This window comes from Pinus tabuliformis, chromosome 1_2, assembly GCF_031772625.1.
Source record: "Pinus tabuliformis cultivar Carrire ecotype Pingquan chromosome 1_2, CPIR1, whole genome shotgun sequence".
NCBI lineage: Eukaryota > Viridiplantae > Streptophyta > Pinopsida > Pinales > Pinaceae > Pinus > Pinus tabuliformis.
In genome coordinates this window covers 819,625,348-819,697,436 of record NC_142298.1, presented here as the reverse complement: position 1 = coordinate 819,697,436, position 72,089 = coordinate 819,625,348, and the positions used below count along the sequence as shown (strand labels likewise).

General features: G+C 38.1%; 1 protein-coding gene across 3 annotated transcripts; it reads right to left on the bottom strand.

Moving 5' to 3' along the window:
• Positions 1-15,832: 15,832 nt before the first annotated feature.
• On the bottom strand, positions 15,833-18,734 carry LOC149208428 (phospholipase D alpha 1-like). Of its 3 annotated transcripts, XR_016252101.1 has the most exons (3): positions 18,421-18,734; positions 18,152-18,313; positions 15,833-17,988 (listed from the first exon to the last, which is right to left on the bottom strand). XR_016252101.1 is itself a non-coding variant. In XM_089394070.1 (2 exons), exons 1-2 carry the CDS (start codon positions 18,526-18,528, stop codon positions 18,221-18,223), a joined length of 201 nt encoding a protein of 66 aa, XP_089250196.1. In that variant the 5' UTR covers positions 18,529-18,734; the 3' UTR covers positions 15,833-18,220. The 3 variants fall into 3 exon arrangements, 2 of the variants coding, with proteins under 2 accessions (XP_089250196.1, XP_089250197.1); XM_089394070.1 differs by having other exon boundaries at positions 15,833-18,313; XM_089394071.1 differs by having other exon boundaries at positions 15,833-18,304.
• Positions 18,735-72,089: the final 53,355 nt, after the last annotated feature.

The window sequence follows — 72,089 nt, the reverse complement described above, 5'->3', positions numbered from 1 at the left end:
TAAGTCCAAAGCCTTGAAATAACCCAATCCAATTACCATATCACGTGATGGTTTCTGCCAATTATTTTGCTATTTTGATCAATCTTTCTCCGATTTCCTTAGTTTTTTTCATCAATTATGAGACTTGTTGGTTTAACTGTAATGGATTTATTATATCTGAGTTATACTGTTAATTTATCTTTCGTTAGCATCACTTTCAATCTCTATCATTTGTTAATGCTTATTTGGTTATAGGTTTCGAACCATTCCCACCAATGACTTGAGATAATTCCATTCGACTCATATTCATACGTAATCAGAACTGTCATATATCCCTATTCATCTTTGATAGAAGTTACCTTAAATATACTCAATGCCTCCCTCGGATGTCTCAATATACCACATGTATGCCCCTTTTTTAAATTTTATGTTGTGTAAATTCCTATTTAACATAGAATATATTTATCATCACGAGTGTTTTGTAATATAGCTACAACTTCCATCCTTTACAGGAATTATATTTGAAAATTCACTTAGCCATCGATGATTTTCCTTGTTCTTTCAACAAGGTTTTCAATTAGAATCCAATATAGGTGTAGAAATTATTTTTTATTTTATTTTATTTTTTTATTGACTTATTTATTTGTTTTATTATTATCATTATTTTCACCTAATATAATTGGTGTTAGAATGAAATGTTATTTAACCTCAATAGTACTCATTTAACCCTTTTCCATGCCTATCTCCTTCCTTGATAAAATCCTTATAAATGATATTATTATGAATATCAATCTTATAAACTATGTATTAAAATAATCTTTGTGCAAATTAACCAAAAGAGTTCCTCAACTATGAACAGGGAATCATATTACAGAAAATCCTAATCTTACATACAACAATCCCACCTTCCTTTTCAACATATCTTCAATTTAGGAAATGTCACTTTCCTTAATCTATTCCTGTACTCATATTCTGATTTGTTGGGGCATGACTTCTTCACTATCAATAGTGGCATACTATAATTTGATTAATTATTGTGTTATTGCATAAATCTTTCAAACAATTGTTCACCTCCTATGCGCCTAATATGTTAGTGTCAATTGGCCCCTATTTTATATCACCATAGTGGGTATTCGAGATTTAACTTAAGCAAGGGAGTAGAATAGGGTTTCCATATTTTCAATTTCTTTATTTCTATGGAACATAGCTCAGTTTACTATTATTATCCCTTTAACAAGCCTCAACGCTGAACCCTTCAGGCCTCAGTGTTGAAACCTTCAGCGTTGATACCACTTGTCACCTCTCTAAATTAACAGTGACAAAAAAATATAATTGTATTTATTATGTTTAATAGCAACCTTAGTTGTTTACTTCGCACTTTAAAATTATAAAGAAATTACAACCAACAATAACAAGCCTCAACGCTGAACCCTTCAGGCCTTAGTGTTGAACCCTTCAGCGCTGATACCACTTGTCACCTCTCTAAATTAACATAGTGACAAAAAAATATAATTGTATTTATTATGTTTAATAGCAACCTTAGTTGTTTACTTCGCACTTTAAAATTATAAAGAAATTACAACCAACAATAACTAGGGAGAGAGATACAGAAATCAAGTTGGTACTTTGAAATATATATATATATATATATATATATATATATATACAAGTTTATTTTATGTTTTTGTCAAGCGGTTTGCCAATTACATTCTACCACTCTAAATTCAAATCTATATCTTACTAGAAAGAAAGGAATTTTATTAACAAAAAAATTATTCAAATTATACTTAGAATTTAAAATATATTCACTCTTATACAAAATATGAACAAAAATTCGATCCTTTTTACATATACAACATTAATTAAAATTAATAAATAAAATACCCATTGTTTTGAACAAAAATTCTGTCCTTTTTATGCATATGATATTAATTAAAATTAATAAATACTTATTAAATTGATGATATTGTGATTTATAGTTTTTTTTTTTTTTGGAATAATAATAACTAGTAGTTGCACCAGATGTTGCAAAGGAAATGTCATAAGGCATAAATTCAAAAAGCATTTTGACATATAAAGAATCATTGAATATGAATATTTCATTCTACTAAGGCATAAATTCAAGAAGCATTGTGACATAGAAAGAATCATTGAATATGAACATTTCATTCTACTAAAACTTACTGGAATCTAATAACATAGTCACAAAGGAGTTCTTAACTTATTCAGGCACTCACTTTAATAACAAATTAGCGTTAATTTATGGAGATATTTTCTCAAAGTTGTCAAAGATCTCAATTTCACCTTCTACAACCACAGAGCAGTAACAAACACATTCAAATAAAGTATAACATAGATGAGCAACCATAGTCACAAAAGAGTTCTTAACTTATTAAGGCACTCACTTTAATAACAAATTAACATTAATTTATGGAGATATGTTCACAAAGTTGTCAGAGATCTCAATTTCACCTTCTATAACCACATGCTAGTAACGAACACCTTCAAATAAAGTATAATATAGATGACCAACCATAGTCACAAAGGAGTTCTTAACTTATTAAGGCACTCACTTTAATAATAAATTAGCATTAATCTACGGAGATATCTTCTCAAAGTTGTCAAAGATTTAAATTTCACCTTCTACAACCACATACCAGACACCTTCAAATAAAATAGAACATAGATGACCATATTGTGAACCACTACACAAAAACAAATATTGAAAATATGAAGCACTGTTCAATTCCATTCTACTTGTCTGTTGTTCTCTTGTGGTTACCTCGTGCAACGTTGATTTATATTTCAACTTATTGAGCCACACTACCCCTGAAAGAGTATCACAATTAAGAAATGAGTATGGATATTTTCCTCTCTATGCACACATTGATAGTGATTAATACCGTTCATCGTAACACAACATTTCCCAGTGCTATATATGGAGCTTCTTGTGTTTTATTTAACCAAGCAATCTCCCACAATATTAACTTAAATTCCCATCAGCTAGGGAATTCCAACTTTCCACATTACGAAATTTGTCAATTCGAACACAAAATGTGTTGTCCAACCACTGATTTGAAAGATCTTTGTGTCCTCTACATTGTGCAACAGACAATTTGTAAATCTCAGTTCATGAGAGTGGGTTATGGTTTTATGAAGCCAAAAAACAAGGGAGTTTGTTGGTTTCCATTTTAGTTAATTTAAAATAGTTTAACAACTTTCCTTTTGCTTCATTTTTGAGCCATGGAGACAAGGTTTACATGATTAGTATGAAGCATTTCAAGTAGAGGATTTAACCTTGTTCCAATGTGCAGAGAACCATGTAAATCTCAAAATCTTACTAACATGCAATGATCATCACTGAACCAAGGAATCCTGGTAACCACCCAAATCCTTCTCATGAAGATTGATTCACCCTACAAGTGATTAAATCCTCAATGAATAGCAGAGAACTAGTGAATCAAGGTTTAGCGAGGTTTTTATTAAGTTTTTATTCATGACACGAGCCAAGGTGCCAGCTAATTGAGTTCAGAGGCTTGTAGTTCAAGGCTTGGGGGCTTTAATAAAAGTTCCCTTTGCCAAAAGAGCCAAAATGTCAACTCCCCAAGTTCAAAGGCCTAACAAGGCTGTAAAACCAGAAATATCATTTTAGCTAAATTTGGTGAGCTCAGAGGTGTGTTTGCCTCTCAAAACCAATTATTCACCCTCTAACATTTGAACTGGGAAAAATTTACTGAAAATAGATTGAGAAAGCATCAAAAAAGGTTATTTTTCAGTCACATTCATTCTTTTGTTTTTCTTTGGCATATACCTTAGACAGTGCAATTTTACCTGTAATGAATTAATTGAATTCCAATTAGCAAACAAAATTTGTAGGTCCTCCAAAAACTGAGATTATGATGCCAATAAATCCAACCATAGTAAGTTTTGAAGTTTTTGAAGTAAGGCGATGAGTTTTAATGTGTTTTCCTTCAATGCATTGGGTGTCTAGATGATCAGAAAATGATCCTAGATGACTTTTCACTCAAAAATGAAAGTCAAAGGATGCTTCTGAAAATAGTCCCATTGCATAGATCTCTTCATTCTGAATCTACTGCAATTTGAATGGACCAAAACGAACTCCGGATGAAGGAGTTATTGTAAAATGAAAATTGTCCAATGTCCTTAGAAAAAGAGGCAATTTCATTAATCTTCAAACCATATTGAAAATGTTGATTTTTGGCATAGGCTCACGGGCCAATCCACAGCTGACAAATGGCAGGCCGAGATTGGGCCACGTGGCCCTATTTGATTAGTCAAAAAGGAAATCGGACAATATTATATCGTATCGCAAATGTGCCAAAGGGAAGGCTTTAACACAGGCGTGAGGGCTTTCAGCAGACCCGAAGGATTATTGAACAAAACAACAAAAGAATTGAGTTCCGTGGTAAACGGTATTTTGGGCAGGCTTCAGGCGGTAAGCAGTATTGGAGAGGCTCCACCCGATTCCATAGACTAGCGGACACGTAGCACACGCAGGAGAGAGAAAATCACTTTTTCAGGCGGGTAATCTTCGTGCAAATGGGCCACTCAAAATGGCTGACAACCGTTGGATTGGAGATCGCAGATCAACGGTGGAGATTGAACAGACTGCTTGATGTTTCGGGTTTAGTGCGAATCGTCGGATTGAAAGGCAAATTGATGGACAATATTAAGTCGCATCGCAATGAACCAAGGGAGAAATACCGAGACCCATAGCTTAAAGACTTGCGACGAGTGCTTCCATCGTAGCAGTCGGATGGATAAAAGGGATCAACGGTTGTGATTGGATCGACGATCGGCGATCGGTGAATCCCAAATATAAAGGGCCGTTGACATATGCGAGACGCGATTGCGATTAGCGATCAAGGCACTGACCCGATGAGGTTTATGAACGCGATTGAATAATATTTGAAATCCGGATTTGCAGATTTTCTATGTATTTTCGTGTATTGATGTTTTTGACCTCCCGCTTGTGTGATTGCGATATTACGACCAAAGGCGGACCCGATGGGATTATAGATGCGATTTCATATAATTTGAAATCCGGATTTATGGGATTTTCTTTGTATTCCCGTGTAATTGGGTTTTTGGCCTTACACAATGCGACTTGCGATAGGCGATAAAAGGACGGACCCGAGAGGATTATAGATGTGACTGAATTCTATTTGAGTTCCCACTGTAATGCTCATGATGGTGTTTTCGTGAGTTTCCTGTGTATTTCTGTTATATGCCTATTTCGGGATTTCTGAAGGGGGAAGGCCAAACGACCGGGTTGCCCGTGCCCGCCAATTCATTTCAATTGTGAACTGACTCTTTTGATGAAACAATCTGTTTTCCACGCTTGAGGCAATTGTAAACAAATGTGTTATAAATAGACAGAAAGCACAGTTAACGGGGATGTGAGGATGCCAGAGGAGTCAGACTGCCGAGCGAAAAAGAGGTTCGGGGAAGCTCGACATAGCCACCAGAGGTTGGAAGGCAGAGCCAGAGCGTTGATAGAGGCATAGCCACCATAGGTTGGAGGTAGAGCCGTAAAGCTAGAGGGCTCAATGGACTTCTACAAGCCATGAAGTTGCAATGAAGTTCAGAACAACAAAAAGATCGAAATGATCAAGCTATTGATGATGTCTGATGTGTGTTGAAGATAGAAGGAGGAGTTCCAGAGACAGTTAACAGAATTCTGAGGGAGTTGGTGTAAGCTAGGGCTCAAGATAGCTCAGAGCACTAATTGAAGGAGTTTAGTCTAGAGAAGCTTAGATCTATCTGTGGAGTAAGGACAACTAGGGGTAAGATGGTATTCTAAGCCCATAGTTACTGTTGTAAACCTATGGAATTGAGTGTGGAACTTGTAAAAGAAGCATTACCATAATCCCAAAGAGCCTAGTCGAGTTGATTAGAGCTCGAGGAGACGTAGCTCAAGATATCAGGGTGAACTCCATATTATATTGTTGTCTTATGTGTTTGTTTATTTGCTACATTTTACTGTTATGTGTGTTTATATATCAGTTTAAACAAATAAACTTAAGGCAATTAGGCAATTAAAGGCAAACACAAGCATACACCTATTTCAAGTGCTTATTTCCGCAAATTATCAATCATAAGCATAGATCTTGGAAATTGTTTAAACTTTGGAGTGGGAGAGGTTCTTGTAAGCTGACAAGAAGCTTTTAGTGCCCCATTTCAGATTAGGTGGTATCAGAGCATTATGTTGATTAACCCCACCTTCAAAGAAGGTGATATCAGAGCTTATACTTAAGCAAGTGGTAGCATGGAGCAAGTGGTATCAGATCATAATGCTTGATTAACAGAGCACATTATATGCTTGTTTGACTTGAAAGGTGTTCAAACAGTAGAAAGAATTTCGTTGTTTGATTGTTTGTAAATTGACTGTTGTGTGAGTTTGCAGAGGTGAAAGCTATTGATAGCTAAGTTCAGGAGAGGACAAGAAGGAAGAAGGGTTGAAGGCATATTTCTTATCCCAAAAGACCTCAAGGAAATCCTTGAAGTACAAGAGGTTTGTTGCAAAAGGTTGCTTGAATAAGCTCTATGTTAATCTTGTTGAAGTTCTTTTGTTCATTTGCATAATGACAACTTCTACAAGTGAATCCTCAAATTCCTCCTTCATCACAAGATTCTTTGATGAAGACATGAAGCAAGACTTGTTCATCATGATGGATATGGTGAGAGAAATGTACGAGGATGAAAGGAAGAGCATCATATTTCGAGAGTAGTTGAATTCCATGAAAGAAGAGAAGCAGTTGCTTTCTGACAAATTGTAGGAAATGAAGAGACAACTTCATATTACAAATATGAACCTGGAAAGGATGCATGAGTTGGAGACACAACTCTTTGTTGCCAAGGAAGCCTTGGTCAAGTATCAGCTTGAAAAAGAGGTAAATAATTCCAGTTTGTCTTCAATTTCCTTTAAGAATGTTTATATTGGTTCTTTTGAAAAACATACCAGAGGCATAGGTTCCAAGTTAATCTCCAAGATGGGTTATGAAGGAAAAGGCTTGGGTAAACATACACAAGGTATTGTTGAGCCAATAATGGTTGAGGAAAGGCCTAAGTATTTGGGTCTTGGCTATGGACAATCTTATGGAAAAAGTTCCAAAGTTGCCATGAAGACAATTGAAACAGTTCCAAGAAAGAGTTTCATTTCAGGTCTTCTACCTCAAGAGTGTGAAGATTGTATTCTCGGGGAATGTAATAGCTTGAAATATCATTTTCAAGAAGAAGGTGTTCATAAGCATACACTTGAAACAGAGAGTTGTGGAAACTATGAAACCATTGAAGAGGTTGATGGTGTTCCAAAGGGAGCTACTTCTTCATTTGATTCACCTCCTCATGAAGGTAATAAAGGTGAAAAAGAAATGTATAAATCTGGTTCTAGCCATATTCCTTTTGATTATGTAAAGCATGGTAAATTTCCATATAAGCATGGGAAAAGAATTGCATGTTTTTTTTGTGGTTTGGATAACCATAATGTTTCTAGATGTTGGAAGAGAATGACCACATACATGAAACTTTTGAAGGAGAGGAAGCAAGAAGCCAAAGGTCCACTTGACAAGGAAAATCACGCTGTCAAGAAGGTGCACATGCATTGCACTTACTGCCATAAGCAAGGACATGTTGCTGCAAAATGTTGGACTTTGAATCCAACAATGCTTCTACAAAAGTTGAAGAAGGTGGAAAGAGAAAATGGCAGAAATGGAAAGGAAGTTTCCATAAATGATGTGTTTTAAGATGATCCACATGTTGATGTTGATGTACAGACAAAGGAAGTACCTTTGAAATGGATTGGTAAGAAATGGTTAGAGTTCTTATCCAATTAAGGTTGCATGTCTTTTGAAAATGCATCAAATCAATAGAATACATTTCTTTGTTAATAGAATGCAAATTGCAAGGTTTTACCAAGAAGGTGAATGGAAAAGTTGAGTAAGAGACTCACTTTATTGCTGCAACATTATATTCATTTCAGCTTCAAAAGTATAGTGTACTTAAGCGAAAGTTGAAGGATGAAATGCATGCACAAGTTTGATATGCATGAACACAGGGATGTTGATGATTTCCTTGTATTTGAACATGTATGTGTGATTAACTTGAAGGGTTGATTACTTTATTTTAAACATGCATGTAATATTGACTTGGGAAAAGTTGATTTGGTCTCCAAGATGGAGATTTATTTTAAACATGCATGTAATATTGACTTGGGAAAAGTTGATTTGGTCTCCAAGATGGAGATGATGATGAACTGTTTCATCTTTGAAAAAGAACTGTAGAATTCCTTTTTCTACATGCTTGACTTGAAGGGTCAATTGTTTTAAAGGCATGTTTTGTTGGCTTGTTATCTAGTCAATCATTTGTATGCAGAGGTAAAGACATGGAGGTGTTCACAAGATGTAAAATTTGTTTCTTTTGATGAAGCAAGAGTTTAGGCCAAATTTTGTTGTTTTTAACAGTTGTTGTTGACAATATGTCAAACAAGTAAAAATGTAAAATTTTGTGAAGAAGATGTAACTTCACATTTGCTTGAGCCACCTTGGATCAATGATCAAGGCAGAAAGGTTTAAACTACCTTTTGTAACCTTCTCAACAGGAGTTTTGCATGAAGTCAAGGAGGAAGACAGTTCTTCCAAGAGAGACAAGCACATCCAGGAAGGAAGTGTTCAAAGGCTTTGGTTCAGAGGCACTATGCAAGGCAAGTGTATGGAGGCTGAAAGAAGAGGGTGAAGTACTCATGTTCAGATCAGTTTATCAGTCTTTTGGAGTCCAAAAGATTTTTAGTCTGAAGGTGTGATCAGAAAATGATCCTAGATGACTTTTTACTCAAAAATGAAAGTCAAGGGATGCTTCTGAAAATAGTCCCATTGCATAAATCTCTTCATTCTGAATCTACTACAATTTGAATGGACTAAAACGGACTCCGGATGAAGGAGTCATTGTAAAATAAAAATTGTCCAATGTCCTTAGAAAAGGAGGCAATTTCATTAATCTTCAAACTATATTGAAAATGTTGATTTTTGGCATAGGCTCATGGGCCAATCCACAGCTGACACATGGCAGGCCGGGATTGGGCCATGTGGCCTTATTTGATTGGTAAAAAAGGAAATCGGTCAATATTATATCGCATAGCAAATGTGCCAAAGGGAAGGCCTTAACACAGGCATGAAGGCTTTCAGCGGATCCGAAGGATTATTGAACAAAACAACGAAGGAATTGAGTTCTGTGGTAAATGGTATTTCGGGCAGGCTTCAGGCGGTAAGCAGTATTGGAGAGGCTCCGCCCGATTCCATACACTGGCCGGCACGTAGCACATGTAGGAGAGAGAAAACCAGTTTTTCGGGCGGGTAATCTCCGTGCAAGTGGGCCACTCGAAATGGTTGACAGCCGTTGGATTGGAGATCGCAGATCAATGGTGGAGATTGAGTGGACTGCTTGGTGTTTCAGGTTTAGTGCGAACTGTCGGATTAAAAGGTAAATCAACGAACCAGATTAAGTCGCATCGCAATGAACCAAGGGAGAAGAACCAGGACCCATAGCTTAAAGACTTGCGACGAGCGCTTTCATCGTAGCCATTGGATGGATAAAAGGGATCAACGGTTGTGATTGGATCGACAATTGGTGAATCCCAAATATAAAGGGCCGTTGACATATGCGAGATGTGATTGCAATTAGCGATCAAGGCATGGACCCGATGAGGTTTATGAACACGATTGAATAATATTTGAAATCCGGATTTGCGGATTTTCTATGTATTCTCGTGTATTGATGTTTTTGGCCTCCCGCCTGTGCGATCACGATATTACGACCAAAGGCGGACCCGATGGGATTATAGACGCGATTTCATATAATTTGAAATCCAGATTTACGGGATTTTCTTTGTATTCCCGTGTAATTGAGTTTTTGGCCTTACGCAATGCAACTTGCTATAGGTGATAAAAGGACGGACCCGAGAGGATTATAGATGCGACTGAATTTTATTTGAGTTCCGACTGTATCGCTCATGATGGTATTTTTGTGAGTTTCCTGTGTATTTTCGTTATATGCCTATTTCGGGATTTCTGAAGGGGGAAGGCCAAACGACCAGGTTGCCTGTGCCCGCCGGTTCATTTCAATTGTGAATTGACTCTTTTGATAAAACAATATGTTTTCCATGCTTGAGGCGACTGTAAACAAATGTGTTATAAACACACAGAAAGCACAGTTAACGGGGATGCGTGGATGCCAAAGGAGTCAGAGTGCTGAGTGAAGAAGAGGCTCAGGGAAGCTCGACATAGCCACCAGAGGTTGGAAGGCAGAGCCAGAGCGTTGACAGAGGCATAGCCACCAGAGGTTGGAGGCAGAGCCACAGAGCCAAATGGCTCAATGGACTTCTACAAGCCATGAAGCTGCAGTGAAGTTCAAAACAACAAAGAGATCGAAAAGATCAAGCAATTGCTAATGTCCGATGTGTGCTGAAGACAGAAGAAGGAGTTCCAGAGACAATTAACAAAATTTTGAGGGAGTTGGTGCAAGCTAGAGCTCAAGATAGCTCAGAGCACTAATTGAAGGAGTCTAGTCCAGAGAAGCCTAGATCTGTCTATAGAGTAAGGACAACCAGGGGTAAGATGGTATTATAAGCCCCTAGGTACAGTTGTAAACCTATGGAGTTGAGTGTGCAACTTGTAAAAGAAGCATTACCATAATCCCAAAGAGCTTAGTCGAGTTGATTAAAGCTCAAAGAGATGTAGCCCAAGATATTAGGGTGAACTCCATATTATATTGTTGTCTTATGTGTTTGTTTATTTGCTGGATTTTATTGTTATGTGTGTTTATATATCAATATAAGCAAATAAACTTAAGGCAATTAAGCAGTTAAAGGAAAACACAAGCGTACACCTATTTCAAGTGCTTATTTCCGGAAATTATCAATCATAAGCATAGATCTTGGAAATTGTTTAAGCTTTGGAGTGGGAGAGCTTCTTGTAAGCTGACAAGAAGCAGCACTCTGACTAAGCACCAAACTTTTTTTTGTACATATTTTGACATCCACTTAAATGAGTTTGGGAATTCTAGAAGAGGTTTCGTAGATGTTTTTGAAGTGTATAAACTCAATGCAACTAACATAATTCAATTCAAGGCTCATAGGTACAAAAATGCACATTAAAAAAAAAATCCCTTCAACTAGGAAATTTCAACATTCCACATTACGAAACTTGACAATTTGAACACAAAATGTGTTGTCCAACCACTCATTTGAAAGATCTTTGTGTCCTTTACATTGTGCAATAGACAATTTGTAAATCTAAGTTCATGAGAGTGAGTTATGGTTTTATTAAGCCAAAAAACCAAGGGAGTTTGTTGGTCTCCATTTCAGTTAATTTAAAATAATTTTACAAGTTTCCTTTTGCTTCATTTTTTAGCCATGTAGACAAGGTTTACGTGATTAGTATGAAGAATTTTTGGTAGAGGATTTAACCTTTTTCCAATGTGCAGAGAACCATGTAAATCTCAAAATCTTACTGTCATGAATTGATCATCAGTGAACCAAGGAATCCTAGCAACCAACCAACTCCTCATGAAGATTGATTCACCCTATAAGTGATCAAATCCTCAATGAATTAGCAGAGAACTAGTGAACCAAAGGTTCAACAAGGTTTTTATTAAGTTTTTCTTCATGACAGGAGCCAAGGTGCCAACTAATTGAGTTCAGAGGCTTGTAGTTCAAGGCTTGGCAGCTTTAATAAAAGTTTCCTTTGCCAAAAGAGCCAAAATGCCAACTCCATAAGTTCAAAGGCCTAACAAGGCTGTAAAAATGGCAATATATTTTTAGCTAAATTTGGTGAGCTTAGAGGCTTAGAAATGCATCTTATTGAGCTGGGATTGGCAGCTTCAAACCCACCCTTGCTTTTCTCTCCCTTGAAGCCATCTTCCCACTTAAACAGAGAGCTTGCCTTTGTCTCTATATACCCTCTTTCTCTCCACAAAGCTATTTCACACAAGGAGAACCATCTACCTTCATTCTGCAACGCAAGCTCATTGCAACCATGGTCATCTACCTTCATTCTACAATGCAAGCGTTGCAAGCCATGGCCTTCTACCTTCACTCTGCAACGCAAGCCATGGCTGTCTACCTTCAATTGTTTGCCACTGTTAAAATGTAGTTATAACTGAAACAATAACAGTCTAACATCAGATCAAATGGATCATAGTTTGATAGTTAAGATAAGAGGAGAGTGGATTTTAGAGGGGAACACCTTACGGTGTAAAAATAAAATTAGTGCATCTACCCCATTCAACCCATTGGATCCTAAAGCCAATCACGAAATGTTTATATCTTCAGAAACCTCAAGGACATGACCTGGGGAGATTGTAAGTGTAGTTCAAGGTTGAATGGGTCAACTGCCAAAGCCAAGTCTATGTTGTTTAAGTTCCCTGTATTATTTATTCCTAAGCCTTTATTCTAACAACCTCTTTGCAATAACCTTCTTTGGTCATCTGTTCATAATGGACAAGATTCGTAATAATTATAATGCCACCAATGAAGATAAGGTTGTTAAGATGGAAGATAAAACTAGATGTTATCAAAGCAACTACTCCATTACTACAACTGAAACAAAACTTGGTAATGTTGTAACTGAAGAGGGGAGCATAGACTAAAACTAAAAAGGGTAGATGATTGTCCAAGTAATACTTGAACTTTGTTATAGATAGTTGAGTTCTACCCACTCTCTTCAAATTTCAATCCTTTGCCTGCCTAAAATGGATCAAATGGGGCATTTCACTTACAATATAACTAGATTCTTAACCATATATATTCACCCCTATTTTACCATGGTTATTATTAACTTATAAATAGGCTTTGTTACAACACCATCGACCAATACCATGGCTTATTAATGCCACATGCCCATAAAGCATAATTCATCTCAAAATCAAAATATTTTATTGCGTGAAGAGGTGCTTTCCAACTTAGTATGGAAGACATGTTGTAATGTCCCGTCCTGTAAACATTTCGACTCGGTCAGACTCGGTCAAATTAAGGGAAAGACTGTTGTAATGTCCCGTCCTATAAACATTTCAACTTGGTCAAATTACCAGTGGTTTTTGGACGCTAGGTTTTAACAACCCATGGTATTGACCCATGGTATTTGTGAAGTTTATAGTCTATTTAAAGGAAGACTCCAAGTAAAGTAAATTTGTCCTTCAACGATAATGCCATCCTAACAATTTTAATCTTTGATTTGATGATTAGGGTTAACATATGTTAGGTCCCTGTAATACTATTGTAGACTCCATATTGTTGTGGTTGTGTCCCATGTAGCACCATCTTTGGTCATCTGTTCGTAATGGAAAAGATGGAAAAGATTCGTAATAACTAAAATGCCACCAACAAAGAAAAGGTTGTTAAGATGGAAGCATGAAATATTGTTGTGGTTGTGTCCCATGTAGCAAAGATGCAAAAGATTCGTAATAACTATAATGCCACCAACAAAGAAAAGGTTGTTAAGATGGAAGCATGAAATATTGTTGTGGTTGTGTCCCATGTAGCACCATCTTTGGTCATCTGTTCGTAATGGAAAAGATTCGTAATAACTATAATGCCACCAACAAAGAAAAGGTTGTTAAGATGGAAGCATGAAACTAGATGTTATCAAAGCAACTACTCCATTACTACAACTGAAACAAAACTTGCTAATGTTGTAATTGAAGAGGGCAACATAGACTAAAACTAAAACGGATAGATGATTGTCCAAGTAAAACTAAAAAGGGTAGATGATTGTCCAAGTAATACTTGAACTCCGTTATAGATAGTTGAGTTCTACCCACTCTCTTCAAATTTCTATCCTTTTCCTTCCCAAAATGGATCAAGTCGGGCATTTCTGAGAGTATACTAAAACTAAAAAGGATAGATGATTGTCCAAGTAAAACTAAAAAGGGTAGATGATTGTCCAAGTAATACTTGAACTCCGTTATAGATAGTTGAGTTCTACCCACTCTCTTCAAATAGTTGAGTTCTACCCACTCTCTTCAAATTTCTATCCTTTTCCTGCCCAAAATGGATCAAGTCGGGCATTTCTGAGAGTATTCCTTGTTATGACAGGGATTGACAATTTAAGCTAGAGTCCAATCTAGGGTAACTCTCTTTAGTTGAAACTTGAAACCATCTTGTTGAAATTATCATCCACAAGAGCATCATGAAATACCGCAAAAGCGTCATGAAGATTATATAGCCAAAAAGTTCCCTTATTAAAATTGCTAGATCACACTTTCAAAATTTGTTGAAAGATGAGAAATCAACACTGTAATGGTAAGGACCATCAACCATCTCGTCGAACAAATGAAGGAGGCATCATACATTTGGACCACATTTGGACCACTAAAGCAGGCATCATACATTTGGACTACTCATTCACAACATGACTAAAAAATTTTAAGAACAAATAATTCACTACATTTTCATTGAAATGAATTGTTAGCTTTTGCAAAGATGAGGTGTTTACTTTTGCAAACTACAACTGAAGCAAAACTTGGTAAATTGCAAAGGACAACATATCCTAAAACTTAAAAAGGCAGATGATTGTCCAAGTAATACTTGAACTCTGTTATAGATAGTAGAGTTTTGCCCAATCTCTTCAAATTTCTATCTTTTCCCCCCCCAAAATGGATCAAGTGAGACATTTTTGAAAGCACTCCTTGTTATGACAAGGTATGACAAATTTAAGCTAGAGTCCCATCTAGGCTAACTCTCTTTATTTGAAACCATCTGAACAACAAGCCACTTTTTTTAAATTACCAATCATATTGAAATACCGCAAGAGCAATCATAAAGATTATATAGCCAAAATGTCCCCATATTAAAATTACCAGAAGTGGAACGTTCCTAGAGTTCTTTGATGAAAAAAGAAAAACTATGAATAAGAAAAATCATATTAAAGATCTATCTCTCATAATCTTTGCAAATGTTTTTACTCAAAAATTCAATGTGCCTCTCATTTTAATAGGGATTTTGTTCAGATCAGATACAACTTACAATGATGAGCTTTTTATCTAACCCCAAATTTTCTCATGAATTTCAGAGACCAAGAATTGCAGAATCTGGGAGTTCTCTGCCGAGCTATTCTCATACATCTGTACAAAAAGACAAAAAAAAAAAGTAATCCACCAATATCATCTACACAAAAAGAAAAAAAGTAATCCACCAAAACCTAACATAGCACTTGGCTCTGAAACACTCATAGATCTTTGCAAATGTTTTTACTGACAAATTCAATGTATTTCTCATTTTAATAAGGATTTTGTTCAGGCCAGATATAGCTTACAATGATGAGCTTTTTATCTCCCCCAAATTTTCTCATGAATTTCAGAGACCAAGAATTGCAGAATCTGGCAATTATCTGCCCAGCTAGTCTCATACTAAATGCTATTCTCATACTAGACATAATATTTCCCAGCTGCAATATCATCTGTACCAAAAAAACAAAAAAAACAAAAAGTAATCCACCAAAACCTAACATCGCACTTGGTTCTGAAACACTTAGACATAGATTACAAAATTTGCTTCTCTATAATAGAGCTTACCTGTAGCCATAGCCATATTTGTCCTCTAGTCACTAAACAGTAACCATATTATCCCTTGTTCGTTCTGAACTATATGCTGACATGTGTAGACAATCTTGATCTCCATGTTGCTGATGTACCATTGAATCTGAGGAAAGTGTGAGTGATCTCACCATTCGTTCACTGAAACAGCCTGCCACAAATTTTTAAATTCTTTTCATTCAGGATGACTCTCTCCATGACCTAGCCTTATCCCTACATGTGATTCACGCTCAACTTTCCAGCTTTCATGCCTTGGCGCGTGGCGAATATCCTTGGCCCGATATATGATTCACTAGATGTCTCCTTGTCAATGTTGAACACTCCACCCTTCAAATGGTGGTAAATATCTCGCAGAACTGAGGATTCTGCATATCTCCATGAAACGTTTTTCTGTCAAATAAAGAATCGATATAAAATGCATTTTTGTTTTCAACGCTTGCATAGACTTCAATGCCTCCATTACTCAGCTATGCCGAGGAATCACCCTCATCTCCAAACTAAGTGCAGTTTTGATGAGAAAATCTACATGACACTTCAAATTTTTGTTTGAAAGCCACAGAATAGACGGATCCCGATCTATCGTTTGCGAAATTTCTTTCTTTGAGAAACCTAAACTACTCAAACACTGCAATATTTCTTCTAAGGTTTCTTTCGCTAGATTAAACGTTCCATGTACCGCAAATACAAACTTCTTTGATCCCGGCTTGAAACCCAAACCCTCGGCAAGTCTAAATGACTTCATTACCTTTTCCTCTGAAGCCATGAGCATACGAGGATGTTTAGCTACTAACTCTGATAATACTCGACCCTCAACACCCAATATTTTCAAAAGTGAAATTGTAGATTTAAGCTTCTTCTCACTGGCTCCAAATGCGCTTGCATACGTAATAATTAGTTTAGAGATATCCTCTTACTCCATGAAGGTCCTAAGGAGAGTCAGCTTAGACGTCAGGTTCATTTCCGATCTATAAAAGAAGAACCTAGGGTTGAGACAAACCACTCTTCGAAACTGAGTAGGGGTGGTCAAATGACAGCCCTTTAACAACTCCAAAACTTCTTCCAAATTTTGAGTCGATTTTGCCCTAAGAAAACTGTTGTGATGTCTAAAGTATTTTGCAAAACAAAAGTCAAGAATCTGTAAAATTAACTAGCAGACGGATAATCGCGTTGAAGAATTTCAATCTGACCGACAGTGCATCATTCATGGAGGAGAAACTATGTCAAAGGAAGAAATGGAATCAATTTTGAATAGCGTTTCAACTGTGTTTCAAAATTACTCCACCTCATCCAATGCCATACTTCCTGCTCCATGAAACAATAATGAAACAATAATCTGAAGTAAACCACACACAATTAGAGTAATCCCCAATCTAGACGTATGGATACATTGAATAGGATTTAATTTGCACGTTTTATCATATTAAAAGAAAGAAATACATGAAATTAAATTCTAGACATTGAACAATTTTCTTTTGGTAACCTTTACCCACCAAACTAAAACCAAAGAAAATGCCGATAATTATGTTCACGAATGCATAACTAAATAACAACCAGTAACTATGTTCTTCACTACATTTTTTCAGTAACATCTAGCAAACCGAAAGTTGCTGGGTACAGACCCCACTTCAATTTTTGCCCTATGAATCGTGGAGATAGCACCTATAACAATCTGACCCATTTCAATGCTTTTATTTGCAAATACAAAAACCATGAACGTCTGATTGTTCATGTATCCTCAGTTCAAAACAATATTTTACAAGAGCATAGTTGTCGATAAATTTCAAAATTTGTACTCAACTCAGATGCATTGTCCCCTCCATAATGGAATGCATCATGGATTCAAATGGGTTCATCCTTGGAGGGATTAGTTGTTTTCTAGAAAATATTATTCAAAGAAATCATAAATGCATCGTGGAAAACCTTAAATCTTGAATTTGTGTCACCATACACCAGAGCGGACATAATTTCCTGGATTATGGTCTTTCTCATTTCCTTCCTCTGTTCCTCTGGGATTTTCTAAAGAGCCTCTATCACATTTATATTCTTTTCTTCAACTATTTCTTCTTCTATGTAAACTAAATAGGAGCTCTCATTAGTATGCAGATGCCATGGACACTGATAATATGCTGTAAAGGGATTGAACAACACAGGAATGCACCCAGCTATAAGAGAATCAAACAGGGATCTCCGAGGCTATCACCAGGAGGCTGAAGGCAGAATTCGGATTACATGAAGAGCTTCACTGTGTTTTTGGGACCTAGGAAAACGCAGGAATTGCAGTTCAAAAAATTGCAACTCTCTGGTCTGCCTATGTTCCGTGAGGACGGAATGAATGGCTTTTGTACTGTTGGGTCTTGGGACACCTGCAAAGCTTATCAGATGGGGTCTCTGGGTTGTCTTGATCTGCCATTGCCATTGCCAAACATATTCATTAGAACCAGGATGGAAGAAAATACAAGCATCAAAGTATTTAAAGTGCAGTCGAGATTCAACAGTCCCCTGTGCATGAAAGAGAACTCTTACATTGCCAGCTTGGTTAGCACAGTAAATGTGAAAGGACTCATACCATCGTGGGTTTTTGGGTTCGTCACAGATGATCGGAGTTCAACCCACTAGAGCTTTCTCCAGACCGAGTTCAACCCACTAGATCTTTCTCCCGATCGATGGTTGCATACAGTCTGTTAGCTCTTTTGCAAAACTCTATAGTCTCTTCAATGCCCTGAACGAACTGTAACCATAGACACAAACAATAGTCAAAAAAGAAAAAAAGACAAAACGAATCACAGAGGATTCGATCGTTCTATATCTTAAAACTCAAATTACACCATTTTTTACCTTTCTGAAGAACTTAGAAGTTCTTCCCGTTACTCGACGAGGATCACTTAGTGAATCTGCCTCGCAGACAGTTACATGGAGAGTTCCATGAATCAGTATCTGATCCATTACTGATCTAGTGATCACAACCAATTAGAGCGATTTCTGAGCCAATCTAAAGATAATCCTTGCAAAAATAGAGCCTTTGTTCGATACACAAGAAAAGGAGCTTCCATAGTTATTAGCAGGTCAGTTACAAAGTCCTCCTTTGTCACTGCCATCGCTGATCTACTGAAACCCTCCTGCCCTCCTCCTTTACTTATTGTGTGCTTTATTTACCGTTACAGCTGCTTGGAAGTTAATAACCTCGTGGATATGCCGGGAGTTAATAACCGCATTGATATGCCACTTATCCTTGGATTTGCATGATGGAGTTATCAATCTGACGGTGTAAAATAGTTTTATGGTCTAACATAAAGATTAAAGGGTGCGTAATCACACAGAGTGGCAGTTGGAGAGTTGATTTCAGAAAGGAATGCAAATAAACAAATTTTGATATTTTAATATATTTCAACATCAAATTAATATATAAAACTTTATTATTTGTAAAACAAAAGAATTTTTTTAAATAACTATTCAAATTACATATGTGTATATATCCCATTCCTCCAAATTTAAATCTATATGTTAGCATAAAAAAAAAATTATTAACAAACAAAATTATCCAAATTATATTTCAAATTTAAAAATATTCACTATTAAAAAAAATATGAACAAAAATTCCATCCTCTCTACACGTAAGATATTAATTAAAATAATAAATAAAATGCCCATTATGCCAAAGCTTTAATCTTTTCGAGTAGCCCAATATTGTCAACCCCATTTATGGAATTTCGTGCTCAACAAATCTCATTAGTTCTTTAGTGGCGAGAAGCGAGAATTACCGCTCTCAAATATATAATCAAATAATAAGAGGCCCAACGTTTAATATTTTCATTGCCTTCATTTAAAAAAACTCTAAAAATAGTTAAAATTCCCAAATGAATTGAGAGGTATCCATAACAATTTGAAGAAAGGTAGAACAAAATGCCACTTTATAGTACAAAAAGAATGGTTCGTCGAGAAATTTATAGTACAAAAAGAATGGTTCGTCGAGAAATATGAAACTGAGCAATAAAGTACATGATGAATGGAACAAGATATATTGGCATAACAGAGCCAGAAAATAATACAATGTGTCCCACATACATAAAAACATGAGCCATGGCTGAATACAATAATATATGAGTACATGAGATACAAAGCCTCTTCCCAAAAAAATGGATGGGAGGGAGGGTATAACAACCGGAGAAGCCCTGCTAAACAAGGAAGGGCTCTGCAAAATTGAATGGATCATCTGGAGGAGACGTGCATGCTATGAACACTGCAATCAGTAGGGATCGAACCCATCAACTCTGCAGAACTGCATTTGAGGCTGTAGCATGGTAGGTATGCATTTGGGCATGTGGGGGGCTACTTGAAGGGCCAACCCCTTATGAGGTCTGAAACATCTCACACACACTCGGGAATCACTAGTACAATTCACTGCATCACTCGACCATCACGTGTATGGATCACGAACATGAAACGACCAAGGAAAAGGGCAATAATGAGACCCTCTGCTTGATCCAAGGCGTCGAACAAGAATGAAGCTGGAACTGAGATACACCGCCCTCTAGGCCGTTCTTATGGAATAAATGAGATGATGTCGATAGAATAGGGCCTGCGATAGATGAGGCAATGAGGATCCTCAACTAAATCACGAGGGAAAATAACAATGTGACTGATGCACTGACACTAGGGATAATGGGGAAATGGGAATGAGGGGTAAACATACGACTACCCTTGTTAGAGAATAAAGTTCATGGTTGACTTGGCAGCAACTAACTCAACTCCGGAGGGGATTGGGAAAATATGACTGGAGGCCACAAATGAGCAACATAGGATGAATGGTATGCAAATATGGATGGAATAATGTGACATGATATGATGGGACATGAAATAGACTCCAAGAATGCAAGGGTGACTCATCGCAGATGCTCTAAACAAGGGTGACTTGATGACGCTGCCACGCAGACTAGGCCCAGTGGGGACCATGAAAGCATGAGTAAATGATGGTTACTCATGACAAAAATCATATGGTACGACAAGTATTAAGAGGAGGTGGACCTAAAAGTACAAGTGTCGCTTTATGACGAAATTCGATTTTGAGAGGTGATGAAGTGACCTTTCGTGGAATAAAGGCTTCCTAGTGAAGTGTCAAATCATTAAAAAATGAGGAAGACCCATTATAGAGTTCAATGAGATCTTTCCAACGGTGCTGATGGTTCGTCAAACTAAGCTACAGTATAATCGCAATGGGCGACAAAGAAATTGTGGATTTTTCTATGAAAGGACATTTTCCCTCCAATTTGGATTCATTTGCTAAGTGAGCTGTGGTGAATTTGGAGAGGAGGAAAAGGCCCTAAATCTTGTGGAGATCGTAGCAGACAAACTGACCATCGGAATCAGGATCTGCGACTTTCAGGTAGGTGGCCTTACTCATCCCTTCAATTTCAGTGGTTTATTTCTTGATTTTTGGCACCTGAAAGCTCCCTTAGAGACCCTTGCCCTTGCTCACGATCGCATCACACTTTATGGGTCTAGAAATGTGATCTGGCCCGCAGGAAACAACTGGAAACCTCCGAGATTACACTTTCTAGGCTGAAAACTGCAATTTGTGGCTAAAGGAAGGGTTGGTCTGTTGGCCTGGTGGGGGTTGTAGGTTGATCAGTGTAGCCGGTTGTTTTCTTTTCTGAACTGACAATACATGTGGTGTTTTACAGATATGGTAGAGCTGAAAATCAATTGGCGTGAATGAGACTTGGATACTCTTCGATCCGAGATCCAAGGGGATCAAGCGGTTCGAGGGGCATTGGCTCGTTATGGGGTTCTCAAGTTGGTAGAGAACCCACTGATGAGGGCAGGTGAGCCCTTGCTATCGAGAATTGTGAGCTATTGGGATCCAGACCAGGAGGTCTTTGTCGTGCAGGGGCACAAGATCGAGCTCACATTATAGGATATTTACTTTTTGATCGAACTGCCTCCCCTTAGAATGGTGGGGGATATTCATCATGTGTTACCTCATGGGAGGAACATTACTGAGTTCGTGGAGTGCCATTGTCGATGAGGTGTTTGTGTTAAGGGCACGAATATCCCTCTTGTTGATCTAGAGAGGCTAGAGACACAAGATGTTGCCGCAACTGTGCTACAGATCTTGGGCAGCCAGGCATTCCACCACATCAATGGAGGGCAGATGATGTTAGTTGAGAGTGTTTTGGTCGGGACCTACAATGGATGGGCCCAAATGATGATGTCGTCAGTGAAATGACAATTGAGTATTTGCAAGAGACCAGTGGATCGTGATTGCACTTTTGGTACAGTACTATGTGCGTTCTTCTTTAAGAAGATACCCACTATCCGTCCTCATGTAAAAATTTGAGATGGGGGCCCAAGGGAGCCTAGGATGCATCGCTGGGGGCAGCGACTGTGGGGGGGGGAGGAGGGGGAGGAGGATGGGTGTTCCGAGCTGATTTTTTCACACATTGTGATCAGACGCCTCTTTACATTGACGATTACCCTTATAGCGGGATGAACTATCAAGGGATCTTGACTTGCCACTTCCGCCTGGGAGAGCATGGGGACCTAACGGTAAGTGTTAAGTTGCTATGTTTTATGGTGCATTTTATATTTCTGTCACATGTATGTGGTACTGAGTGTGAAATATGTTGTATGCAGACATAGCACCAGTGAAACTGGCAAGATATGCAGACTGAGTCGTAGTGCCGGGCACTGCAGATCGGGGGACATCGTCGTCACAGCAGGGTTTCAGATCATGGATGGCACGACTTAGAGGATCGGTACACAGATGAGTGCACCAGTCTTCCCTCAGAGTGGCGAGGTATCGTGTGGTGTGTGGTGATGGCAGGTCAGGTACTACGTGATCTACATGTAGGTGGAGTAGAGCTTTTGGCACGAAATCCGCCGGACTGTGACTAGATGCAGGGACATGTGGGTCCCTTTGATTGTGATTTTTGTAACATGCTATGGGGATGTCGGATGTATTTAGAACTATGGCTCCAAACACTTTTATGATACATAATATGATTATCCATTTTATATGACGATGATGGTTCACCATTTGTTTTGTTTATGGTTGTCTTCTATGGTATACATGTGATAAATGCCAATATATAATGTTGTTTGCAATGGTATCTACATAGTGATTTTGGGCTCTAGGCACATGACTGAAAGTAATGGTTTCAAATTCACGTACTAATAGCTTCACTCCTAGATATTTTCTAAATAGGACTTGGTTATGCACATGATACACACCATTCAATTGCATGACAAATAGCGAGGAATCTAAATGAACATGAAGGTGAAGGATGCGATGAGCGAGGGCATCAATTAACAAACCTATCACTGCATCATATTCAGCCTGATTATTGGTGGCAAATCCAATGCACATGCCATTTGAAAGGACTAACGTATGCAAGGGGGTAAAAATGGCTGAGGCTAGATTCTGGGAGAAGCGACTTGCATTGTTGGCATGACTGATATACGTTGTGGATGATGGATCCATATGAAGGATGCAAAAGGCAATGGATGAGATGATGCAATCTACCTAACTACATGGCAGAAATAAAGACACGCATATCAAAGGGATGTGCTGTGAGCAACATTTCTGGAGGTAAAGCGCATTGGGAGAATTAGGAAGGGAATGGCCTTCGAAATTATCTGAAGAAATGCCCCCTTACTTAAGTGTAGGGGTAATCAGGGGTAGACATAGCTTCCATGATGTCCTCATTAGGATGGGAGATGGGTGGACGAGAGGAGTACTGACTACATGATGCGGTGGCATTACCTGGCGCATTAACCCAAGAAATAAGGTTCACATGCGCATCGTCTGGATTTGTAGATGACGAACTAGTAGATGGAGGATCTACGGATGTTGAGACTTAGGATTCTATAGAAAGAGGTTCGATAGAAACACGCGCAGCAACCTCAAAAAGGCTTTTTGGCGAGGACCTCAATGATGACGATAGGTAAAGAATGGGGCCTTTGGTGTCCGTCATCTCGACATCGGGGGGGAGGGATCACAATAGTAGGGTCAGAGATTCCCTGTTCTGGTTGATTGGTGGTACCAGAATCCATAGGTAGAGGAGCATAGGCTCCACTACGAGTGGCCTTGTATTCACGAATCGCCCCAAGGAAATCATGGAACTCATCGAGACGAGGGAAATAATGGGAATAGTGACCATGAAGATCACACAGGGAATAAGGGTGGTTTGTGCAAAGCATTTTGAGTTTCTTAGGTTGGACCGGTATGTTAACATGGACTTCCAGAATATTCAACTCAGGGAACGTTTCACGAACAAATGGTTTAAGTTGAGGAATTTTAGGACAATTGTTGGTGGCATGCCCAACGACTTCGCACAAAGCGCATGGGGGTGTCAGCTTTGGGGCCTTAGGGGTTGGAGGAGCATGGGGAGCCTTGTCCTTTGAATCTTTCCTTTTGGATTTCCCACTTGGCCAAATTCTTTCGCAACAGGAATTGGTTCTTGTTGAGGTTATGATGGAATTGAAGCAGCGATAGGGGTCATGGGGATCGGTTGAACTAGGGTCAAAGCATGATATGGTCTTGGCTAACCATGTAGAGTGTTTGAAGGGGGCTTGATGTACCATACAAGGATCCCTAGAGTCATGTTAGGAAGGACCAACGAAGCCATGATAGGTACAGAAAAATCCTGGAGGGGGAATAAGAAAGGTATCTGGCTAGCAGGATAATGTCCCGGCGGAATAGCTCCTAGATGGTTAAGACCTAGATGAACAGTTCCTAGAGGGAACATAGGAGAGGCACCCAAAAATGGAGGAGGTCCTGGGGGAGTGGGTCCAGAGGGTTCAGCTAGAAGAGCAATGGCAGGATGCTGAGGAGCTAACTATTGATCAGATGTACCAAACTGCTTAAGGGTAACCTGTGACGCTTGTAACATGAAAACACTCATGGAAGTAGGTTCAAAAATGGGAGGGGGAGGACCAGGGAAGGCAAACAATAATGAGGAATCCTTATAGACTTCGGGTGAGACACTGGTGCTAGGAGTTGAAGACTAGTTGTCGGACATCGACAAGATAATGGACTCATGGGAGGTCACGGATGTTGTCTCGTAGTAAGTCAACTAATCAATGGTAACGATCTTCCCTTCATGGGGGGGAGCACATCTTACAAAACACCGCAGACGCGACAACTTACATGGCATATGTGTAATTACGACCGAAGAGAATGTTGTAATCCAAAGGGGCATCGATGACTTCGATATTGACATGGACAGTCTTGCTTGCAAAGGTCACTGAACAGTTGCGTTACATGTCGATGGGCTGGGAGGAGTGTCCATCCCAAGCGCACAAAGTGATGGTGGAGGGGGACAAATCAGGTGAATTTAGTTGTTTCCAAACAGCAGCGGACATCACACAGGTGGATGCGCCTTCGTCAATAATGCATCTGGAGATGATGGCATTAAGGACTCTAACTAGTATCTAGAAAGAAAGAAATGAAGGAAATGGGGGATGCTTTGATGTATCAATTGGGAAGATAATCAAACGATCGTCGGAAGCATCCACTGCACCTAAGGCAGTTAGTAGAGATTTCTTTTGGGATGGGCATGACTAGAGGACTTCAAGCATCAACATGGCAATAGGTGATTGCGCAAAGTCATCGACTATACTGTATGTATGGGTAGCGTTGTTAGAAGCTGAATTACGGCACAATGGTCCTTTTGGGATCTTAGGAATGGCCTCAACTTTAGGTTGAGGGATCTGTAAAGGACTATTTGGTGTCTTAAGAGGCTCAACGGATACTTTGGTTTTGGACTCGGCAGCAGACGAAGTGGAGGGCTTGTCATATTGGCGTGACCGAGTTTGTAGGTTGATATTAGAGTTGTTAACCTCATAAGAGTTCATCATAAGGATTTGGTAGTCACCGGGACTAGAAGGTTGGAGGAGATGGGCTACTTGACCTAGCTAAGGTTGAGCAGCAACAAATCCTTGCTTTGTGAGCATGGCCAGTTGAGATGGTGCAGGATTCTGAGGCGATTGTTAACCTCGAGAAGCTGCTTGAGCTTCCCACATTTGGCGCATTTGGGGTAAAAGAGGACACTCATGTGTATAGTGGCCATGTACACCACAACATGCAAACGGCTTGTTTGTACGAATAACCTTGTTCTTCTTGGGCTAACCGCCCTGTTGCTGGTTGTTCGTGTTAGGCTGGTTCCCCTAGGGTTCACTAGGTTGGTTACCTTGGTTACCCTGGTTACCTTCCCCTTATTCTTTCTCTTCGAATTTGGGGGATTGGTAGCACTCTGTTGCGCAAACACCTGGCCCTGATGGGGCAGTTTCTATTGGGGCTGAGGATGCATGGGAGGTTGTGGTGCTAATGTTTGAGGGGTTGGAGCGCCAGGTTTTGCATAAGAAGGAGAAACAGTTTGGTAGATAGGTTAGGGTCCTGGAAACATGTTTCTAGCAGGAGGGGCATAAATGTTGGAGGAACTCATGCCCCCCTGCGGATAGCCATAACTCTGCTGAGAGTATGGTGAAGAGTGAAAGGGATCCAACAATACCTTCAGCGACATCAGGGAAGCTATTGAGATTGAAAGAAGGCCTAACAATCTCAATAGAGATGACGACTGGAAGATCAGTAGCTGTTGGATCCCTGCCCTTTCTTCCTAGTCCTTCTTTTCCTCCCCCCCCCCCCCCCCCCCTTTTTTTTTCATTCCTTTCGACCTTTCATTATTTTTATCCTTTTTTGCTCTCGGGTCTTCTGATGGTCTTTTCCTATCCTTCTCCGTCTTTTCAATTTATGTCGGCTTTTTTTTTTTTCATTCTGAGGTGATCTTTTATATTGTTTTTATCTATTCATTTATTCATTTTATTTTATATTATTTATGTTTTATTTTTATTTGTTTATTTATTCTTATTAGTATTATTATTTATTATTTATTTATTTATTTATTTTTTAAATTTATATATATATATATATTTTTTATTTTTTATTTTTTATTTTTTTTTATTTTATTTATTTTATTATTATTATTATTATTGGTTTATTTATTTTAATTTGATTTAATTTTAATTTATTTATCTATTTATTATTATTATTATTTTATTATATTTATTTATTTTATTTATCTGTATTTTATTTATTTAATTTAATCTTTATTATTTTTCTCATCCCTCTATTTATTTAGTCTAACTAACTATTATCTAAATAAAATTGTTTCATATAACCAGATCCCGTTAAAGTTACAATTAACTTATAAAATTTTTAATTTTTAATTTTTAAATGATACCTTTTAACTAACTTAAACACCAATTATATTATTTTATTTAACTAACTTCCTTCAAATTAACTAACTTCCTTTAAATTATTAGATTGGTTTGTTGACTTTGATCCCTAAGTCAAAATTAGCCGTTGGAGGCTCTGCGCAGACTATTTAACATGCAAAGTTGGATCTGTTTTCTTCAACTCGTCCTGACGATGAACCACATTGGTTGGTTCGAAACGCATCGAAAATGATTTTCTAGTTGTGATTTACGCCGAAATTTCTTCTGATAATTGTTATGGATCACAGAAGCCTCAATTCAGACATGAGATGCCCCTAGTGCATTGGCAATTCTAGGACGAGGGAGGTCTGAAATGACAATATAGACATAACCGAATTGTGCATAAATCAGATCATATCTCAAAGCGGTCTGGAGAGCTTCTTCCTTGGTTTGATAAAAATGGGACACGCCATCTTTCCTGATGGGGAATAAAAGGCTCTTAAGAAACCAATCTAGATAGACATGGTCTTCGAAAGGAGAGGCATGACATGTGCTCCTCCTTTGACGCCACTCTTGAACATGGTAAAAAAGGCGAGTGGCAGAGGATTGACGGAATGTGGTCAATATCTCCGTACTAGTGTCGTACCAGAGAGGTAACTGGAAATATCAAAGGAACGCTTTAGCAAGTGTCACGAAAACAGAATGAGAGGCAGAGGGCTAGTCTACATACCATTTTGTATTGTCTCTAGTGAGCGTGCATTGGAAGAGCCGAAGACGAATGGAATCATCGGATATGGAGTTGGATGAACACCAAATGTGGAAGGATTAGACATGGTTGGTAGGATCCTCTCCAGCAATACCCTCAAACTTTGGGATGTTTGAGGGAAGCTTAGTCGACTTAGGGGGCCAATCAGCATCATGGTGTATGAGGTCGTTTATCAACTGGTTAAGATTCGGTAGACTTAACCCATCTATAAAGGGGAGTATGGGGGTTGCCGAAACGGTTCCTAAGACTATTTCGCCTGATGTGGCATTGTATAGAACCAGAGCCAACACCAGTTTGGGTTCCTGCACCAGCTGTGGTTCTAGACATGGTGACAATATGTGGTGAAGGAGGCTTGGAATTAGATGAGGAATCAGAAGGACCAGGAGAAGAGTTGGTATGGGGACTCAGAGGGCTATGAACTCGAACCTGACGGGGAGGGGTAATATGCTGAAGCGGAAATTGGGGGTGAAGGCATAATAGTCTTTGCGACACATGCCTTGGTGGCACAATGATGGAAGGACACACAGAACACGGAAACAGTGAAGGGAGATCAACAATATATCAATTGTCTCTGATGTAGTGAGATAAATTTACTATGTTAAGTCTTGGCGTGGCGGTGTAAACCAAGTGCCCTTCGCTTAAGGTGTGCTTGTGTTTGCAAGTGTATTAATTGATTAAGCCCAGATCGTGTTTGTAAAAAAGAAAAAAGTTTACTGCAAATAAACTGAAATAAATAACAGAAAATGAATAGAAAAATAGTTAACTAAACCCACCCAAACTGGGTTTGCAAACACTGTATTTCTTGGTGGCTAAACCGATGGGAAATACACTGAAATGGTCAAGAGATCTGAATGTCAGTGTGATTGAGATCAAGTGACTCTAAGCTGCTGGAAAGTGGTGCGACAACAACAACAAACCAGAGGGGAAGATCACTCGAAAAATATAGGGAGATGGGTGAAACACGTAGGGAAACCGATGGGACCCTAAGGGAATGACCAAACAAGTTTAAATATGAAACTATGGATGGTAGCAACCTATCTTAATAGATCTGAAACAAAATGTTACAAATCTAGAAAATGTCGCTGAAAGCTCTGCAGAAACTCAGACTTCTCACTCAGCTAAACTCTTCCTATAAAGGTGGAAGTGTACTAGAAGTCCTAGGGGAGGCTAAATTCGACTTCGATGAGTAAATTAGAGTGGATCAAGGCCTAAATGGGATGAGACAAAGGTCAGACACCCAACAGACAACTCTCTGCAAAACCCAGAAACAGATCTGAGAAAAACCCTAAAACCCAAAAATCGTAGGTACTAACATGTTTTCGGCTGAAATCACACTTTTTGGGCTGAAAGGTGCATTCTGAAGCCCAGATCACACTTTTTGGGATGAAAACTGTGATTTCTATTCTGAGGATCCTGGTCTGCAAATTTCGGAAAAAAAGTGTTGCCTTTGTCACGGCTGGTTCCTGTGACCTACAGAAACGACCAAAAAGCTTGTGGAAGTTAGAAATTTATCAAATCTAGAATAAAGAAATAGGAAACATTAATAAAATTGAAAAAAGAAGAAACCCTAAGTTTAAAACCGAAGGTCACCCAGGTTTCTGGATCTGAAGTGTTGGAGTCGGTCTGGTCAGTCCTCCGTCAGAGATCAAAACTCTTTATGCATTTCATTTTTAGGTGTCCCACTCCATTCACTCAGCTGCATTCTTCTAGGGGCATGCCATAATCTGATGGAAAAGGTCATGCTAGTCATTTCCCCCCATGTCTGGCTCCCGCTGGCTTAGGTATTTTGTCAATGATCACCAAAGTCCATGACAGTCAAGGTCTAGTCCTTTAATGGACAAAAGTCATTTTCGATCATTAGGTGTTATCACAAAATCACTACTGAGGGCTGCAACCAAGCGAGATTTCATGTAATTATTTCAACCTATCTTTAGACCAAAGATTAGCCTCTTTGATCAGAGAGGGCTCTCTCACAAACTCTTGATAAAATCCTTCAAACAATGGATGGCTAACTCCTTATTTAATCATGAAAGCAAAGCTGGTTGGAAACACATCAAACTGGTTCTCATTGGGCTATGGAGTCTCTTATATTAAGTAAACAAGGAAAACATGGTCATCTCATGGAAATCAAGGCTCTTTGCATTACATGTCAAACATACTCCACCAAAACATAGCTTGCCGAATACACAGGAAGTCAGAGCATATGATTATGAATTCTGAGTGATTGCATTACAACAAGACTATAAAATAACATAAAGTATAAAACACCATCATTATATTTGAACATGACAATCCATCGAGAATCTTGAGAAGAGAATAACACTGTTTTACTATTACTGTCAAAAAGGTCTTACAATGGCCCAAAACAACTCTGTTTTTCTATAAAATATCCAACCTTTTTTACATATGAGTTATTTCTATATATAGCCCATCAAAAACTACTGCCTGAGACTCCTCAACAAGCATGAAGGGAGCTCGGAATTCTGTCATTAATGACCTTAACTATAACATAAACAAGCTAATTAATTACAAGAGATATGATGCTACGAAAACAGAGGACTCCATCACATTGGCACTTTAAGTCTATCTCCTCGTATACTTTGCTGCGTTCTTGGAGCTTGCCACCTGTAGCATTACAATAATAACCAATCCAAACTGAAAGCATATTCAATGGATGAACAGCCTCGGATGCCTGATGCACAGATGATTCATCAACCAATAAGAATATGAACCCTATATTCACGGTTTTTGCCTCCCATTGATGTTCATGCATTAATGATCCAATTTCAAGCCATTTAATCCCTTGATAGTCCCGTGTGACTGAAGAAAACTAATGATCTGGTCATCCCATAACTGGACAGGTGTACCATTTAACACCTCGGCAGCTCTATCATAACCCTAAAAATTCGGACATAAAGTGAAACTTTCAACAAAAGATAAAACTTCACCTTTTCTTCGAATACTTACACCTGGCATCCTTTTTTAAACATCTGACTGACTTTCTATAGTCTCAATGCTGGCATTAAGTCATCTCTTTAAACATTTGCTGACCTCAGCATTCAAACTCAAGTTTTCAATATAAACAGTCATCTACAGCAGTTTCGTAGCGCGCTACGAAACTGCTGTAGGTCATCAAAATTAAACACATGAACCTTACAGCAACAATAACTCAAGTCTGTGATTTCTTCAGTCATTCTATACAGGTGCAAGGACATCAAAAAGTCTCAAAAAGCTTTAAAAAGATGATAACCAAAATATATCAAAATTTGGGAAGCACATTCCTCCTTGGATCATTTAGCTAGTTTGTCTAGCTTCCCTTTCAGGCTGATGACTTCTTCTTTTAACATCTTGTTCTCTGCTCTTAAACTTGCATTCATTTGTTTCATAATCTTTGCCTGCTTCAGAGCTGGCACTGTCCATACATATGCATCAGATACCGAGCTAGCCTGACTGATCAAACTTGTTTTACCTTTCATTACAGCTTTCTTGTAACTTGTATATCTTACTGCCTTTTCTTTAAAAACATTTTGAACCTGAGGTATTTCTTCCTTTGATGCTCCAGCTTGTTTCTTAATGGCAGTCACATTTCCACTTTGACTGATAACAACCTTATTATCCTTGTTCTTGCTTTTAGCTGCTTGGACTATTTCAGAGAAGATTTCAAGTGCCTCTGTCCTAGGCATTTCCGAAGGTGCTTTCTCTTTCTGAGCTCTCTCCACTTCTTTAATTTGCCTTCTAGTCACTGGTCTGCGTGGTTTAAAGGCATATTCTTCACTTGGTTCTTCAAACTTTAACCTTTTAGAAGCCCTTGACTTTTTAGAACTTTCAGGTGAAGATTGTGTTAGATCAATATGCATTGGTGGTACCAATTGATCTTGCTCAAGTTCAAGTGGTTCAATTTGGATTGGATGATCTTGTTCCAATTCAATGGCTTCAAGTAAGTCATTTAAACTACCCTTTGAAATAGGACTTTCTTCCACAGGGACTGACTTTCCTTTTTCTTTGCTTAGTTGGCCTCTAGTTCTCACCCTTGAAACCCTTTCAACTTCACTGGATTTAGCTTCATCTTTTCTTTTGTGAGTCTTCTGTTTTGATGACTGAGGTGTTTCCTTTTCAGATACTCTAGATGATTTTGGAGTTTTATCTACTGATGCTTCAAGTATCTCTTTAACTGCTGGCTTAGGAGTTTTCTTCATTGATGCTTCAGGTGTTTCTTTAACTGCTACAGACCTCTCTGATTTCTTTGTTTTAGCTTTGGGCTTCTTATGGTCTGTTACTTCTCTCCTAATTTCAGCCAAAGTAGTTTCCTCACTCCTTTCTTCTCTTTCTCTTACAGGTAATGGAGTGAGGCCTGTTTTACTTGGGAAACCGGCCATAAACACAAATGAATCCCAGTCTTTACCAATTTTTTGTAAACTATCCAACACCAACAATTTTACTAAACCATGATGAAAAAGGGATGTTTCATAAGCATCTTTCTTTAACTGAATCTTATCACACATTTTGCTAATACTCCTGAACAAGTAAAAAGGTATGTCTATTGAACTCTTACCAGTGAAGTGTAGCAGAAGCTTGAAGTGGTAGGAGTAAACTTTATTGTACCTACCCTCACATGTCAGATACTTCTGGATACATGTCAATAGCATAGCATAATTCTCCTTTAGATAGCTCCTTGGGACAGCTTTAGTGAGATCTTCATCTACATAAGGTGCCTTCAAAAACTCCTTGCATGGACCCATGTCAAACTTGAAGTTCTTGAACCATTCTTGGCCACCCCTCGGGATTTCTGTGACAGTGGAAATAACTTCAGGGGACACCGGAAACTCCAACATGGCCACCTTCGAATTCAGTCCCGTGAAGTTTAATGCGAAAGCCTTGGTCACTTCTGCATGTCCACCCTTCAATTTTTCACAAAATCGCCAGCAGCCAGCACTTCGAAATGCCTTTGCTACCTCCTCATCCCTGAGAGTAATATCTAACCCCTCCGGCTCTGTTCTCACACATTTACCAGAACGATGTTCCTTTCTTTCCATGCTTCTTTGAGTATTTTTACACAAGGGACTGATGGTGGCTTGCAGCACGAAAACAATCTTCAGCTTTGTAGAGCAGGCTCGCTTGCAGTAGTCCGTTTAAATCGAAGCTTAAGCTTTTCATATAGCAAACACGTTCATATGATATGAAGGACTCATTATGAAATGACCACTTCCTATAACGTCCTCTAAACTGACACACAACTACATGACTTCGGACCTTATGGTAAAATAATGGCTTATCATGACATGGAGAGGGTGTGAAATGACAATCATGAACGGACTTGTGACTCATTACTCTCGGATTAGACATTCAGAGAAAAACGCTGCAAAAAACCCTGAAACCCCGATTTCGTAGCGCGGGCAGTTCAAATTTAACAGGATGCGCTACGAAATCGCTGACAAACAGAGCGCTACGAAAACGCGAAAACATTATTTCGCAGCTAAACTGACCAATCACACCCGCGCTGCGAAACTGCGCAAGTACCAAAGACATCATACCCGCGCTGCGAAACTGCGCAAAGTACCAATGACATGACATGCTTTAACTAACAATGATGGAGGGTGTCTAATGATTTTTCCTTTACACGAATTCACATCAATAACTCTTGAATTTCAAATTTGAAATTGACATATACTAATAAACCTATTTACAAGACCTCAAGACTTTATAAAAACTTATGGACAATCTTATATACATGAACTATAGTTCCTAGTGATAACAATTAGGTCTAGGGATTAATCAATTTGGTCTTTGAATATGTCCAGTAAAGCCATGCAGGCCAGAGTGAGGCCCTTACAAAGTAATGATTCAGAGAGTTTCATCGTCATATTGATAAACTTCGACTGTTCTTCAAAACTCTATTTTGAAGAAAGGTCAAATAGTGTCATTGGTGATCAAATCTTCAAAAAAATCGTCAGTTGATTTCTTTAGATGCATTCATGGTTTCCGTGGCCAAATGCCCTGTCATGCAATCCCTACAAAGAGTGCCGAAAATTTCATCATTTGAGCCAAAATTTCAAAGGGAAAGTGAAAATCAGTGTTGCTATAAGTCAGTGAAAAAGTGTCAAAACACAACATTAGAAAAATGGGTTTTTGAAGAAGCAAAAATTTAACCCATGACTTCCAAGTCTTTATATACAAGTTTGCACATCAAAGTCATTGTGCAAATCAAGGCATAGGGAAACATTGAAAAGTCTTTGAGTGTGCATCGTGCGTGTTTGGAGCAAGGTTGGAGGCAGTTTTCAGGGCGCGGCACATATACACAGGGGCGTGGAGCACACAGGGGACGCTGCACACAGAAAGCCAGCCCTCAGTGTATTTTTCCAACTGGCGCGGCGCACACCCAGGGTGCGGCGCACTGGGTTTTGCGCGCGGCGCACACAGACAAAGCGCTCAGAACCTTGCCAAACTTCCTCAAATCTTTTGTGAAGCCCACCAAATTGCAAGGTAGGCTCTATAACATCACTTGTTTATCAAAGTTCATAAATGATATGGTGGTTTTATGCCTATGATTGAATGCAACAAAAACTCATAAAACCAACCACAAGAAAATACCAAAAAGTCATTGTTGCTAGGGTTGTATAAGTGTGGTGTTGATGCCAAGGTTCCATTTCCCTTCCTTACCATCCCCCCTATGCCATTGTTTCCTATTCTCGCTACCCTAAAATACTACCAAACTCATACTCCTTATCTCCTCCATTGTTTGGTCAATACAAACACCAAACCCTACCTCATTAAAACCCCAAAAAACCTACCCTATCAAATACCCAAACCCCCTACATATCCCTAAACAAATTTCTCCCCATAACCCCTATTCCCATTACATTACTTCCCTCCTAATACTCCCTTTGTTTCATTGTTCCCCTTGGTGACAGATATCACAAAAACAACACCTAGCTTCACCATCATCAAAGGGCAGCCTAAGTACAGTACATAAACAACAGTCATGGCATCTGAGGGTTCATCAAAGTATGAGGTGGAAACTCACAGTGATACAGCTTCAGGAGAACAGGTTCCCAGGAGACATCACAAGAGTGGCAAACATGTTAGGGATGAGCCAAACACTCTCACTGAATTGTAGGCATGCCCTCTTGCTATGTCATGTTTCCAGCACCTAGCTTGTTTTGAATTTTGTCAAAGGGTGGCTAATGTTAGAGTTCATCATGAGTTGGCCCGTCTTTTTGTGCTTCACCTACATGGAGGTCAGTCTATCTTGGCCGGGGTCACCTTCACATTGACACCCGAAACTATCTCAGAGGCAACAAGCATACCAAATGTTGGAGAACAGTGGCATAAGAAGAAGAAGGTGGATAGGCAATACTATGAGCCTTACATTAAGGCCAGTTGTTTGAGGCAGCTCACAAGAGTCTTCCCATTCAAATATTTGAAAGATGAGTATGCTTCGCTCATGAAATTGATCATGAAGTACTTCAGTTGTGAGGGGAGGTTCTCTCGCCTATATGCCTATCACATCAAGTTGCTCATGCACTTTACCAGGTTGTGAATGATGAACCTCCCATTTTTCATTTGCAAGAACATAGAGAGGATGAACAATTTCATGCAGCATAAGACCCCTCAACAGCAGCTTAACAGTGTTTATCACTTTGCTCTTATTCGGATTTTGGTGGATCATCAGTTGGGATTGCAGGGCATTGCTTGGGAGGACTTTATCTCCCGTGACTTCTTCAACACTCCACAGGTAGTATCAGAGGCAGAGCATGAGATAGGTGGTCCTTCTCATCAGTATGAGTGCCATGAGACCGCTACTATGCCAGTATTCATCACCTATCAGAGAGGCAATAGACATTTGTTTGCAGCGGCAAAGCGAGTGTTATCTCCACCCAGGGTGGAAGGGGCCTCGCTATTTACATCGACGACACAGGAACAGGACAGAGGTAAGGAGCCAATGCATGATGAGGGGCCTTCAGGTGAGCCATCAGGTGAACGAGAGACAAAATTCATTCTCCTTCATGATGATGAGACAGATACAGAACCGAAAAATGCAGAGCTTAGAGAGATCATCCAAGAGCAGCAATCAGAGATTGAGGCCTTATCCCTTGACTTGGAGAGGGCTAAGTGGAACATGAAATACCTGGAGCAGAGGAACAAACAGTTGGAGGATCAGCAGGCGATTATGGAGCTACAAAACATTCGTGAGCATCGCCAAGCTGCACAAAGGAGAAGAGTTGAGCTCACATCATTGGAGCAAGAGATCAATGAGGATCGGGAGGCCAATCTCGAGAGAGTTAACATGCACTTGGAGAGGCTGCTGGACAAGGCCGACAAGGACCATGCCTTACTGAGACACATGGCCTTCCATTACAGGGCACGAAATATGAGTGCAAAGGCCCGGATAAAGAGCTTGAAGGCAAAATTGAGCAAAGCAACAAAAGAGGCAAAAGAGGCAAAAGAGCAAGATCGGCTTCGAATCTTGGCTGAAGCTTCCTTGGCACAACATAGCACTTCATAGAGGACCTCTAGCCCAAATTTCAAGAAATTTGGGGAAATTTTGGTCACATGACAAATTTTTGGGCAAAACATAGGTTTTTTCTCCTTGTGGCGCGACGCTAAAAATTGGGAGCTCCAAATGAAGAATGGTTTGCATTTTTGGATTCAGCATGAAAAATCACCACTACTGGTGCTTGGACAATAAATTTGGGCATGATTTGAGTCTCCAGGAGGTAAAAAACGCCCAAAAAATGACCTCTCTGCCCCTATTTTGACACACAGGAAGCGGTCTTGGGAGAATGAAGATTTGGAGGGGAAAATGAGCACCAAATTCAGAAATTCCATTTGGGTTAGAAAGTAGATAGGATAGGCTTTCCAACAAGCACACTTGGGCACATTTTGGACTCTTGAAAGTGCCTCAAAATAGGCTCCAATGTGGCATGGCACACATAGAAAATGGCGAGGTGCATAGAGGAAAAAAGCCCAATTTTACCTCCGTTTCGCGAAATTTTGATTCGCGACTTCTCCAAGTGGGCCCGCTCATCTACATTTCTATTTTTTGGCACCTAAGGCAGCATTTAAAGTGTTTTCACTCCAGATTGGCTTCTATCCAAGTGGAAAAGGAAGGAAAACGGTCACCCAAGCCATTTGTCATGTTTGTAACGCTGCACCTGTAGCTAATGGTTGGCTTTCCACTTCCATTTTGTAATGATTCGAGTAACTCCCCAACCCCTGGGCGTTCTATCTCTTCATGGCACATTCTATATATTGTATGCAAACTATTTGCAAAGGGTTGGTTGGCTTGTAACTTCTGGGAGACTGTGGGAAAGAAACTCTGTTTCTTCACTGTATATTTTTGACAGAGAATTAATGAAAGGTAGCGGCTCTGTTTCATGAGATTCATGTGGTTGTGAGTGTAGTAAATGTGTCTCTTATGTTTCATATGTATTTTGTAATGTTCATAGTTCAATTCATATTCATTTCCAGTGAAATTTTCTGAGTTAGATAAGGTAGAATTCAATTTTATTGCTCTACTTGTAGGAAAATTTCATGTTCAGTGTTTTTCTTCTGTTTAAAAGGATTCATGTAATTATGCCCTTTTCAATCTCCTAAGAAATCTCTCCATTCTGCATTATTTCGAACTAAATCGCTACACTTTCCGCCTGTCTTGCCTCACGGAGTAATCTGTGCCTTTGTATTAAATTCTCTATTCATTTCCGTCCGTTGGTCCCATAACATCCCAGAAGCTCAGTCATTCATAAAAATTGTTTCGTGTATCCATATTCACTTACTAGCCTAAGATCAATATTTCATTGTAAGTCATCTCAGACCGTTTCGTTTATCTATTCACTGAGTGTGACTCAGAGAGAGCCCTCTCCTGTTCTGGTAGGGCTAGCTACCAGACTGAGCGTGGTTTGTGGTTACCCTGAATTTTTCCTTCCTTCGGCCTAGGGCATATTTAGGTGCTAACATGAAGTATAAAACCGAGTGTAGTCGCCAATTTGTTGCAGTGTTTTCTTCTCAATGATGTACAAAAAGAACCCACTTAAGATTGTGGATGACAAACAATCTCAACAATATGAATGGCTTCTAAACATTGTAGATTTGTAGCTATTGATAGAAACAAAACCTGCCAAAATTCTGATAGATGCTATGATCATAGTTAAACAACGAAAGAAAGAGTAATAACCCCAATTATCTAATGGAAACCAGATATGTAAAGAATAATTTTATAATAACACCTATGAAGAGAACGTATAAATGTTACCAGTCCCCCTCTATGGGATGGGTTCTTGGCTATCCTCAAGCGTCTTCAGCTTCTGTAGAGTCTCTCTCCTCTATAATGCATAAACATAGCAAAAAATATGGTGTGTGACAATGAAAATAATCAGAGTTACAACAGTGAGTGAAACAATGAAAATAATCAAATGTGAATATTGAATGGAAAACCCTTGTATTTATAACAAAATATTGAGTTATCCTCGAATAATGAGCAATAATAAAATATTGTTGATCCCATTCTTGGAATAACCACCTGGAATATTTTATTATATTTGTTTAGAAGAGAAAAAGTATTTAAACTTTTATTTAGAAATAATAAATAAATAAATGATTTATTTATCATCTCAAGGAATTAGTTAAGGAATAATCAAAAAATAATGATTTATTTAATTATTCCTAAGGGATTTAGTCAAATTTAACAAAGGATAATAATTAATTAAAGATTAATTAGTTATTCTTAAAGAAAAATAATGATTTATCTGTTTATTTTTCATGATTGGGTCAAATTTGAAAAGGAATAATAATAAAACAATGGCTTATTTAATTATTCCTAGAAGAAAATCAAATAAATAGTGATTTATTTAATTATTCTTCATGGGTTTAACTATAAATTACTTAACAAAGGTGGTTTATTAAGTAATTTCTCACAATGAAAGAAATTTTGCTATGGTAAAATTGGCTTTACATGGTGTACTTCAATCCATCTAGTAACTTAGGCTAGATGATCAATTTTTTGGTGATAACAGTTTCATGCATGCTCAGTCTGGTTCAGGGACCACTACACCATGTGTATGTCAATTCAGAGATCCACCCTACTCAGCTTCGAATCTAATCTGATCATCCCACATAAACCAAATGAGAGAACCCATCTCATTAAAGCTATCAAGAAATTACAAGGCTAGGCTGAAAATACTGACACACCTGGAAAAACCCATGCCATCATAGAAAAGAAACACATGCAATTCCGTGCATGCCAAATATAACAAGGAAAATACACATGCAAGTCAATACCTACAATGAATCCTGTTGTAGCTCCTTGATCCTGCCTTTCCCAACTTGATGTTTGCTTCATTTTTCCTTCTTTGCCTTTCTTGCTCCAATGCCAAAGTGCTCCAAGAAAACTCTAAGTGTCTAAGAGTATGAGAGAGAGAGAGAATAATGAAAGAGCTCCAAAGCTAAACTGACCAAGCCTTGCCCACTGATCCTGAGAAGCCTTTTTATCAATGAGGCCTCTATTTTATTCATTCTCCATTATTTTCCTTCATTTTCCTCCTCACATGCAACCTGTGACCTTTCACCTCCTTTTTCTCCTAATTTCCATTATTTTGATAAATAAATCTGCCAAAACACCTCATGCATTTCCAAACATTAGCCATTTCCTTTGCCAATTTCCTTAGCCATAATAAACCGTATCAACACTCACTAGGATGTTTCCCCACCATTTATCTTGGAATATGTGTACCATCATCAGTGGTATTTATATATTTTTACATGGAATTTTCACCAGGGATATTACAAAACCCTCCCCCTTATGAGAACACCGTCCTCGATGTTCAACGACACCTATAACCAACAAGACTGTTGAAAACAAAACATATTTCCCATGGAGCTTTATAACATAGCTCGTTGCAGTATTTACAATGAAATACCTTCTCCAAAGAAAAACATCATGAAAACACGACAATATAACAACCATACCACATACTAGAGCTTTATAACAAAACTCATTACGGTATTTACAATAATGCACACATATGCACATTTTCTCAACCAACAAATAGAAGGATATGATGCCTACATATGAAACAAGGGAATCTAGAGGCTCACACTTCCACCCTCAAAGTAATACCAGGATTCATCTCCTTTCTAGGAAGTCCATAATCTACTGCAAAGTCAAATCTGCATCCAATGTTTAGCGCTGCAATCCTGGGCTAATTTTCCTCTAAGTGAACAGTTACCGACTCATTGTTCCAGGGCACACTCCCAATTTGCATCTGATTCCATTTGGAAATTCTCATGACAAAAAAAAATCCATCCCCGACCTTTCCTTCTCCACTACACAGTCCCTCGGGAAATTCGGTGAACCCTTCCATGCAATCACTCACCTTCCAAGTTCCACTGGCACCCCCATCCCAGGCAGTGCATCCCTTGGAAATTCTTCCTCGCATTAGAAAATACAAAAACAAAGGAATACACCTGTCTCAAAACCATCATACCATTCATAGCATGTTCATGGAAATAAATGGACACAATAGGGTACAAGTGTCCCACAATGGCCCTGTTCTTGATGTGCTTTACCAACATACTACTGCATATTCCAATTCTTTTCAATGTTGCTGCTGATTCTTGCAGTTGATTTTAACCACCCAACTAGGCATTTTCGTGCTTCTTGTACCAAGCACATAACTTCCATTATATTAAAAAATAAATTTAAATAACTTCAAATCATACCTCATGGGTATCTCGTCAATAAGGTACATTTTCAATCCTGTTCGCTTCCTATTACAACAAGTCAAACTAATGGTTTGATCAAAACATCATGTATAAACATATCACATATGGTTAGCTCAAAACACAACCGCCATAGATCAACATCATAATCATATGTAACCATCATCAACCAGAATCATAGATCACATATAATCATCATATACCATAGTCATAAATCACATGCATAATAAAACTTAAATAAAATGTGGATACTCATCCTTTCATCAATCCTTAGCTTTTACCTTTGACTTTATTCCATATGCACTCTAGATTAGTTTCCACACCAGAAAAACATCCAATGCCTTCTCCTCCACCAGGTGCACATATGCATAATGTGTGTCACACAGATACAACCACGCACGCCATACAACACCATGCAACACATGCACCAATACCTGACATACAACACATACACCTACACCTAGTGTACATATGTATACGTGCACAATGTAAATCAAAAGACATACATCCACACACAACGTGCGACACCACAAAATGCATACATGTACACCCGGTATACAAAACGACTCATACACCTACACCTGGTGTACAACACAACTCAAATACATATCTAGAATGCAACACAATGAGTGCATATGTCATGATACCATGACTACAAAATGCACATACATAGTATCGCATGCCCGGAACACAACATGTACGACATGCACTCAATCCCACATGTACCAAGCACTACATGCATAACGTGTGCACAACATCACATGTACATAGCACCACCTGCACAACATGTACACAACGCCATATCTACACTACACCAATGTACAACATGTACACAATATCACATGTACACAGTACCACACACATGACATGTAAAGAAAATCATACGTACACATCGCCACATGCATGACATGTACATAACACCACCTGCTCATAGCGCCACTTGTACAACATGTACACAACACCACATTCACACAACACCACTTATACAATCACGCACACAACACCATATATACATAGCGTCACATGTACAACATACATGAAAAACCACTTGTACATAGCACCACATATCAAACATGTACATAACATCATTTGTACACAACACCACATATCCAACATGCAAAAAGCACCATATGCACACAACTCCACATATGCATCATGCGCACAGTACAATATGTACATAGCACTGCATATCCAACATCTTCATAGCACAATCCATACCTAGCACTGCATATGCAATATTCACGCAACATTATCTGTACCATCATGTACATATTGTTGCATAAGCAACATTTACACACGCTATGTATACACAACATGGCATGCACACAATATCATAGATACAACATGTACAACATATACAACATGTGCACAACAATAGTACCACACCTTGAAAACCATACTATCATTACCAAGAAACCTTGCCTCAAGTGTCTTATCATGCTTGTCCCAGCATGCCGCAGACCACACTACCTTCACTTTTTTGATGTATCCCTTGGTATAAATTGTCCATAACATAAGCATAGGAAAAATACAAGCATACAATATAAATTCATATTCACATGATACTGATCTCATATGTTTGTCATGACTACTCTTCCCACTTGATTCTGCATAGACCAGGAACCTATTCATGTCATTTTCCTGTGTAAGAAATCATTCCTCCACAAGAATGATTCCTGATGACCTTGTCAGACAGTGACATAGATACATAGACACATACATACCTATATAATCATTAACATAAAACAATAATCATCCTGTCAGACAAAAACAAACATACATACATGTATACATATAAATGTTAGCATTAATAATCATGATCCATGATGACCCTATCAAACATGACATACATACACACCTACATGTATAAACATCAACACAATCATGATCATAACATAATTACTAAATATCAAGGTCAAGGTTAAGAGAACTTTCTTTATTCATACACAACATTGAGAAAAATTGTTCCCAACACAGCCAAGGCATCTGACACCTCAAATCCATTTACTTTAACTTTTCTTGATTACCTTTCCCATGATTTATCTGTCATCATCCATTTACCACAATCGACCCAACCAGTCCAATCGAATGTCATAATCTTATCTCTCGTTGTGCTTACTCATACACCGAGCTTCATCCATGTCTTACATTATTGTTGGGTACCACATAGCTCTCCTCGAGATCCATCAACTTTTCCTCTTCCCCAATCAATTCTCTAGACTCAAAATATAAAAGGAAAGAATGTAAACAACAACAAGAAGAAATCCATGAAAACCAATAACAAAAAACTTTGCAAACGAAGTGGTATGGCCATATTATAGACATAAATAAAGTTGTAAATTAAGTGCAAGCAGATAAAAAAGGACCAAAAGAACAAGACTAACAACAAACACCATGTATCAATCCCCATGGTTCCCAGGAAAACTCAATGAGAGCCTTATTCAATATTTCATGGCAACCTCTCTTTGCCATGCAGTCCCTTGCATCAGATTACCATAAACACATAATTTTCAGTGTATAAATAAACATAAAAATACATCTGTTACCTCATCTTGTTGTGCCAAGCACGTTGCTTGCAACTGAACACATCCATGTCATCTCTCAAGGGACTCCAATCCTTTGATAGATCCACCTGTAACTAAAGAATAGCTAATATACCTGTCAAATACATTTTCATGAATCTAGCACATATCCACATAATTTCAAACAAAGTAAAGGTGAAGAAGACTCCATGTATGCAAAGCACTCGTTCATTTGGAATTAGGGTTTTCAAACATAACCAAAGGAATTCTCACTCGATTCCTTTCTTTTACCTTTGCTGCAACTGAGTCTTACTATATACTATCACGTCACCCAACTGTTAGTTATATAAACACATCAATTATTACCTACTACACTCAAGTACATATCAACTGTCTTAACGCATATGTTTTAGTAAAACCATCTTAAAGCAAGATCATTGGAACGTATACTCATATTACGAAATTCATCAAACATTGAACCCACTTGCAAAATACCATGCTAAATAAATCAACTAGGCACCAAACACTCAAGCACCAAATAGATGTCATAATCAAACAACCAAGCATCAAATATATAACATAAGAAAACTCATACCTTAGTGTATATCAGGGAAGGCAATCTTGTCTACACAATCAATCTAGTTAGCATGATATAACTTCACGAGATATCAACTCAAACATAAATAAGATCATGCTATCTGTAACGATCACTTAACTAACATGTTCACATCATAAACTTATAATCAATCACCATTCACACATATGTAAAGTCAATCTAGATTAGTACATCACCATATCACAAATATGTCGGCTCATACCTGAATATCGTAACCATAACCATCTGCATAGATTAAACTAGGTTAACATAATACATATACCATCAAGATCTTCAATTCAATGAACATAACCATCATTCATATGACCAATCTAGATTACAACATCAAGATCCGAATGAAATAACTCTAATCATCAAGTTAATAGCACATAACAACAATAAGATATATATCATGCTCATCAACAACATAAAACCTAATTATCGAGCTAATTTTCATATATTGACAACAAGTTAACCTACAACATACTCATCAGCAACATATCATATAACATAATCATCAAGTTATGTAACCTAACCAACAATAGCAATGCTTACAACCACATGCTACTATCATTCTTGACTATCCGACACATGTGCATATAACTACACTAATCAACAATCATCTATCATGTATGTAACCATGACATCAAAAAACATGTACATAAACCTAATGTATATAACCTAATGCATATAACAATCCTTGACTTACATACCTGCATGCCAAACATACATTACTTGTATGACGATCTTCTCTTACCCCAAAGTCCAATGTTGCAACCTCATTATGATGATCTTCATCTCTTGCTTTACCTCATTCAACACATTAGCATCATAACATACCAATAACACCATGATGACCTAAACTGCATACCATGACTTCACAAGGCATGTTTGACCTAATATTCAAACTATAACCAAGACCATACATGCATATCAACTGTATATAGACATATAACAAATGAGTACCAAACCATACACACATTATTCTAGCTAGAGCCCAATCATCAATGCATGACCATTTCAACCACACAAACCATGACCTCATGCATGACAATAACAATTACTCCATTTATACATTTCCACATGCAACCAACAATGTGCATAAGCAATGCCAAATCAATCACACATGCGCATAGACACATGTAGTCGAACATAAGTAATCAATTCTTGTAATCAACCTACAAGACTGGTACATGTAATCCAAAATATTCAAGAATGTAACCTAACATACAAGGACGTAAGTAGGTGACATAAAATCAAGATATAATTGACATATAATCCATACATAATCAGTCACATACTTATGAAAATGCATTTCATGAAATCAATATCAAATTCTACGTGATAACCATATTATAACCATAATCGAACATCAAGCAGATGCAACAAGTATATAAGTGTTAGAGACACACATGCAACTGACATGCATGCATGACTAACACATTCAAGCCATCTAATCCGAGACTTGAACCATGCTCTGATACCACTCTGTAACACCCTCCTCCCACCTCCACCTAAGTAACCATGCCAACTAAGGTAAACATGAGACAATAGGCTACTATGATCAGATTGACCCTCCTAGGCGACCTTAAGGAAGTAAAATCGACGAAACGTTACACACAATCATCCAACATCATCAAAAAAACCCTCATGAGACAAGTTAGCCATCAAACAGAATATCCACGGGTCCTATTGTTGTTCTAGACCTCTGAGGCCATAGTCGCTCTCATGCTATGGGCAAAGGAGTGACCACAGACCTAAAGTCGCTCTCATGGGCCTACATGCCAACAACTGTGGACTAAACTTGCTAGTTCTGTTCCAACGGCCTCGGATTTAAGCCACTTTTTCAGGCCCAGAGCCTAGGCCACTGCCTAGAATGGAATTAAAGCTCAGAATCAAGTAAAGTACAAGGAAACAATGCTGCAAAAATAAATAGTTGATCAAGACCTTAACCAAACACCTACTATCCATGACAAGAATTTCATCAAACATATTGTCAACATGTAACCTACAAGTGTAAACAACAGAACTAAGTGTAGATATCTCATACTTATCTGAGAATTTCCATGAACCATTATTTCCTCATGTATTTTGATGCCTTATCACTTATTAGGTCATAGATACAATATCCATTCAAATACAAGTAAAAACATGTTGAGAGCCAAACATAGTTGTTGCCATAAAATGTACATATAACTAGCATAATAGGAACATAAATACAATAAACATATCAGCCATCAAAATCCATATATACACCAGTACATTTACACATAAAATCAATGGAATGCATTCCTCATTAATTAATACAATGAACCAACCAGTGATGGGACTACCACAGTCCACACAACCGTAGATTGGCTAAGCCAAGTCTCTATTCAACCAATAACCCTTGTTTCATATTCCAAGAATGAATGTGGGCCTCATGGAACACATCAAAAACACCAATCAATATGGATTCCACCAGAGTTCTCCACCTAAACCTTAAGGAATTTGAGTGCCTCCTAGTCTCTCAGGCTTTATCGTGCATCCACAATCCTATCCAGGGATCACTAGGCCCTACACTGAGACATACTCTCCAGGATTTACCATGCATTCCATCTAGGAATCACTAGGCCCAACAGAGAGAAAATCCACCTCTTGGCTTTACCGTATATCCAACCATTCACCAACAACGATTCCTAGCCCCACCAAGGCACACAATCTAGCTTTACAGTAACCCACAGTCTAGTCCAGGGGTTACTAGGCCAGTGGCTTCATGCATCCTCAGTTTGGTTCAAGGACCACTACACCATGTGTTTTTCAATTCCGAGATCCACCCCACTCAACTTCGAATCCAATTCGACGATCCCACATAAATTGAATGAGAGAACCCATCTCATCAAAACTATCAGGAAATGGCAAGGCTAGGCTAAAAATAATGTCACAGTTGGCAAAACCCATGCCATGGTAGAAAATAAACACATGCAATCTAATGCATGCCAAATCTGGAAAGGAAAATACAAATGCAAGTCAATACCTACAATGAATCCTGCTGTAGCTTCTTGATCCCACCTTTCCCTACTTGATCTTTGCTTCCTCTTAACTTCTTTGCCTTTCTTGTTCCAACGCCACAATGCTCCAAGAAAACTATAAGTGTCCAAGATTATGAGAGAGAGAGAGAGAGAGAGTAATTAAATAGCTCCAAATCTAAACTAACCAAGCTTGCCCACTAACCCTCAAAAGCCTTTTTATTAATGAGGCCTCTATTTTCTTCATTTTCCATTATTTTCCTTCATTTTCCTCCTCACATGCACCCTATGACCTTTCACCTCCTTTTTCTCCTAATTTCCATTATTTTCATAAATAAATGTGCCAAAATACCTCATGCCTCTCCAAACCTTAGCCATTGCCTTTGCCAATTTCCTTAACCATAATAAACCGAATCAACACCCACTAGGATGTTTCCCCCACCATTCACCTTGGAATACATGTCCCATCATCCATGGTATTTATATATTTTTACATGGAATTTTCACCAGGGCTATTACATAAATGTGTTTTCATTTTTTCTTCTAGCATAGCATTAACTCTTGTATTACTTCATCATATTAGTTTATGTTTTGTTTTATCTACAAATTTAGTTTGGTACATTCATGCTCATTTTATAAATCAATTGTTAATTTCATTTTCTTACAATCTGGTAAATGGTGTGCTGAATTTCATTTTGAGTGTGTATTAGCTATTTTGTAATTGGGTCACATTTTTATTTCAAGTTTGTAGGGTGATGATTTCGTAGTTGTGCTATGAAATCTAGACACTATGAAATCCGTAGCCGCTGTTATCAAAATACAAGCCTACAAAGTCGTTTCACTATAATAAGGAGAATGACATTGAGCTAAGTGTGGAGTTGTGATCTCAATACACAGTACACCACATAGCTGAACTAGGATTACTAAGTTGAGCCCTATTTATACTTAGGCCTCATATCACCAATAAGCTTTCTTTGAGTTAAGTTTGAGACATGTAGAATTGGTAGGAATTTTGATACTTGTGCATGCAACACCAAGAGCATCGCAATTCATTAGACCCTGGGTTCAAAAATTAAATAATAAGTGAAGACAACACCTCCTTAAATAGGAGTCATATATTCACATTGGCAATTTGTTGGGTCCCTATAATACTAGTGATTACCCCATTACTATTGTGGTTGCATCCCTTATTAATATTGTTGTGCCCCTATTGTCCCCATATTGTTATTACTATGCCCCATAGAATCCCTCTATTGTTATTTTTGTGGCTTTATATTATTATTGTTAGGTCGGCTGGGTTATATTGTGACTCCTTAGACTCCTATATATAGAAAGGAGATTTTATCATTTAAATCATCCAAGAATTGTTCATTTAAGTAATGTAAAGGAGGTTGCCCCCTCGAAAAGGCTGAATTTTAAGGCATTGATCTATCTTTTCTAACTTTTTTCTTGAGTTGGTTTCAACTAGTCTATAATCAGGTCACTGTGGGAGATTTCACATAACTCTTCCTTAGAGAATCCAATTTGGATCATACTGGTGGCATTGGAAAGAGGACACTGAGGTCTATTGTAGGTCACAATTTTAGAACTGGATGATTTGAATGTACAGAGATACATCAGAGGCAATATCAAGCTCCTACAAAGTGAAAAAAGGTGTGTAGATTCTTTTAAATTTTTGCTTAAGATTGGTTTGAAATTTATTTTGAAAGAATTCAAAGGGCATAGTAGAGCATTATTATCAGTAACTCATACCCCGAGGAAAGAAAATGCAAACACCTAGTAAGGAACCTGAAAGCTCTACCATGACTCATGAAGAAGAGGAACAAATGCTACATGATATATCAAAATTACAAGAACAAGTGCAACAAATGTCACTCTCACAAAAGCTAATAGAAGCTAAGATAAAGGGCGTGGAAACTAAGATGAACGATTTGAAGACAGATTTGACAAATTTTCTACAAGAAATACTTACTAATGGTGAAAAGGTAGTAAAGGAAACTCATGATGCAGACAAAAGAAAAGTTAATCATGATATCATAGACTCTAACGTGGGATCAAAGACCCACCATATTCCAAAAATCGATATGAGGAAGTTTGATGGCAAGGATCCCGCAACATGGATATTACAAATGGAGCAATTTTTCGATCTCAATAATGTGCAAAACACACAAAAGGTATGTATTGCAACTTTATATTTGGAACCAAATCAATTTGTATGGTATCAATGGCTTTGCTCTCGTAAACAATTTATCACTTTGGCAATTTTTATGGAAGAATTGATAGCACATTATGAGGATACAAAAAGCAACACTTCTTTTAGCCAATTGATAAGTCTCAAACAAAAGGGTTCAATAATGGAGCACATTGAGGAGTTCCAAAAATTGAACATAAGGGTAAAAAATATTCCAGAGGAGCATAGGATTGATGTGTTCATAGGGTCTTTAAAGGATAATATCCAACATGATTTTCGCCTTTGGGAACCTGATTCATTAGAGAAGGAATTCAGGTTAGCAAGAAAAATGGAAAAAAAAATTATGGCAACCAGGAAGCATACCACTCACAACTATAAAGACGGAAGTGTTGTTTCCCCTAGTCTTCCACAACCTATAAGGTTGACACCACAACAATTGGAAGAAAAAAGAGCAAAAGGGCTTTGTTACAGTTGTGATAGCAAATACACTAAAGGTCATAAGTTTGCTGAGTAGAAATTATTCTACATAGATTGTGAAGAGGAAGAAGAAAAGGAGCAAGAAGGGTCAAAAGAAGATGATATACTCCAAGAACAAAGCCTAGATAAAGAAGAAATGAATCTGACCATATCTTGTAATGCATTGGCGGGAATTACCACTCCTCAAACCATCAAGATAGAAGGACAAATCAAGAAGAAAAAGGTAATAGTGTTGATTGATTCAGGAAGTACCCACAATTTTATTCATTGTAAGGTAGCAAAAGAATTCAATTGCTTCTTATATCCATCACCAGAGTGTCAAGTGATGGTTGCAAATGGAGGAACAATAAATTGCTCTGGAAAGTGCCATAATATCAAGCTATCCATTGGAGAATATGTATTGACTAGCTCAATGCTTTCCATTCCAATGGGAGGTGCTGATGTTGTACTAGGAGTCCAATGCCTACAATCCTTGGGTACAATAGCTTTTAATTTTCAAGAACTTTTCATGAAATTTTCTGTGGAAGGAACGGAAGTTGAATTAACGGGTATTGTAGGGAAACCGGGAAAGATAATTAGCTCTAACGGTATGACAAAGGTTCTAAAAAACGAACAAAGAGCTGTAATTGCACAATTATGTTCGCTAGATGTTTCCACATTGGAATCATCTATTTCTCCAGATCTCCAAAGAGTCTTGGATAATCATTCCAAGGTATTTGAGACTCCCAAAGGTCTCCCACCTATGCGTGATCATGATCATGCTATTCATCTGATTCCAGGAAGTGTTCCTCCAAACATCAGGCCATATAGATATCCCTATGCCCAAAAGAGTGAAATTGAACGTATGGTTGCAGAAATGCTAGAGGCTGGTATAATTCAACCGAGTCAAAGTTCTTTCTCTACTCCAGTAGTATTGGTGCACAAGAAGGATGGATCATGGCGCATGTGTCCGGATTATAGGGAGCTCAACAAGCTCACTATTAAAGATAAGTTTCCCATTCCTTTCATTGATGAATTACTGGATGAATTGCATGGATCAATTTACTTCACCAAGTTGGATCTTCATTCAGGATATCATCAAATCAGAATGAAGACTGAAGACATTCAGAAAACAACATTTAGAACTCATGAGGGTCATTATGAATTTTTGGTAATGCCTTTTGGCCTTACCAATGCACCTTCAACATTTCAAGGTTTGATGAATTCCATTTTCAAACCATTCCTTAAAAAATTTGTGTTAGTATTTTTTGATGATATACTATTCTACAACAAGTCTTGGAAGGATCATGTTGAACATGTTGACAGGGTGCTACAACTATTGGAGGAGAAACAATTACATGCAGAAAGATCCAAATGTTTCTTTGGAGTTCAAGAGGTGGAATATCTAGGTCATATTGTATCTCATAAAGGAGTTAAGGTATACCCTAGCAAAATTAAATCCATTAAGGAATGGAAAATCCCCACATCCATAAAGAATCTGCGAGGATTTCTCGGGTTGACAGGGTATTATCGCAAGTTTGTTAAGAATTATGGGAGAATAGCAGCACCTCTAACAACATTATTGAAGAAAGATGCATTTTCATGGACTCCAGAAGAAACAAAGGCCTTCAAACAACTTAAAGAGGCAATGTGCCAAGCATCGGTCTTAGCTACACCAGACTTCACAAAAACCTTTATTGTGGAATGTGATGCTTCAGGAAATGGAATTGGTGTTGTTTTAATGCAAGATGAAAGACCCATTGCTTTTGAAAGTCGTCCAATCAAGGGAAAGTTCTTACACAAAGCTATTTATGAGAATGAAATGTTGGCAATACTCTGTGCACTTACGAAATGGCGGCCCTACCTAATGGGAAGACACTTCAAGGTAAAAACGGATCATGATAGCCTTAAATACTTTTTAGAACAAAGATTATCCTCTGAAGAGCAACAAAAGTGGGTCACAAATATGTTGGGTTATGACTTTGAAATCATCTACAAAAAAGGGAAGCAAAATGTGGTGGCAGATGCACTCTCACGAAAGGATGAGGATGTGGAAACATTGTTGTGCGCCATTTCTATTATCCAACCAGATTTGATAAACGAAGCAAGGGAGGAATGAGAGAATGACGAAGAAGTTTGGGCACTTATTCGAAAGTTACAACAGGATTCCAGTACGTCTGATACATTTAACTGGTGAAATGATTCGTTATGGTACAAAGATCGCTTATACCTCTGTAGGAATTCCCAGTTAAAACAAAAAATTCCTATGGAATTGCACACTTCTCCCTTAGGATGGCACTCAGGATGTTTAAAAACTTACCACAGGGTTAAGAAGGATTTTTTTTGGGATGGACTTAAATCAAATATTCAAAATTTTGTGGCAGAATGTTTGGTTTGCCAACAAAATAAAGTTGAAACAATTAAGGCACCGGGTCTATTACAACCTTTATCCATTCCAAGCCAACGTTGGGAGGAAGTTTCAATGGATTTTATCACAGGTTTACCCAGGTCTGAGGGAAAGAGTGTCATCATGGTGGTAGTTGGCAAACTTACCAAGTATGCACACTTTTGTGCATTATCACATCCATTTAAAGCCAGTATAGTTTCTACTGCATTTATGGAAACAATTCAAAAGCTACATGGAAACCCAAAGATTATTGTAAGTGACAGAGATCCCATTTTCACTGGAAATTTTTGGACAGAATTATTTTCTTGTCTTGATACTCAGTTAGCTTATAGCTCATCTTATCATCCTCAATCTGATGGGCAAACTGAGATAGTAAACAAATGTTTGGAAGGATATCTTCGCTGCTTTGTATCTGATAAATAGACACAATGGGTCAAATGGTTGCCTCTGGCTGAATGGTGGTATAACACTTCCTTCCATACAGCAACAAAAATGACCCCATTGATGGCACTTTATGGATATCAGCCACCATTCATCACATCATATTTAAGAGAAAATTCTAAGGTTCAAGTAGTAGAACATCACATTGAACATCAACAACAATTCCTCCAAGTCTTAAAGGATAACCTCGTGTTGGAACATAATAGAATGAAATAATAGACAGATCAACATCGAAGTGAAAGAAGTTTTGATGTAGGTGATTGGGTATTCCTACAGCTACAACCATATAAGCAAATGTCTCTCAAGCAAGCTAAGAAGGATAATAAATTATCACCAAAGTATTATGGTCTGTACAAGGTGTTGCAAAAGATTGGTACTATGGCATACAAATTGGAACTTCTTGCAGCTTCTCGATTGCACCCAGTTTTCCATGTTTCATGTTTAAAGAAGGTTATAGACGACAAGCTCCCAGTTCAAACAATATTGCCAGAACTTGACGAGGAAGGAAAAATTATATTGGAACCAGAAGCAGTCACAGAAACAAGAAATCGACAGCTACGAAATCGATCAATTTCGGAGCATCTTATCAAGTGGAAGAACTTATCCGCTGAAGATTCCACGTGGGAGGATGAAAATTTTATACAGAAGCATCCAGAACTACTCAAGCGTGTGGACAACACTTTTTTGAAGAAGAGGGGCATGTTGGGCCCCTATAATACTAGTGATTACCCATTACTATTGTGGTTGCATCCCTTATTAATATTGTTGTGCCCCTATTGTCCCCATATTGTTATTACTGTGCCCCATAGAATCCCTCTATTGTTATTTTTGTGGCTTTATATTATTATTGTTAGGTCGGCTGGGTTATATTGTGACTCCTTAGACTCCTATATATAGAAAGGAGGTTTTGTCATTTGAATCATCCAAGAATTTTTCATTTATGTAATGTAAAGGAGATTGCCCCCTTGAAGAGGCCGAATTTTAAGGCGTTGATCTATCTTTTCTATTTTTTTCTTGAGCTGGTTTCATAACACAATTTTTCATTAGAGATGAAATCGTTATGAAGCACAAACAAAAATTTGTATCGAAAAAATAAAAATCTATATAATATGCCAAGTAGGAAACTATATTACACCAATGTAAAATAATTTGCAATACAGTAATAAAGAAAAACTTGAACAAGTTTTCAAAAAAACTCTATGGAGAAAAAATCAGTTTCATTAAAAAAAGAAAAGAAAAGGATATGCATAAACTAAATGATATGCACAAAATAATTGAAGCCAATATCCAATAATCTCATTGCAAGACTTAAACAACAAGGTTGTACCAAAAAAATTTAGAGTTTTAAGGTGATTCGTGGACTTACAAATATATGTTGGTGTATCATATGGTAATACATTTATGACTACATATTAAGGAGAAGGGGTGTCTTTTCACTTTTGTTGACATTTTTGGCCACCTTAGTGGGTTAGATTTAACATTATTATGCTAATTAAAAACCTCAACAACATAGATAAAAAACAAATCATAAAGGATATGCATAAACTAAATGATATGAACAAAATTATTGAAATTTATAAATAATCTCATTGCAAGACTTAAAGAACAAGGTTGTACCAAAAAATATTAGAGTTTTAAGGTGATTCATGGACTTACAAATATAAGTTAGTGTATCATATGGCCATACATTTATGACTACATATCAAGGAGAAGGGGTGTCTTTTCACTTTTGTTGACATTTTTGGCCACCATAGTGGGCTGGATTTAACATTATTATGCTAATTAAAAGCCTCAACAACATAGAATCTGCAAGTTAATTCATCGAAGAATGATAGTCTATGGTTGCCAATGGTAGGGTTACTTTCATGTGTTCATGAACCATGTCTTTATTTTGACTCCATTATTATGTTCATAATCTTCCCTTAGAGCATAGCCTTTTCTAATTTATGTTTATCTCTACCAAGTGCACTTAACATGTTCTTAAGTGCCTCCCTATATTTTTATCATATCTATTAGGGAATGCAGTAGTGTAATCTATTCAGGTCCTTATGTCAAACTAAATAATTGAAGTTACATGCCTTCTATTCTATCATCAAATTTTCCCATGTTCATTAGCACTAAGTATTAATTTGTTTTAAATCAATAAACTGAGTTAACTAATTACAACTCAAATATAACTCAATCTTATCTCCTTAATTTAAGGGATAACTCTTGCATGACTTCAGAAAGACTTCTAACTTGAATTTCTCCAACTAATTAATTTAAAATTAATTAATTAATTATTTCCAAGTAGCTGTTAAGACTAAATTCGATTTAATTCACAAGTTAATTCAAGGACAAATTAAATTGGAATATTCTTGTTGCCATATTTCAACACTCCTTCTCAACAAGAAAGGGATTATTTACCACCCATATCCTGTATCTATGGAACTCGAATTTACACTTTGACAATGCCTTTGTCAAAATGTCAGCATCTTTCTCCTCTGTCGAAATATACTTCAGTAACATGATCCTCCTCGCTACACAGTCTCTGAGATGATGATACTAGATGTCGATGTGCTTTGACCTATCATGAAATATTGGATTCTCAGAGAGTTTGATACAACTCTGATTATCACAATAGATCATAGTTGGATCCATCCTCTGATCAAACAAACCAACTAGGATTTTCCGCATCCAGATGGCCTCACATGCTGCCTGACTTGTAGCCATGTATTCTGCCTTTGCCGCGCTGAGTGTAACTGACCTCTGTTTCTGTCTAGTCAATTTTACGTCTTAAATTGCTCTACATAAATTATCAATCCGCGTATCGTAAACTGATGAAGTGTGGTGCACCATATGTGCTTAGTTAACCTTTCTCTTACTTCGTTGTTTTATAGTTTATGTTGTTTTTGGGGTTTTGTTCTTATTGGTTTTCTAAAGTGTTTGATGCAAATGGAAATCCTATTCTAAGGTCTTAAGAATACTTTTAAAGGACAAGTATGGATAAAGATTTCAAGACAAGGCCTATGTCCCTAATGGTAATTTCCAAAACTTAGCACTTCAAAAGAACTTAAAACATGTTATTGATGGAGTTAGTATTTAAACAAAAGTGTAAATATACAACTAGTTCAATCAAAATAAAATGCAATAACCAAATAATGAGCTAATGACTATGAGACCCAATATCCTTGCTGCTTCAGCAAAAGGACAAGATGATTCTATCACGTCTTTAGTTCATTAAAAGGCTATGTGCATCACTAATCTACAATCAACTTGAAAGCAATTTATGTACAGCTAATATACATGAGAAAAATGTAAAACAACAGTAATCAAAACAACTTGTTATGTACAGCTAATATACATGAGAAAAATGTAAAACAACAGTAATCAAAAAGCTTTGTTATGTACAGCTAATATACATGGTGAAATAAAATGCAAAATTAAATGACAACTATACAAGGCAGGGGCCCTCTACCACCTATGAAATCAAAGCAAAATTAAACACACTTGCATGAATTAAAATTGCATGAATGAAAAATGTAATCTACCTTACATTCTACAAAGCAATATTTACAAAATGAAATCTACTCTACCTTACATCCTAATATGCTCCATGACATCTACTTCACATCTCCTTCCATGTTGAGAACATCAAAGCTTTATTCAATTTCTTCAAAAGTACAAAGTACAACAAATTTCTCCAAAGCTTTCAAAAGCCATCAAGGAAGAACTACAAACTTAAGAACTAGGACCTAAAGACTAACAAATGAAGGAGAAAGATCTCCTATTTATATAAAAAGATGAGAGCCATCTCATTAATGATAGTCCATGAATCTCTCCCTCTACCTCTAGAGTCCTAATCAAAATAGGAACTGATAAGACACATGTCTTTTTAGAGTTACAATACAATTAGGAGATGTGACACATATCCTCATGATCCCATGATTCTTTCCAACCAAATTCGAATTTGGCCTTAGAGTGCCACATAAGGGTCTTCTAGAAGTCTCCTTTCAACCTACACATGTCAACAACCTCAACCCATTTGTTAGGTATAAGCATATGCACATTATTTTCTAATGTTTAACCACAAATTCACTTAAAAGGCTTAGAAATAATAAAGATTGGAAAAACATAAAGGTGGCCCAATGATAATGAAAGTGGGATGAATGTGGTGACATATTAGTGAAATGGAGGTGAAATGGAGGTGATATAATGGACATAGTAGTGAAAGTGTAATGGAAATGAATGACAATTTCAAGACTCAACATACCCCCCAACCGAAGCTATTGCATGTCTTCATGCAATATATATTACATTAACTCTTTTGATCCTTGAGCTTTGGCTTAACTTTGCATGATATCATTTGATAACTTCATATTTCTGCAAAGTGTTTCACTTGAATTGGAACATGGTTGGTTCTTGTGTTACAACCATTTTTTTTTTTTTTGCCTTCTATTTTGATCATTGAACTTTGCATAATGATATTTTAATTATTGTTGCAAAGTATATCTTTATTGGATTGCATGATGGTTGGTTCTTGTGTGACAACCATGATTTTGTTTGTATCCAATTTATCCTTTAAGCACTTTTTCAAAAGCCATTGTGTGCTCATAATAGCAATGTGATAATTAATATATGTTGGAAGTATGTGAGCTCTTGAATATGATATGGACATGGCAAGATATGAATATGAATGTATTCCCCCCCCCCAACTGATGGTATTGGCAATTTTATGAAATGAGGAAGAGAAATGTTTTTCCAACAATTATCATTCTAGCTTTTATGGAATTTTATGGTCAAAAGTTAGAAAATGACGTACCTTCACTTACCCTTTCGAATGGATGAGTTGTATGTGTAGTGGCTGAAAATTTCTGATCATATTCTTCTTCAAGTGGCTGAACAAGAGGAGTCATGGATAGAGAGATAAGATGACTTTTTATTGCTTCTACTAAAACTTGCTGAATCTGCTCCAAAATGCTAAAAATAATAGTCTTCGTGTCTTCAAAACACATTGGCACAATTCTTACTATGTGAAAAGATGTTCTGATGTCGAACATAGTGGTAAATTGTTGGCTTAGTGACCATTAATGGATGCCACTGGTCAACACGAGAACTCTCACCATTGATGACAATGAGAGTCAAGATGCCCAAACACATCTTGTTAGGTACGAATGAATTTGCGGATGTCGAGTCACCTAGAAGATCTAACGAACAAGGGACATTAATGTATTCCCATTGTTTGTCAGCATGAGGACTTGCCATTAAGGCATGCAAGATTCAAGGTGTTTTTACAAAGAACTTAGACTCAAAGTACTATGGACTCAATAATTTGCATTGAAGCAGGGCTTATTTGCTGAATGAAAATGACAGGAAATGGAAGATGAAAATGGAAGATGGAAATGGAGAGTAGAAATGGCAATGGGCAATAAGCATATGAATGAGCCTCTTGATTTTATTTGTGGGTTATGAATGGACAAAAAGAGATGGAAAGTGTATGTGGAAGTAAATGGAAAATATGGAGGAAAATGAGATGAATGGTTTATTATGAAGTATGGATGTGATGGAGACAATAGTATCTGAAAGTTTTTCAAGTGTTTGGATCTGATTTTGCATCAACATATTTCCTCTTTGTTGCTGATCATCCTCTTATGAAACAAATTGGTCTCTTAGAGAGACACCATTCTCTTGTAGTCATTTGTCCTTCCTCCTGGAACCTGCAAAAAATAATACTTCTTCTGTAATGGAATGTAAGATTATCAAAGGAGAGAGGTGATCAATCTCTCTAGTTATGATATTTACACACAAAACAAAGAATTTGTATTAATGAAACAAGTTCTCAAAGGAAAAATCAAAAGAATTTATACCTGCTTTGAAATTGGTGCCCCAAGTTGAATGTTGCTTCCTTTCAGCAATTTATTTCATTATTTGCCATTTCAAACTCAGATGATAGATTTCGATTTCTGTAGATCTTGTTGAGATCTTTCCAATGGTACTTAAATCATCAAAATCTGATTTTGTATGAGAAAGATAGGCTGATTTGAACAATGAGGTTTTTCTGGCTGCGGAATTAGAGAACAGCTGCAGAATTGGACTTTAGCTGCGGAATGTGCACAGTTCTATAGCTAAAAATATTGGATACAAAGTTAGCCATTCATCTTTCATCATCAGTCCAAAATTAATCAATACCTTCAGAAAAGTGAGCAAATAACTTGTTCATTTCATTGATTCAAAATTATTGTTTTTTCTTGACATGTAGTGACTTAGTGTGGCGACTCAGTGTGGCGACTTTGTGATAACACTCAACTTGACTTCCCTTTGACCGGGGTCTTTTTCATCAAATTTGACCGAATGAATAGGACACCATCCATGTACTGACATTCCCCTAGCTACCCATGTGGCTTGTTTTGCTTGATGACACCTGCAACCTAGAGTTTAACAAAACAGCTGCGGAAAGTTGAGCCAGCTGCGGAAAGTTGGGCTAGCTGCGGAAAGTGGTTGTGTGTGTGGAAGAGAAAAAAAAAATGTGGAGGAGTGAAGGCTGTAACAAATTGCTGGCCAACCTCAATAGATACTTCATACCCAACAAGAACATGCAATTTGAATGGACCTATTGGCATTCCAAAGCTTGTGATGACTTTGTCTAAAATATCTACACCAAGAATTGCCAACATATGAGCCGATTGAGTGTATGTAAAGAACATTCGACTGACAGCAAAGCCGATGAAATTTCCCACCACTATAGGGAGATCAATCGTAGATGCATTCGAGGCCAAGATGCTGTGAAGAGAGGATAGAAAAACAATGCAAAGTTTTTGGCTGAAAATAGGGTCAGACTATCAAGCACGTCGTACACAAAACATGTTAATGAAGACAAGATCCCTGAGTATTAGCACTGTGCCGATATTTTAGCAAGAAAAACGTCGAGTCATAGGAATAGTTGTTGGAGAAGTGTCGTATTTGATTATGTTATTGTTAAATGGGCAGACGGGTGGCGGAAAACGTATTACTTCAAACAACCAAAACGTGCCGTGTTCAATTCAGACTGTTATTAAACATGTGTTGGATTGCAAACGGGTGACAGAAGGGCAGAAGACGTGGTGGAAAAGGGTGGAAGACGTGGGAGAGGTAGAGTAGGTGCCAGCACAGAGCCGAATTAAATCACTGTCCGCTCATTTAATTGAAAGTTCTGTTTTTTTTCACGCGCGACAGTCAAAAATGGGCTCCAAAGAACCGAATATTTCTCCCAGACCGCCACAAATTTCTTCAAACGGTTTCTGGGTTATCTAATTAACCCACCTGGAAAAAAAACCCATGTTTTAGTTTTTTAAAATTCGTCTCCATTTGGGCAAATCAAACGTTTAAAATATGACATTTTTCTGTTGTTTACGTTTTTCTGAGTTAACAATTCTCTGTTCTGCATTCTTTCTGAGTTGATGTTTTTATTGCTGCATTCGTTTTTCTTGTTTGATCTACTATTCTGCAGGTGTATTACACAGGTTCAACAATTACAAGAATCAACATCAATTATTGCTTCCTGAATCTCAGGTTCAACCACAACATATTGTTTCAATAACCGATTGCCAGATGCCCGAGATACAGCAAGAACACCTCCTACTCTCCATGTTCCAGCCCACATAACATTGCCCCCGGCTTGCTCAATACGTTCCCGTTCATCAACCCTGTTAGGCTTGTGATCTTTAGACAGAGGGATAGAGTTGAAGAATTGGGGCGACTAATAGGAGGAGCAGGAACAGGCTTTATCTCTGCAACCGTCACAGGTCACCCGATCACTTACCCTCACAATTGGTATATGAATAATGAAATCCTTCTGAGATGAATGTAGTTGCTGATTTGAAGGCATTCATTGAAGAGGGAGGGTAGCTACGGAAATTTCCAATCCAACCATAGGAAACACACACTAATGAAGGATACATTATTTGAAGAATCATGAAGCCATTTCATAAAGAAAAGTGGGAGTGCAGAAATTTATAAGTTGAACCTGAAAAATAATCATGAGACCGTTTAAGGAGTAGATGTAAGGTTTATGGAGTAAGGTCGTCGAAATAATCATTGCATATGGTGAGATTTAATGGTTTAATAACTATGCAAAATTGTGCCAGTTATTTGAAAGAATTTCTGCCCATACCTTTCGAATCCTTGTCTTTGTTTGTCCATTAGCCCTTACTCAATTGCTCCTTATTGATGTTTGTAGATGCTCCATGTACATGTCTTCATAGCATATGCTTAGTCATACCTGCATTTTCATTTTATTGCACTCACATCTTGACTGTAAATTCGAAAAACAGAGTGGTGGCTGCGGAAACTGTTTCTGGCTGCGGAAACTGATTCCAGCTGCGGAAACTGATTCTGGCTGCAGAAACTTGGTACAACAACCACTTAGCTAAATAGAGATAGTTAGGCAATCTGAATGGAAATGATCATGGGGGAAAAAAATCTTTTATTGATGAAATGGATGGCATGGAGTGAAAATGGAAATGAAATGAAGTTTATTTTTTCTCTTCTTCTTTTTTTTTTTTATTTTTTATTTTTTTGAATCAATTGAAGTGATGAAGTTTATTTTGTCTCATATTTTTTCTTAACAATTCTTTTTCTGATCCTCCAGATCACACAAAGTGCAGGAGGAGAGCATACTCAAGAATTATTATTTTTCTTTATTTACTTAACAATCCTTTTTCTGATCCTCTAGATCACACAAAGTGCAAGAGGAGAGCATACTCAAGAATTATTAACTCTTTTTTCTTTTTTTTTTTTCAGATGTAAGAAATAAAGTCTCCTAATTACACTTCCCCGGCAACGGCGCCAAAATGTCTAGTCAATTTAACGTCTTAAATTGCTCTATATAAATTATCAATCCGGGTATCGTAAACTGAGGAAGTGTGGTGCACCATATGTGCTTAGTTAACCTTTCTCTTACTTTGTTGTTTTATAGTTTATGTTGTTTTTGGGGTTTTGTTCTTATTGGTTTTCTAAAGTGTTTAATGCAAATGGAAATCCTATTCTAAGGTCTTAAGAATACTTTTAAAGGAGAAGTATGGATAAAGATTTCAAGACAAGGCCTATGTCCCTAATGGTAATTTCCAAAACTTAGCACTTCAAAAGAACTTAAAACATGTTATTGATGGAGTTAGTATTTAAACAAAAGTGTAAATATACAACTAGTTCAATCAAAATAAAATGCAATAACCAAATAATGAGCTAATGACTATGAGACCCAGTATCCTTGCTGCTTCAGCAAAAGGACAAGATGATTCTATCACGTCATTAGTTCATTAAAAGGCTATGTGCATCACTAATATACAATCAACTTGAAAGCAATTTATGTATAGCTAATATACATGAGAAAAATGTAAAACAACAGTAATCAAAACAACTTGTTATGTACAGCTAATATACATGAGAAAAATGTAAAACAACAGTAATCAAAAAGCTTTGTTATGTACAACTGATATACATGGTGAAATAAAATGCAAAATTAAATGACAACTATACAAGGCAGGGGCCCTCTACGACCTATGAAATCAAAGCAAAATTAAACACACTTGCATGAATTAAAATTGCATGAATGAAAAATCTAATCTACTTTACATTCTACAAAGCAATATTTACAAAATGAAATCTACTCTACCTTACATCCTAATATGCTCCATGACATCTACTTCACATCTCATTCCATGTTGAGAACATCAAAGCTTTATTCAATTTCTTCAAAAGTACAAAGTACAACAAAGTTCTCCAAAGATTTCAAAAGCCATCAAGGAAGAACTAGGAACTAAAGACTAACAAATGAAGGAGAGAGATCTCCTATTTATACAAAAAGATGAGAGCCATCTCATTAATGATAGTCCATGAATCTCTCCCTCTACCTCTAGAGTCCTAATCAAAATAGGAACTGATAAGACACATGTCTTTTTAGAGTTACAATACAATTAGGAGATGTGACACATATCCTCATGATCCCATGATTCTTTCCAACCAAATTCGAATTTGGCCTTAGAGTGCCACATAAGGGTCTTCTAGAAGTCTCCTTTCAACCTACACATGTCAACAACCTCAACCCATTTGTTAGGTATAAGCATATGCACATTATTTTCTAATGTTTAACCACAAATTCACTTAAAAGGCTTAGAAATAATAAAGATTGGAAAAACATAAAGCTGGCCCAATGATAATGAAAGTGGGATGAATGTGGTGACATAGTAGTGAAATGGAGGTGAAATGGAGGTGATATAATGGACATAATAGTGAAAGTGTAATGGAAATGAATGACATTTTCAAGACTCAACAGTTTCTCGCTGTACCAAGAAACTACCGCTGACCCAAGGTTGAAAATCCCTCCTGATGTGCTCTTTCAATTTGATGGACTCCTTGCGCAATCTACATCAGTGAAGCCTTGTAGCTTCACTCCCTCTGTCTGTCTGTACCATAATCCATACTGAGATGTGCCTCTGAGGTATCTCAATACATGCTTTGTCGCCTTCCAAAACATCTTGGTAAGCTGAACCATCACTTGACTCAGCTGGTTCACCGCATAGCACAAATCTGGTTGTGCGTTCATTAAGTACATCAGTGAACCCATAAGCTGCCTGCACACAGTAGCCTCTACCACTTCTCTTGAAGTAACAACCTTCTTCCTCCAGTTACTTGCTAGAGGAGTCTGCACGGGCTTGCATTTCTTCATGTGGAATCTCTTGAGTATCTCGTTGGCATACTTTCCCTGAGACACAAACAACTCCCCATCCTTCTGCCACACTTCCATGCCAAGGAAGTAATGCATGAGACCCATGTATTTCATCTCGAATTCTCTTGCAAGGTCTTCCTTGTAAGACACGATCAATTGATCATCACTAGTCAATATGAGATCATCAACATAAAGTACGATGATCAACAACTTACCTTTCACCACGATGTGGTACCAGTTCGCATCCACTTCACTCTTTGTGAAGCCCAACCCAGTGAAGTAGTTGTCTATCCTAGTGTACCAAGCATGTGGTGCTTGCTTTAGCCCGTACAAAGCTCTCTTGAGTAAGCACACATGCGACTCACGATTGAAGGTTTCAAAACCTTCCGGTTGCTCTATGTACACCTCTTGCTCAATCTGGCCAATTGAGGAATGCGGTCTTCACATCCATCTAATGGATCTTCCAACCCATCTGTGCTGATAGTGCCAACATAGATCTGATAGATGAGTACCTTGCGATAGGAGCAAAAGTCTCATCATAGTTAATCCTCTCGACCTGTGAAAAGCCATGGGCAACAAATCTTGCCTTATGATTCTCCACACTACCATCAACAGCTTGCTTTACCTTGTAAAGCCAACGAGAACTCACAACTGACTTGTTCTCTGATCTCGGAACCACGTCCCAAACACTATTACGAACTATGGAGTCATACTCCTCCATCATAGCATCAACCCAAATTGACTGTTGCACTGCTTCCTCAAATGAAGATGGCTTAGTCTCAATACATTCCCCAACAAGGGCCATGTATGCAGTGTACCTCTCAGGTGACCTCCTCTGTCTGCGCTGAGAAGGTGGTGCTCCCACATTCTCTCTCACATCCTCCAACAATCTGTCAGCTTCTCTTGTGCGCTTCCATCCATCTCTGGAAGACTTTGCTTGAGTGGATGTCTCCACTCCTAGAACCTCTGCATGTGGCTACTCCGCATCAATCTGAGGCTCCTCCTCCTTAGGAACCAACAGTTCCTCCATAGCCTGTAGTCAGAGCTCCCTCTCAAGGGAATCTCGCATGGCCTTCTGCTCATCAATATTGAGATCTATGTGAATCACTGCCCTCCGACTGTTAGGAAAGTACACCCAATAGTTGTAAGGTGTATTAGTGTACCCCACAAATATCCCCAACTTTGTTTTCAGATCAAGCTTTTTCTGTGCATCCTTTGTCACATAGTAATATACCGATGAGCCAAAGATCCTGAAGTGACCCACATCTGGTCTCTTACGGGAGAAAGCTTCCTCTGGTGTCTTCATCCCGAGTATGCGATGTGGGCTTCTATTCTGCAAATAGACCGCTGTGTTGCATGCCTTAGCCCACAATTGAAGTGGTAGGCCTTGGTCATGCAACATTGCCCGTGCTACTCCTACAATAGTTCTATTCTTCCTCTCGGCCACCCCATTCTGTTGTAGGTCTATGAGGTACCATCAACTCTCGTTTAATTCCTTCTGCTGCACAAAAGTCCTTAAACTCTTAAGAGACATATTCTCCACTGTTGTCACTTCTCAAGGCCTTGATCTTCTTCCCTGACTCTTTCTTGACCAAAGATTTGAACTCACAAAACTTTGTGAAGGTTTGGTACTTCCTCTGCATGAAATAAATCCAGAATTTATGAGAATAGTCATCAATGAAAATCACATAATACCTTTGCTTCGCCGTGGATGCCGTCGAGAATGGTCTACATAAATCGGTATGAACTTGCTCTAAGATAGCCTCTGCTCGACTGTCTCAATCATGAAACGTAGACTTGGTGTACTTTCCAAAGGTACAACCTTTTCATGTGTCAACTTGCTCAAGTTTACCTTTGGGAGGTCCTATAGATATCTGCTACATTATCTTCAAAGCCCCATGATGCAAATGGCCCAACTGCCTGTGCCACAACTCACCAATGTCTTGGTTTTGCACCGATTCTGCTTTCATACTCAATGATGCACAATCATCTACCTCTAGTTTATAGAGATTCTTCACCCGAATCCCTATCTTACTAGTTTGACCCGTGGCTATGTGTCTTAGGAACGCCTTTCCTTTACTGAAGACAACATCGTAGCCTTTGTCCTCCAACATCGCGACTGATACCAAATTCTTCTTCAGTCTAAGCACACACATCACATCTATCCAGGTGAGAGGAGCTCCATGCTCCCTTTGAAAAGCAACCGTACCCACTTCTGAAACACTATACCTTTCGTCGTGACCCATCTCTATGCGCATCTTGAGGTCTTTCTCCTCCAAGGCATTGAATAAATTTTTATCACCAGTCATGTGGAATGAGGCTCCACTATCAAGATACCAGACACAACCCATCATCAATGACACCATGCATGCGATGAGGGTAAAGTCCATTTCGAACTAAGAGGCTAATGCCTCACCTTTCGATCCTTCCGAGGATCCCTTCTTGGACTTCTTCGATGGGAAATTAGTCGCATAATATCCCATCTTGTTACAATTAAAACATCTTACTTTAGACATGTCACCCTTCTTCCCTCCATGAGAGGAATTCGATTTGAAATAGGAAGCCTTCCCCTTCCCTTTCCTTGCCTTACTTGCTAAGGCTAGATTTTCTTCATCATCAGTGTTGCATGAAGAACCATTTCATGTGCTCCTCCTGCATAAGATCTGACCATAGTTGTTCCCAATCTGACAGTTTCTCCCTTCCATTCACAGAGACCTGGTAGCTATTCCATGTTATGAAACTAGCTCACAAAAAGATAGAAAAGATAGATCAATGCCTTAGAATTCAGCCTCTTTGAGGGGGCAACCTCCTTTACATTACACAAATGAATGATTCTTTGATGATTCAAATGACAAAACCTCCTTTCTATATATAGGAGTCTAAGGAGTCACAATATAACCTAGCCAACCTAAAAATAATAATATAAAGGCACAAAAATAATAATAGAGGGATTCTATGGGGCACAGTAATAAAAATATCGGGACAATAGGGGCACAACAATATTAATAAGGGATACAACTACAATAGTAATGGGGTAATAACTATTATTATAGGGACCTAACATGCCCCTCTCCTTCAAAAGAGTGTTGTCCTCAACGCTTGAGTAGTTTTGGGTGCTTCTATATAAAATTCTCATCCTCCCATGTGGAATCTTCAGTGGATAAGTTCTTCCACTTTATGAGATATTTCGAAATTGATCAATTTCGTAGCTGTCGAGTTCTTATTTCTGTGACTGCTTCCGGTTCCAATATATTTTTTCCTTCCTCATCAAGTTCTGGCAATATTGTTTGAACTGGGAGCTTGTCACCTATAACCTTCTTTAAACATGAAACATGGAAAACTGGGTGCACTCGAGAAGCTACAGGAAGCTCCAATTTGTATGCCATAGTACCAATCTTTTGCAACACCTTGTATAGACCATAATACTTTGGTGATAATTTATTATCCTTCTTAGCTTGCTTGAGGGACATTTGTTTATATGGTTGTAGCTGTAGGAATACCCAATCACCTACATCAAAACTTCTTTCGCTGCGGTGTTGATCTGCCTATTGTTTCATTCTATTCTGTGCCAACACGAGGTTATCCTTTAAGAGTTGGAGGACTTGTTGTTGATGCTCGATGTGATGTTCCACTGCTTGAACCTTAGAATTTTCTCTTAAATATGATGTGATGGATGGTGGCTGATATCCATAAAGTGCCATAAATGGGGTCATTTTTGTTGATGTATGGAAGGAAGTGTTATACCACCATTCAGCTAGAGGCAACCATTTGACCCATTGTGTTTGTTTATCAGATACAAAGCAACGAAGATATCCTTCCAAACATTTGTTTACTATCTCAGTTTACTCATCAGATTGAGGATGATAAAATGAGCTATAAGCTAACTGAGTACCGAGACAAGAAAATAATTTTGTCCAAAAATTTATAGTGAAAATGGGATCTCTGTCACTTACAATAATCTTTGGGTTTCTATGTAGCTTTTGAATTGTTTCCATAAATGCAGTAGAAACTGTATTGGCTTTAAATGGATGTTATTACCCCATTACTATTGTAGTTGTATCCCTTATTAATATTGTTGTGCCCCTATTGTCCCCATATTGTTATTATTGTGCCCCATAGAATCCCTCTATTATTATTTTTGTGCCTTTATATTATTATTGTTAGGTCGGCTAGGTTATATTGTGACTCCTTAGACTCCTATATATAGAAAGGAGGTTTTGTCATTTGAATCATCAAAGAATCATTCATTTGTGTAATTTAAAGGAGGTTTCCCCCTCGAAGAGGCTGAATTCTAAGGCGTTGATCTATCTTTTCTATCTTTTTGTGAGTTGGTTTCATAACATTTGGTATCAATGCTGATTATCTTTCCCGGTTTCCTTGCAATACCCCTTAATTCAAATTCCTTTCCTTCCGCATAAAATTTCATGAAAAGTTCTTGAAAATTAAAAGCTATTGTACCCAAGGATTGTAGCCATTGGACTCCTAGTACAACATCAGCACCTCCCATTGGAATGGAAAGCATTGGGCTAGTCAATACATATTCTCCCATGGATAGCTTGATATTATGGCACTTTCCAGAGCAATTTATTATTCCTCCATTTGCAACTATCACTTGACACTCCGATGTTGGATATAGGAAGCAATTCAATTCTTTTGCTACCTTATAATGAATAAAATTGTGGGTACTTCCTGAATCAATCAACACTATTACCTTTTTCTTCTTGATTTGCCCTTCTATCTTGATGGTTTGAGGAGTGGTAATTCCAGCGAATGCATTACACGAGATGGTCGGATTCATTTATTTTTTATCTAGGCTTTCTTTCTGGAGTATATCCTCTTCTTTTGACCTTTCTTGCTCCTTTTCTTCTACCTCTTCACAATCTATGTAGAATAATTTCTTCTCAGCACACTTATGACCTTTAGTGTATTTGCTATCACAACTGTAACAAAGCCCTTTTGCTCTTTTTTCTTCCAATTTTTGTGGTGTTAACCTTATAGGTTTTGGAAGACTAGGGGCAACAACACTTCCATCTTTATAGTTGTGAGTGGTATGCTTCCTGGTTGCCATAATTTTGCTTTCCATTTTTCTTGCTAACCTGAATGCCTTCTCTAATGAATCAGGTTCCCAAAGGCGAACATCATGTTGGATATTATCCTTTAAAGTCTCTATGAACACATCAATCCTATGCTCATCTGGAATATTTTTTACCCTTATGTTCAATTTTTGGAACTCCTCAATGTGCTCCATTATTTAACCATTTTGTTTGAGACTTATCAATTGGCTAAAAAAAGTGTTGCTTTCTATATCCTCATAATGTGTTGTCAATTCTTCCGTAAAAATTTCCCAAGTGATAATTTGTTTACGAGAGTAAAGCCATTGATACCATACAAACTGATTTGGTTCCAAATATAAATTTGCAATACGTACCTTTTGTGTGTTTTGCACATTATTGAGATCGAAAAATTGCTCCATCTGTAATATCCATGTTGCGGGATCCTTGACATCAAACTTCCTCATATGTTGCTCTGAAAAATATATACATGAAACTACAGTCCGTCTTCTTTCTGTAACTTCTTACTAAATTCAAATATGATGCTCAGAGAGAAAGTTATGACGATTTTCCCGAGGTCACCTATTTGGAATGTAATTCAGGAGTCTCCAAAAAGACCAACTTCCTCAGATCATATCTCCACAAATATAGCACGAAAATGTCTGAAATTTGGACCCAAGGTTTAGTGCGATTTCATCTCAAATGGGTTTTTTTTTGCTTCTGAAACATCGTGGAAAAAAATTATTGCAAAAATGCCACAATGACCTATTTGGAGCAGCGAAACCCTAGAATCCAAAGCTCTGATACCAAATGTTATGAAACTAGCTCACAAAAAGATAGAAAAGATAGATCAACGCCTTAGAATTCATCCTCTTCAAGGGGGAAAACTCCTTTACATTACACAAATGAATGATTCTTTGATGATTCAAATGAAAAAACCAGGAGTCTAAGGAGTCACAATATAACACAGCTGACCTAACAATAATAATATAAAGGCAAAAAAATAATAATAGAGGGATTCTCTGGGGCACAGTAATAACAATATGGGGACAATAGGGGCACAAAAATATTAATAAGGGATACAACTACAATAGTAATGGGGTAATCAATAGTATTATAGGGACCTAACATTCCAACTCTTTGGAAGGCCAAGGAGAGCAAGGCTCACCATATCATCATCGACAATAGTTATTCCCACACTACCAAGCTCATCTCTACAGGTGGTGAGCTTGTTCAGATATGTGGAAATAGTATCGCCCTTCTCCATCTTGATTCTTCGAAGCTTATCCTTAAGCGCCAATTTCCTCTAGTCACTACTGTTCTGGTAGAGGTCCTTTAATGTCTTCCACATTGAAAATGGAGTATCCTTCCCATGGAGACTCAAGATAATATGGTCTCGAACTCCCTCAAGGATGATCTGTCTCGCCTTCGCCACACACTTCTTCCACTCAGCCAACTCTTGTGCATTAGTTGAAGCTGGCTTTGGGATTTCTTGATCAATGAATTCCTTCAATCCATTGTCTTCTAATACAACCTCCATTCTATCTTTCCATGCTATGTAATTTGAGCTAGCTTCCAAGGCATACTCGAGTCTCAAGCCATAGAATGCCATTGGCCAACCTTGAAGTATGATATGAATTCAATTTTCACCTGCAACCCCGAACCTCAACTTCAAATTCTCTTCTTAGTATATTGTTCACAGCTCCAATACCATGTAGAAAATCTGTGATAGGTTAACCCGATAATGCAATATAAATCAAATAAAAATACTATAACCTACTTCTACTATCAGTTTGCGGAAGCCAAAAGATCGAGCTGAAAAATATAACCAGAAGAAGAAGAATCAATGGCACAATACACATGAAAATACTTTGGGGAAAGTCTCAGATAAAAACCCCACACTATTGTATTATCATACATGGTGGAAATACATAGGAATTATACAAAACCTTAGCTCTCACAGTTAGCCACCTCTCAATACAATCCTCACCGATGCTCACAGGCAATCTTGACTTCTCTCCAACCTTCCAATTTCCTTGTGTTGTTCCTTGTGGATGATTTTCCTATTACCAAGTGGAAAAACAAGCCTTCAAAACTGCGCAATCCTCAAGGATGAATCCTTAACTGCATGCATGAGTTTTCTCCATGAGAAAAAACATGCAATTGATAGTACACTGTCCTTGAACATTAATCTCAACTGGGTCTTTCTCATAATAGACATGCATGAGTTTCTAATGAGGGAATCTTCAGTTAACTGGAGTAGCACTAGTTGAGTGCATTAATGCATTAACTGACTATTAACTCACTATTAGTTCCTCAAACAGTTTGGAACTAATTTAACTGGACTTAACTCAACAAACTAATTACAACTCAAATATAACTCAATCTTATCTCTTTAATTTAAGGGATAACTCTTTCATGACTTCAGAAAGACTTCTAACTTGAAATTCTCCAACTAATTAATTTAAAATAAATTAATTAATTATTTCCAAGTAGTTGTTAAGACTAAATTCGATTTGGAAGCTCTGGAAGAAAAACGACCATGTCGACAGCTCGAATACCATTCACAGCTTATCCCTGCATCGCTCTGAAACCCCAAGCTTTTTCCAGTACAGGCAAGCCTCCGCGGGTTTATGTGAAGCCTGGATGGCCCAGAGAGGATATAGTGGGCTTGAACCTCAGACTTTTGGAATTCAGCTCGGCAAAATGGACATGTTCAATGTCTGCAATTGCATCGGCTTCAGATCTTGTGAAGGAAAGCATTGCCACCAAATCAGACCTGTCAGATTTGTTGAAAACAGTGCTGCATCAGGCGGAGAAGACCTCTGTCAATGGCACTGAGATCATGCTCAATGAAATCGCCGTCTCTAGCAAACGTGGAGCCCTCAGGATGGAAAATAGCCGATCTTGCCACAGGTATGAAGGAATAATCATATTTGTTGCAAATCAATGCGCAGATCTGTATTATATTGCTGGTTTTCTTAACACCCATAGGCTCAAACATCTGCCATTGAGCCCCGATCGGGAAATATACCCACAGATCTGTGGCAATGAGCATAGATCGAGCCTCGGGCTCGTAGATCCAGACCTGCAATTGGAAGAACGACCCTATATATGGTCAGATCCGAAAGCTTGCTCACAGCCAGAGCACACGGAACTGATCCCTAAGGCAGATCGACAGCAGAAGGGATACATGCGCGATACCGGGTTAGGCGGAGCAGGTTCACAGCCAGAATCCAGGCAACAAGTAACATCACCTTGATTTTAGATTTTTATAAAACCCCCTATGGGGAAAACCAGTCTAATATGGGTACATGCAGAAAGCTCCATTATGTAATTGAAACAACAAATATGGGCACAGATGGGATACCCTGCTCAGATCCAACATTTGGTCAGTGGTAGGTGGTCCCTCCAGGACAACAGAACCCTGAGAAGCTATGACATTACCCCAAAAACAACCATTGCTTTAAAACTTAGGCTGAGAGGAGGTGCTCTGCCCCAAGGTCCAAGCTTCTCAGGAGGATACAAGGGGAAAAAGACGACAGCTCAGCAGTAGGCCAAGGGAGGCTCCTCCTACAAAAACATCTTACAGGGTAATAGAGATCCAGGGCCCCCTCCAAATCAAGGTGGATATACACCTAGGCCATACATAGTAGATCAGCTAGGGCAAACCCCAGCCCTAAACTTTGATTCTACAGGACTTGAAGATTTCATCAAGTCATATGAAACACAGGCTCTAATCTGTCGATTTAACAGTTTTTGGCCAAAGCCAATGGATCTATTTCACTGGATCTTCACTAATTGGACCATGGAATGTGCAATACATCTATGCTCCAAGGGGTTTTTCATTGTAAAATTTGCATCCACGGAAGTCAGAGATATAATCATCAGTACAGGGCCTTGGTTTTGGGGAACTTTGGGTCTTTTTATGACCCCATGGTTTCCAGATTTTGATCCAAATAAAATGACTGTCTCCAAAATGCCGGTCTGGGTTTGCCTATATAACCTTCCTCTTCACTTTTGGAGTGAACGAGTTTTGGAAGGAATTGGGAACAGTATAGGGAAATACATCAAAACAGATCTGGAAAGGACTGATGAGAGGATCTACACTTTTGCACGCATTTGTGTGGAAGTAGATCTAAGTAAAGGACTACCGGAGAGCATAAGGTTGGTATACAAGCAACAAAACTGGCTGCAAGGACTAGACTATGAAAACACTGCTTTCAGATGTAGGAACTGTAGGCTGATAGGACACTTGCAAAGCACATGCCCAGAAGCCAAAAAATCAAACAATAAAAAGAAGCAAAAAGGGACGCAGAGGAAAGGGTGGCAATTCCCCCCTCCTGATTCAGAGGACGAGGAATCAGAAGCAGAGGAGGAAGTTACGCCCACAGAGAATACTGATCATACCCAAGGAAAGGAGACTCAAAAGGAAAACACATCAGCCAACAAGGTTTCACA

Bases quoted from the DNA above. Each gene is read 5' to 3' on its own strand.
- LOC149208428 (XM_089394070.1), bottom strand. From the start codon at position 18,528: ATGGATCAGATACTGATTCATGGAACTCTCCATGTAACTGTCTGCGAG. The intron at 18,314-18,420 runs GTAAAAAATGGT...CTATGGTTACAG, and splicing joins CTTCTAAGTTCTTCAGAAAG to TTCGTTCAGGGCATTGAAGA.